Source organism: Trachurus trachurus, assembly GCF_905171665.1.
Source record: "Trachurus trachurus genome assembly, chromosome: 11".
Taxonomy (NCBI): domain Eukaryota; kingdom Metazoa; phylum Chordata; class Actinopteri; order Carangiformes; family Carangidae; genus Trachurus; species Trachurus trachurus.
This window is the reverse complement of record NC_139904.1, coordinates 6,499,051-6,559,998: the sequence shown is the minus strand read 5'-3', so window position 1 is coordinate 6,559,998 and position 60,948 is coordinate 6,499,051. Positions and strand designations below refer to the sequence as shown.

Below are 60,948 nucleotides of genomic sequence, written 5' to 3'. Positions count from 1 at the left end.
CGGATAAAAACTGTAGGATACGCTAAATGTTTTCTCTTCGGCTCAGAGCAGAGCAGAGGGACTGACAGACCCGTGATTCAGACCAAACACTCTATGTAAGTGATTGCTGTCGGAAGATATAACTATTTAAGACTTATATTAACACAAATATATCACTTACTTCTGCTTTAACTATATAACCCTGCTCCCTATATAGAAATGTTCACCCAAAACTAGAATATTATACAGTTTAATTATCAATTATGATAAATGAATAATAGCTTGAAAGAAAAAAAATAGTTAAGATGAAATGTTTGTCTATATATGTGACTCTGTATATGTGTATATGTGTGATTTTAATGTGCTGCTGAATGCCAGTCTGTCCCTCCAGGGCTCCACACAGCCGACTGATGTAACACTGATCTCCTCCTCTTTATTATGTGTGGCGCTAATAGCAGGTTCACTATACACATAGAGAACCGGTCATTCAACATTCACCCTGTGAGCCCATATTAAAAAAAAAAGGTCATGGTCTCAATGTTCTGTGTATAAATAGCCACAGTACGGTAGATTATTGCACTATTTTCTAAAAGTTGATCTTTATCTGCTGTCGACTGGGCTGTTAACCTCAGGAACAGCCTCTATATAGAGTTATCAGATGCTGTGTGGCTCTGTCTCAGCTTAGAGGATTTCAGACGGCTGCTGAGCACAGGTAATACTGATCTCCTCCTCCAGCTGATCGTAATGTGGATCTGTGTGTGTGTTCCCCTCTCCCTCTCCAGCATGTCATCCAACTCCTCGGCCGATAATCTGTGTGCACCGGACGACACCCTCTGTAGTAAGGACACAACTCCTCAACTCCTCTCCCGTCCTGTCCCTCCTCATCAGCCTCATGTCTCTTGTCTGTCACTTCCTCTGTTCCTCTATGATGGGTTTTTCTGCTGAGGTCATGCTGACAGCTACATGATTTTATTGAAAAGCAAAGTGAAGAGTTTGGGTCAATGTCGTTTTTTTTTTTAAATAATCTCATATATTTTGATATTTCCTGCCTCGTGCATCATTTTTACCCAGCTGCTGAGCTTGACTTTTCATCCTACTGCTTTCTTCCCTGTACACTGTACCCTGGCATGTGACAAATACAACTTTGAACAGTTGCACTACTGTTTATATCTGACACATAAAATACAATAATATAACCATCTATTATATTAGATATTAAATCCTAGGTGTAAAATGTAATAATATCTTGGTATTTATCAACCACAAAGTAGATCAATATCTTTATCTATGTAATTACAAAGCTTTGGCGGTGTACAATGTCTAGACTTGGCTAAATATTGCAACATCAATGTCACATGAAGTGTGATTTCACAATCTGAATCTGGTTTCTGTTAACTCACTGGTACTTATAGGAAATATTTGCATGCTTACAATTAATTATTATATTTGTATAATAACTACAGATCTTTTATTCCACATTACTGAACATTACTACTTAATCATTTGTGGATCGTACCAGTTTAAGACACCTCAGTCTGTTTTCCCATTGTTCTTAGAAGACAGTGGGAAAACTGTGGTTTATTGTTCAAGCCTTTAATAAAACTGACATTAAATGATTTATATACGACGTGACATCTTACAACACCCTCGCCACTCCTCCACCTCTGAATGTGATACAGAACATGTACACAAACCAGAGGATTTACATTCCAGTTTCTTTCTTAACCCGACTGGATTCACTTCAGGATTCGATCAACAGAGGGTGTGTGAAATGATGGGTGACTTCTGCTCCAGTTGACGTCGTTAGCGTGCCATTGTACCAGTGTTGTACAAGGGTGTGTGTGCACGTCTACCCAGAGTGTTGCCTTAAACTGGTTGTAAGTGAACTGACAAGACAGAGGACAGACAGATTTGATATGAGAGATTGGAAAACTAAATAAGTGAAAGAAAAAAAAAGAAAAAATGAAAACAAAATTATCCAGTTTTAGTTAAATACTTCAATAATTGGTAAATAAAAACTTTCAGTGGTCTCTTTTTATCTTCTTTTTTTTGTTCGTTTGTTTTTGGCAGTTGGACTGCTTTTTATTTTCAAATTAAGTTAAGTTAATGGTTAAAGAAGTCCTCAAAACCTTTACTTATTTTTTATTTTTTTTAGGTGTTTTTATCTTCATCAGCCAAGTAAGGCAGACCAAGTGAGAAGTATAATAACATAATGACAAGCCGAAGCCATTATGATAAATGCTGCCCACAGGCTTTGGATTTGTGCCGACTCATTATAATACTGATAAAAAGCAGAATAAGAGGAACTAGATGATAGAAACACCTGTTTGTCCAAGTGACTACAACATAATATTAATGATGATTTCCTGCGATGTTTTGACAGGAAACAGGCCGTTGCATCATTCTTTAGGTTACTGATAGTTCCCTGCAAATACTGATAAGTCACCTCCTCATTTATCAACATATCAACACCGGAGTAAACGGAGTATGATGTAATGTTAAGACAGAACATCCTGTCAACACTTCTGAGGTGCAACCATCTTAACAGCCAATATATTTGTCCTGTCAAAATGCCCCCAAGCAGAACACTGAAACCAAAGCTCAAGCACGGCAAAAACAGGAGGTTGTGTGTGTGTGTGTGTGTGTGTGTGTGTGTCAACGTCCAGCTGAGACATAAATGCATACACACACACATCTTTGAGCCCTCCTGGTGCCTCAGTAATCAGATCACCCAGTCTCTTTACTCCTGCTACACCGTCAGCCTGCTACTGCACAATGTTAAAAATGCAGTGTGTTTTCTTGGAGCTGACATTTACACACGACCTTCTTCTTCTTCTGTCTCTGTCTCTATCAGTTGTAAAGACGTATCAGCAGGCCGTGATCATCGTCCCTACGCTCCTCCTCTTTGCCACCCTCGCCACCTTAGTGACCCTGTTGCTGCTGAGGTACTGTCCTGGGCGGAAGCGGACGCAGGTCACGGCTACTCAAAACTACAACGGCTCATCGCACAGACACACGCACAGACAGCGACACACGCAAAGACACACGCAGAGACACAGCCACCACAGGAATCACTTACACGGCATCGATGGTGAGCACAATCATACAAGTCTGCACTCTGCATCATTTAGTTTCATTGTTGCTCAATTTCCCAAGATGTTTTACTCTGTTTTCCGTCTCAACAGCGCCCCCTGGGATAAACCCACTGGAAGGTGAGGAGCTTCCCATGACAGTTCAACCGGTGCAGGCTCAGAACGTCAAGCCGACCAGGGCTGCACCGCCACAGACGTCCACAGAGAGGCAGCGTGGAGCCTTCAGTCAGATCACAGCACTGCCGCTGGCCTTCTCCATCAAACCCAATGAAGCAGTCAACATGTACAGAGCGCGAATGGACAACAGGGACGTCGTCCTCAGGGTGCTCAAAGGTAAACTAAGCCTCCCAAGGCCAGAATGCAAACACAGAGCTCTAACCTCACACTGTGTGACCACTAAAGACCATATCAGAGCTTCCACAGAATCTAATTCCCACATTCAAAAGCTAGAAATGATTTGATGACGCAGAGCTGTATTGTTGTGACTTGACCAATTTAAAATGTGTGGCTGAGTCTGTATGAAATAGATCTAAATATACAGTGGTGCCAAATTATGAAACAGGAAGTTTGTTGAAAAAGAAAAGAGAGAGAGAGAGAGCAAGAGAACAGCTACTCGCTAGTGTGTGTTCCTGGTAAAATAAAAATGTTAAAGTTGTTGTGTTGTCTGACCTTTTGCAGAAACAGCAAGTGGCAGTGAGAAGCAGCACTTCTTGGGTTTTGCCTCCTTCGTGTCTGGACTGGGGCCACACCCCTTCATACCTGCGCTGCTGGGTGTAGTTTCAGTGCAGCCACCCCTGATGACGGTGGTGGAGGAGCTGCAGCACGGAGACCTGCTGGGGTTCCTGTGGAGATGTAGACAGGTACGGTGATCGATTACTTCCTGAAACCAAGATGGATTGCTGTGTGTTGTTGTGTATACATCACGTTCCTCTAAGGGGCAGTACAGGTTGTTATTATGGTGAATAATCCTATTGCTGCTGACAGGACAGACTGATGAGGTAGTGCGACTAAAAGCAGAGTTACATTTTTTACATTTTCCTTGTTCTTCTTCGTCACTAAAGGACAACCCAGGTTTCGAGTCTACATGCGACATGACAGAGAAGAGGATCTTCACCATGGCAGGACAAGTGGCCTCTGCTCTGGTTGGTTAAATTTGATCTCACTATTCTCGGGGGGGGAAAAAAGCTTTATCATGCCATATATTGTTTATATTATATAGGCTAATGTCTTGAATTTCCTTCCTTCCATTGTTGAATTTTTCTGTTACTCTTTTATTACCCCGTGTTTATCTAAACATCTAGGACTATCTACACACTCAAAGCTGCATCCATGGCAATGTAGCGGCTCGCAGCGTTCTGGTTGGTGGAGACCTGACAGCCAAGTTGTGGGGATTTGGCCCCGCCTACTGCAGGAGGACACAGGCCGGTTCACCGGGGGAAGTGGAGGACATGGAGATGAGGAAGTGGCAGGCGCCTGAAGTGCTGGCCAGGAGACTCATCAGTCAGAGCAGCGACATGTGAGAGAAAAACTGATCTACCGGACTTGATGTTTGTCATAAAAGACAGTGTTTTACATAACTATTTGTACAGTGCAAAAGAAAAGAAACATAAAAATGTGCTGATGGTCCAAACATCAGACCAGGTTGGGCAGCGAAGGCTTGAATGTGTTTTAATCTGCCACTTAATTTCTGATGCACAATTTGAATGTTTCAAAATACAAATTCATGTTGATTCCAGTATTTCCATCTTAACACTGAGGGCCTAAAGTGCATTTCCATACTGAATTTTTACCCATATATATTTGACAGATGGTCCTTTGGTATCCTGCTCTTTGAAATGGTCACACTGGGTAAGTGTTTCTTCAACTCTACAAAAAAAATACCCCTGAAAGAAGCTGTTTGACTTAGTGAGTCACAGAATTTGACTATTTAAGAGATTTAATTTTTATTCAAATACGAAATACTCAGTTCCTTTAAATGACAGAGTTAAATTGGGCCCAAGAACCACTGCAGTAAATTCTTGAAATTCATTATTAATTTTTCATTAACTTCTGTAACTTAGGCATTACCCTTGTGCAGGATATTAAATAGACTTTGGCCTTATGTTTAATATTCCCATGTGTGCAGGTGACCCACCGTTTGCTGATCTCATGGCAACTGAACTTCTGCAGTATCTACAAAGAGGAAAGCACCTCAGACGTCCGGCCAACTGCTCCAACTCACTGTAAGAGCAGAGAAACAGCAAACTGAATTCATACTGTTGTTGAAGATGAACAGCTACATGGTTTGCAGCTAAAGAACTGTTCAAAAATATCTGTCTTAGCACAAAATTTTACATAGTGTTTAAAATAGGAAATAGTTTGGGAAAGCAGTGAGCTCCTGGTAAAGCTGCAGGTTAACCTGGTGCAATATTATTTTTCATTTAAAAGTATTTTTTAGTATTTAATTCCCATTCCAACTTAAGTTGTGCACATAGCCTGTGTTTCCTTTAGTTATTTCCTACATTTTTACCTTCTCTTTCTTATTGTAGTCATATTTATTTTAGTACCCATTTCTTCCAGATTTTTTTTTTAATCTATGAAAGATGTTTAACTTTTAAATTAAACAGAATAAACCTGCAAATAATGGCAAAGTCCAGTACATTCTGTGTTGTTTATGAATGAGACCAGTTCACTTTCAAAATATTATTAGCTTTAAATTGTGTTTGTTAAACAGGAAAGAAGTGTGTTCTTGGTCAAGCAGCTAGTTAATCTGGTTCAATATATTTTCGATTTCAAGCACTTTTACATAAATGATGTAGCCTACATTATGTACAATGTCTATGTATTTATTTATTATCTAGTTTATTATAATAGCCATATTTCTTTTAGTATCTATTTATTCCTGTTTTTTCCCCTGTATAACTTAATTGAGCTACTGACAGACTGACACTTGTAATTTTTCCCATTGAAAGATGTATATAGTAGATAGTTACTAGATATATAGATATATATGTATAGTAGATAATAGTAGAACCTACACAGGAACTAAAATCTAAAACAATGAATCTGCATTTCCAACTACCGGTAGCTCAAGAAGCTAACGTTAAACATTAGCTTCCTGTGTTTTCAACTGTCTTTACTTTATCTAAAATTTAAATGGAGTAAAGACAGTTGAAAACACAGGAAGCTTATTTTTGACTGTTGGACTAGGATACAAAAAAATGTGCTAAATGTCAGTTCACATTTAGCTAAGTCCAAGTGAAACGGTTTAAAAGAAAGAAAGAAAAAAGTTAACCGTTTAAAAAAAAAAACGGTTTTAAGCTAACGTTAGTTCCAACGGCTAACCTTCGTCGCTCATCGACAAACCGTACTGAAAATCTGCAAACTAGGTTTCCAAACTTGTCACAGATGATAAAAATGTGTGTTTAAAATAAATAAATAAATAAATAAATACCTTTCTACCGCTTTCTCCGCAGACATGCCATCATTAGGTCCTGCTGTCACTGGAACCCCCAGCAACGACTCTCCATGTCGGAGCTGATTAGGAAACTTCAGGCGGGAGAGAAATCAGCCAATGGGAGGACAGTTCTCAGAGTGTCTGAGCCACTCAACTTCGAGAGATACCTGAGGGAGGCGGGATATGGAGAGGCCTACAACTATGCCGTGCTCTGATTGGCCGAGACCGGCATCACTCAGAGCGAATGGCGAAAGAACTTTAAAATGAACATTGTTTATGAAGCATTTTTTGTTTGTTTTGCACTTGATTGCACTGACACTAGACATTATAAAGCACATCCACTTTATATGTTAAAAGAGTAATATATGGACTGTAAATATGTATTTTCCTATAAATTATAATTATGACAAATATGACAAAAAAAAAACAAAGCAACTTTTCTTCACTCTTTCACTTAAAAAACAGCTTATTTGAATAATGATCTGAATACTGGAAGAAGATGGCAGGTGTATAATAAACAACTTTGTACAAACTATGACAGGAAACAGTTTTTAAGTTCATGACACAGCCCAGTCAGAAAAAGATGTAGTTTGAAAAACTCAAGAAAAGGAAAAAGTGAATTACAGTTTTGGCTGAGCACATTGAGCAGTCACACCACATATTTAAATCAGTCCACCTGAATTAAGGGAAGTATGCAAATTAAAAAATGCCCTTACATCCATTCTTTAATTTCACAAATAAAACCACAGGCAGCACAGTTTTAAACAGTTGCTTGATTATTTATTTGCATGATAGTACTGTTAACCTCTCCTCGTCAAACCCAGTCCCTCCAAGATTTTGCAGTTTTTCTGATTATTGCAAGGAAACACTTTTTGATTCTGAAATAGCTTCTTCATAAAAAAGAAAATAAAAGTCAACGGTCATTTTGTGTGAGAAAAAAAATGCTACCTTTTTGGGAGAAATTGCAATGGTCTGCTTGTAAACAATTGTTACACCAGTAGCAGAACTGCACCGATTTCAGTAAGAAATTGTGGCTCGCAAGTAACAAGTGTTTTATTTTTTTGGTTTTCACAATATGCTGAGGGACCAGCTGATTTAAAATTCTCCAAAATCCTGGGGCAACTGTGAAATAGAAACACACAGCTATCAAAGATTATTATCCTTTTTGAAAGAAAATACTGTAATTAGCCACAGTCACTAACAATAAAGCCAAAGATCGCTATAGCTAGAAAGGTAAATACTGTTGGTAGTTACACGCTATGTGACAAAGCTATGAGGAAGACAGCAAGTTTCCTTGATCAAGGGAGCTACTATTCAGTCACGCATCTTTTTTTCTTTTTCTTTTTTGGAAAAAGGCAACACATGTCATTGCTTGAAGTAATAATTGTAAAAAAGTAAGCACTAATATAAAACAAGGAATGATATGAAAAGCAGTTAAAAAACAGACAATCCTTATCTAAACCTATCGTAGAGACTAGTGAGAAAGGCCACAAGGTTCACAGAGAGATAACATGAGAAAACTCCTACGGTAAAAAGCTTAAACAAGGCAGTCCAGCAAACAAATGTGCATTTAAATATAAAGGCAAATTTTACACTTATTACAGTATAGTTTAAGGTTTCACTCATTCACACACTCATTCAGTCAGGTATGATCTTTTTTTTTTCTTCATTCATCAGAAACATAGGTCCACATGTAGCTACCAGTCTTTTCTTCGCAACAGACTTTGTGGTTTTTATTCAAAAAGGTTTTAAAGGTCCCATAGTGAGATTTTCATGAGTTTTTAAATCCGGTCTAGGTTCCATATTAATACTGTGAAAGTATCAAAGCCCGCAGTCCAGAGAGAAATGCACACAGCCTGTATTCAGAAACTGAGCCTTAAAATCAGCCGTCAGGACTTCCTGTCACTTTGTGATGTCACAGCAAAGCAGTCGCTAAGCCCCGCCCACCTGTACTGACCATCCAAGCTTGCAGGATTTGATTTCTGAGCGTTTCACCTGAAATCTGCTCTATTTTCACCCACTAAACAGTCAGCCAATCAGAAGAGAGGAGATGTAAAACTACACCAAGATGGTTTTTAATTCTTAAAAACCACAGATTAAACACAGGAAAAGTGTGAAATATGGGACCTTTAAAGTTATTTCAGATGAACAGCTTCACCATCATCATTAACGTTCATCTCTATCAGCTTTTGTTTACTTTCAAACTTTATGTCACTACACAAAATCAAGCCCGTGACGTTACCCATCGCTCGTACGCATGCCGCCACAAGCAGCTGGTTGTACTGTACCGTTTCGAATCCGGCCATCTGCCTAACAGAACAAACCAGTCACAGATTTTTGCAGATTTCAGTCTTTTTTTCTTTTTTTTAAGTGAACAACAAGTCTTCTGTGAAGGAAAAAAAACTTCAAAAGACTGGATCTCGTCATGATACTGGGTGAAAAAACGTTTCCCAGTAGAGTTTTTGTCTACCGCTGCTGTGCTCTGTGTGTAATAGAGATGTGAGGAAAAAACAGATTTAACATCAGTATTTTTGCAGCATTATTTTTCCATCCTTGAAATATAAAATACTCTCTGAACCACGAGGGGTTTCGCCTTTTATTTGGACTCTGGTCCGGCATCTCCACAGCCAGTACCCTGTACTCTTCACCATATACCCTGTAAGTTAGAGAATAGGCCACTTTCAAAATAAAAGTGCCACCATTTGTAAATGATGGTGCCTATTTTTTTGTTTTTTTAAAGAAGTGATTGTGATTTTGACAGTACTATATTTTTTAAATGACAGACATAACATTTATGGTGGAAATCATCTGAGTGCTTCCTTTATAAAATACTTCTTCAAAATAAAATCCACTGTAATCTTGACTGACTGTCTTTATGGCCAAATCCTGTGATGATTGTGGCTTAAACCAGGTTAAGAGCTAGTTGAGAAAAGAAAATCCTACATTTATTTTTTTAAGCCACAAAAGAGGGAGAATCTTTAAAAAGCATTTTCCTGCGCATTAATAAAACTCTTCTGTGTAATTCCTCTGTGTTTTGTTTGTTAAGATGAGCTTAACTTGAAATGTGCGATGTAAGAATAGCCTTGTTCAAAATCTGTAGAAAGAGCAACTTGTAAAATGTGGGAATCCTGTACAAGAGCTGTTTATCCTCATTCGCTCCTCGCGCTCAGCATGAGTGATTTCTACACTGGAAATACATTCAAAACTTTGATTTCTTGTAAAAACAAGAAAGGCTTAAAATTCAAAAGAGTGAAAAAGGGAAATTAAATTACTTGGTTCAAACTATTTCTGCCTGCAAGTGCTGATTTTGCACAGCAACAGCACGTACAGTACCTTCGGCAAAATATAGTTTGTAATCTGTAGTACTTTTTTTTTTTTTTGCAACTGACAGACATGACAGGTTTGTAAGGAATCGAGAATATACTCCTGTGCAAATACGACCTTTAGGAAACGCCAAACGGTCGCCAACAGATTCAAGTGCTGCAGCCAGAGTACGTTTGTTTTGGAAACAGACCGCACCTCATACATTCACCTGCAGGACTCTGACCGCTCTGGGACCAGTTCCACGTCTGAACCGGACGCAGGAGAAGAGTTTAGGGTAAATGCCCGGGGCTTGACTTTGAACAGGGAGCGGATTAACGGAGAGATCAGTCTCTCAGATTGTTAATGTGGGCGCAGATCTTGAGGGCAGGACCTAGCTTGATGTTCATGGTGGACATGAGATGCTCCTCCTTCAGCAGCAGCAGCGCCTGTCCGTCAATCTCCTGCGATAGGAACTGGGAGGCGATTTCCTCACAGCCTGCGAGGAAGAGGAGGGAGCAAAAATTGGGATGAAAAATGAAATGACATATCCAATCAATTAAAGCGGACAAATATTTAATGAAGATATTATTGATTGGAGCAAAGAAAGCTATAACAAGGAAATGGCTACAACCCAACGCACCGACACTGGAAGACTGGCAAGGGACTGGTCACGAAATCTACATCTACATGGAGCGACTGACATTCGCTCTAAAATTGCATTCGGAGAAATTTAAGAGTTGGTGGTCCGAGTGGATCAGATATAGTATAAGATCACGGAAATCTGAACCGCTTTAAGTACCTCTATTACATGGCTTGAAGTACCAGTTTATCAATCTTGGTGGAAAAATGAGTAAATGTGACTTCTTTTGTTCAAATGTTCTTATGTAAAACATTGTAAAATGAAAGGGGGAGTAATAGCTTGGAGAATATGTTAACACAATTGTCCAAATACATGTTTTTGTTTTGCTCTGTATGAGTGTAATGGCGCTGAAATGACTTTGTATGTTTCTCCCTGATAAAAAAAAAAGAAAAAAAAAAAGAAAAATGAAATGAAATCAGCTTATTTATAAATAAGACGAATAAAAACATCTGTAACTGTGTTTCCAATGACAAAATCAACATCAGTGTGTTGCCGGCCGTGCAGATCGTCCCACCTTGTAGCGAGGAAATAAACTGAGACACCTCCTCCACGCTCCACTGGGCGGGGACGGCGGACAGGCAGCTGGGTGCGGAGCTCTCCGTCGGGAGCGGAGGGGGCGGCTGGTGGCAGGAGGCCGAGGACGCTGGCGAGAGGGACATGGGGTCGTCTTCATCCTCCTCCCCGCTGGACTCCTCGTCTGAATGGCTGGACTCTGAACGGCACTGAGGGGAGGAGGAGAGGGGGAGGAGGAGAGGGGGAGGAGACCGGTGAGCACTCGGCCCCAGACAGACCACATCTTATAATTAACAGACTTAATTTATTTGATAAAAATGAGACCAAGCACCCTAAACAGTGAGAAAATGAATCTAGTTGTGTGCTTTGTTGGTTTCAGCTGCACCAATGCAGCCACTAGGGGGCAGAGATGACTGAAAGCTGCTTAGGGACCTGAATGTTTCTTTTGCACCTCAAAATACTGTATGCTCATCCATGTTGACTCATTTTGACTTTACAAAGGATGGCCCAAAGTCTGGATACATTCCTGTTCATATACTTTATTGTAGCTTCGGTCTGGGGCTGTTTTTTTATATCAAATATTAATCCAGCCTACAAGGATTATATGAATAATTTAGATAGTGGGTACTTATAATCTTGTGTTATGCAGAAATCAGAAGATTATTGTATTTTTCCCAACTCCCAAACCTTTCAAACCTTAAAGCTCCTAAATATAAAGGTAGATGTTTGTATTAAAGCTCCATACAGTATAAAGGTAGATGTTTGTGTTAAAGCTCCATACAGTATAAAGGTAGATGTCCATATGTATTGTGATTATAAAGCAGCTCTAGGTTCTATATTAATACTGTGAAAGTATCAAAGCCTCAGTCCACAGAGAAATGCACACAGCCTGTATTCAGAAACTGAGCCTTAAAACCAGCCGTCAGGACTTCCTGTCACGTTGTGATGTCACAACAAAAATTCACAACAAGCCCCGCCCACCTGGACCCCTCATTCAACACTTTTTCCAACAGGATTTGTTTTTTTCTGTGTGGTTACACATGTCTCCTTATTCAAGAAAACAGTCAGCTAATCAGAGGAGAGACTCAGAGCCTCCTCTCTTCTGATTGGCTGAAACCAACCTGTCATTACCAGAGCAGAGAAAACTACACTATTGTGTTTTTTTTTTTTCTTATAGAAAAGCCATAAATATATATATCTTCTTTTGGACCAACACTATAAAACAAATAAAACACTATAAAAGGTGTAAAATATGGATCTTAAAGGATGCCTTTTCAATTTTTTTGAAACGCTGCATGCCGTGCTGACTCACCTTGACAGGTATGGGTCTCCCTGCTATCTTGGCACTGGCTATTTCTGAGCTGGTCCTGCGGGGAACCCTCCGCCTGGCGATTCCTCCCTCCTCGTCCGAGTTGGAGAAGTGACCCTGGCCTTGATCCTGATCCGGAGCGTGACCCTGACCTTGACCCTGGCCGTGACCCTGCCGCACGCAGAAGTGCTGCCTGAAGCTGACGTTGTACCTGGGGAACCAATACATACTGTATCGTAGACAAAGAGTGACATATACGGTACTGAAGCCAAGACGAGCAAAACATAGTCTTTGTCTCTTTGCACCATACGTGGTATACAACCTATACACATGTAGTGGGCAAAGGGACAAATGCAAAGCAGAAGCAGAAAATGTGGAAACCAAAAAAAAAAGAAAATCATATGCTGATGACGTCGTGTTACAAACAATGCAGGAAGAGCATTGTTTATAAAGTCACATCATAAATACAGTTTTAAAATCATCAACGAGACTAACTGGACAGAAATTTGACACATGTAAGTTTTCATGTTCATTTTTGTAGAGAAATGAGCATGAAACAATTAACCATGAGAACAGAAAACACACACTCACACATACACACACACACAAACACACACACACACTGTGAAACATACAACCGCCGTCACCTGAGAATTCACATGTAACTCCCTGAGAGGTCACGTCCTCATCGCGGCTATGAGGGTTTTTAATGACGAGGAGGAGCTCACACACTGAGGTTACACACGTATTAGACATGCTGAGTTTTAAAAGGTCGCTGCAAAAAACTTCTTTGAATATTTTTGAGAAAAGAAACAAAAAAGCATTTATCTCAACTAGAATTAAAAAAAAAAAAAAATGGCTTCAAAACAACAGTAAATTTGAGAAAAAATACTGCTGTATGGTTAAATCATGAATATATCTACGTATTTGTAAAAAGACAAAACAGTTTGGCTAACACTTTATAATAACTACACACTATTACGGTAAGCATTATTTAAACATTAAATACTTAATTCACATTTATAAAGCATTCTTCTTCCATTTATACTAATTAGCATGACATTTATAAACACAGTTATATATGTTTAACTCTGGTTTAATAAGCTAATCTATAATGAGTTTTATGATATTTCCACACTTAAAACACAATGGATTCAGCTTTCTTTTCATATAATACCAATTTTTTTTTTTTAAATGTCAGTTTCATAAAGGATTAGAAAATGTTACTTTACCTGCAATAATCATTAAGTGTCTGTAAAACATCTAAACACTCACCAAGTCTTATTACATGTCTAAATCATATGTATAAGTGGAGCATAAAGGTACATTTTACTTTATAAATCATCTTATGACCCACTGTCATCTCCTAAATACCTGGTTTGTAATTGATATAATTATAATTTATAAATGTTATGGTGTGGTGTGTATGGAAATAAAATCATTAAACACATTACAGATTCACTTATGAATGCAGGAATAAACTGTGTTTATATAAATTATATACCAATTAGTATCAAAGATGAATTTAGTGTTTGATAATACTTATTCTTAATAGTGTGTAGTTGTTATAAAGTGTGACAGAGTGTTGTGTTGGTGACAGATTGGGCCACAGCAGTGTCACAGTGAATTCTCAGGCGGCTCCCTCTGCTGTACTTATTATATTTCATGCGTGTTGAAGTACCTCTTGGCACAAGTCATGGAGCAGAACCTTTTGGTGCCTCTGAACTGGTTGGCAGGCGCAAAGTTTTTACAGTACTCACACTTAAGCACTGAGGGAGGAAAGTTCAGAAAGAGAACAGAGAGAACAGGTTCAGTTCATCGTTTCTACATAAACTCCAAACAATTTTGGTCTTTATTCTGCAAGATTAAATCAGACTCTGCTGACATTTGACTCTGCTGTTACGCCGCCTCGGGGTCGTTTTACAGCACAGAGGTTGTAATTAAACCCTCAGAGCGTTCATGTCTCCGGTCTCAAACAAACAGGGGTCAAACAAGGGTCATTTTGTTGCACAGTGGAAGAATCCTGATCCTCATGTTCATGTTGTTATAATCAAGTTTGCTAAGCTTAACAAGCTAAGTAGTGTGGACAGTTCACTGGCAGAGCAATACACTTGTGTTATTTGCTGTAACTTGTGAAGTCAATTTGGCAGATTCTGGATATTTTGGAAAAAACAAAAAGGTTATTTATTATTTACAGAAACGTTAAAGATGAAAAATATAACCAGGGGACGGTTTCACAAAGACATTTTAAACTGCTCTGAAGTCTGTTGATAGATCAGTCTACTGCCAATAAGGTTGCTTCACAAAAATAATAACTCATTTTCAGACAGTTGGAGGCAAAACAACGCGGGTCAATGGCCCAAGACCAATGTTGCCATTCAATTCAACTCAATTCAATTCAATTCAAAAAGCTTTATTGTCCATCAAGCTTTTTGCCATGGCAGCAACTGGTGTTAAACATGAGAAGGGAAAGAGGTTTTCCATAAAGCAAATTATTCTCCACCAAATTCAATTTTTCTTCTTGTAGTTTTGCAGAGTTTCTCAAAATAGGATAATACTATTATTATTATTATTATTAATTTACCCAGAATGCATTGTGCCACAGTCTGACTTAAGATGATCAAGACCTAAAGTTTAGATAAATTTAGCCTCGGTGTGTCTGAAGTCCGTCTTTGAAGCCGAATTCGAAGCGTAAACAAAACATTTCAAACCCTCAGACAAGACTGGAAGCTGGAAGCCGTTACCTGTTGCCGTGGTAACTGTCTCTGATTGGTTAGTGTCCGGACTGTCGTTGGTTAAATCCTCGCCGACCGAGTCCTTCACTGGACCACACACCTGTCGATACGAACAGAGGGGACAGCGTCACACACACACACACACACACACTGCAGCATCAGAAACTACAAAACTACAAATCCCCATGTGTGCGTGTACTCACAGGGAAAGGCTCCGCCCCTTCCTGGATGACGAAGCCCTCGATGAGGTGGGTGAGGACTTGAGGTTTCACCACGGCCTGAGGGGGAGGAGCTCTCTCCCCCTGACCGCACACACCGCGGGACACGGACAGGACCGGGGAGGGGGAGGGCGGGGCCGCAGCAGAGACTGGTGGGATCGGTCAGTTAGATCAGTCTGCTATCGATTATCAACTACGGAGATTTACATGTATCCAGTGGTGTAGTCTAATTTTTTTTAGTGGGTATACTGCTTTTTAGGTGGGTAAATTTGTACCAAAATTGACACAAATTAGAGCACAGACCCCCATTGGACAACATTTTGAAGCAAACACCAGAAATACACAAACAATCAATGTACATTTAAATTAGCCGTAAAATTTTTGAAAGATTATAGAGAAATTTCTGGAAAAAAGTGGTACAATTTCTCCCAAAAAGTTGAAACATTTCTAGAAAAAAGTGGTAAGATTTAAAAAAAAAAAAAAAAAAAAAAAAAGAACAAAAAAAGTTGGAAAAAAATGGTAAAAATTAAAAAAAAAAAAAAAAAATAGTAAAAAGTTTTTTTTTTGAATTGAGAAAAAATAGTAAAATTTCTCAAAAGAATTCTAGAAAAAGTGGTAAAAAAAACCCTCCCACTTTGAGAAGAACCATTGACATTTACTTTAGTTAGATAGTTTTGTTGTACTGGGTGTACTGAGTATACCTGAGTATCACATACCCCCAATTCCAATCCGCCCCCTAAAGACTCAGGCCCTGAACCCTCACTGACTGAAGTGACGTCAGCTGTAAGTGACAGAGTGTGAGAGTCTGTGAGGGTCCAGATGCTGTAAACATGAATGGAACAGCACTTACACACTCTCACGACATGTTACCTTGACAACAAAACGTTGTTGACTCCGGTCTTGGACCGATAATTTACGTACTTTCAATACGCACAAGGTGTGTGAGGGGGACGGACTCAAAACAAAATGTTCCCGGATCAGATGTGCTCAAATCATCATCAATAATCACAAACTGCACGTTAATACTGACAGTAAACTTACTCTTTTTTTTTTTCTTTCTTTCTTTTTTTTGGTTGTTGCTCCTTCTGTCCATTAACAATAAAGAGAGCGGCGGAGCTCTCTCTGACTACGTGTGTTAATTTACTTTTTTTTTTTTTTTAACACTTGCGTTCCGACGGCATCTCATGTGTTTGACTTCACAACGCTATGAACTGTGGGTAATTCCCCTACCCAAAGTCAGCATCGGTGCTGACTTACGGTAAAGGGGCAGTAAGGGCTCATTCACTGACTCACTGACTTGATGATCTGACAATGGAACAGCCCTCACACACTCACGGACTTCCCGTGAACGCGCCTCTAAGTCAGTGAGTCCGTGAGGGGTCGGATTGGAATTGGGCCATAGACTACACCACGTGCATGTGTCTGCTGTGTCGTTACCTGCTTCGATGGGATTGGTCGGGAGCACGGAGGCGTGGTCTCTGACTGGCTGGATCCGCGGGGGGGAGGGGCCATCTTCATCATTGGCTGCATTTGAGTCTGATTTCCTTTTCAGTGAACCAGTCAGAGGCTTCCCCTGAAATACGTGTGTAAGACATGATCACAGGCATCAAACAGTGGAAACAAGAGACGCTAACGAACCAACTGAAACCAATAACTAATGTTGTATTAGTTATCATAGATACATATATATTAAAGGGGAACTATGCAAGTCCAGTCGCTTTCCACTGTTTTGCTAACCCTCCTCTCGGCCATGTGCATTTGTTCACAACGAAGCCCAGCAAGAAAGCAATCAGTAGAGTGGTGGATAACTTTATATCTATGATGTTACTTGTGTAGTTTTACCAGTCATAAACAAAAGATTATGGTTTATGGGGTATGTTTGTGTCACGGTGCCGCTAGGGTGACCAGATGTCCCGCTTTGTGCATGATTTCATGCATTTCTGTCTCTTTTCAAGCGTCATGCAAATTGAGACCATGTCCCACATAATTGGTGGTCCCACACAATATCCCCCCAGCAATGTGAAGAAGCTGGTGATGGAGCTGCTTCATTATGGTAAAAATCCTGCATAGTTCCTCTTTAACTAATCTAAAAACTTAAAAATACTAATGAACCGTGTGTTAGAAGGAGGACAAAGCACAAGAAGACAAAGGAAAATTATAAGAAGAAACATCACAGCTTTAGGTCAGTCGGCTGCATCTTGACAAAACAACAGTTTTATCCCCTCTGTGCAGACTCCCTGGTTGCCTAGCAACCTCACAGAGATGTCAAGACCTCCTTAGGAATTCATCGTCCACACTCGACTGTCTGCATCTCATCCCATCCCATCGCTCAGAGGATGAACTGTAGGTCTGTGAAGACGTCGCCTACGACGACCACCAAGACCAGAGAAGAGCAACGAATCTTGGAAAAACTATGAAGGTTTGCTCCTTTTGTTTTGTTTGTTAAAAGTTGTTTCCCATAAAAAAAATAATACATGTTGTTGTTTCATCCTCCATCAAACATTTAGAGAGCTGATTATTTTTCATTGTTTTGAATTAATTAAATAATAAATAAGGAATTGAACAGTTTTCCACATAATCACTTCCTGTTTGGTGTTCTGCCTCCATAATAAAAGCATGAAAACGCTTTCTTTCTTTTTTTTGCAAGAATACTTAAAGCAGAAGTAAGTGATATATTTGTGTTAATATAAGTCTTAAATAGTTCTATCTTCCGACAGCAATCACTTACATAGAGTGTTTGGACTGAAACACGGGTCTGTCAGTCCCTCTGCTCCGCTCTGAGCCGAGGAGAAAACATTTATCGTATCCTACAGTTTTTATCCAATGAGGAGAGAGAACGGCATGCAGGGCTGTGTGTGCAGCCAAGGAACGCCGTGAATGTGGTGACGTAGGGACGAGGACTGTTATGGTGCGTTCAAGGCAACCCGTAACTCGTGTTTTTCCGACCTGTGAACTCGTACCAGTTCGATCTGGTACGAGTTCACGGGTCAGAAGTTACGAGTGGCCGTTATAGTGACTTTCACAGGTAAAACAGGTCGGAAAAACACGAGTGGGTTGCCTGGAACGCTACAAAATCGTAAGTTGTGACTTGAAGCTGTAATTTACGGTTTCAAAAGCCTGCCTGGAACGCAGCATTAGCCAAAACGACCGGATCACTCACTTCTGCTTTAACTTTTGAGATATTTCTTTTTTTCCTTCTTCTCCTCTATTATTACAGCCATTCTAACTATTATTATTGCATCTATCTTTTCTTCTAACTTGATTATCAGCATCTAATGTGGAGCCTGAAACCTTCAGCACAACTGTTTGTTGCTTCGGCTGCTTTGCTCACACGTGTGCGACACCTGAGCGAGCACAGTAAAAACCAAACAGGGAGCAGCACAAACACACACGAGGCTGACCTGTGGTGTCTGACTTCCTGACGAGTCTCCGTTGGTGGTCACACCGACCGGCGCCGTCCTCTGCTCCTCGGCCACCAGGGGGAGGGAGAGGGAGGAGAGGGAGGAGCGGGACACCGAGGACGGGGGAGCGGAGACGGCGGCGGGCGACTGGGAGGCGGCGGTGGCGGCGTTCGAGGCTACGGGTCCGTTCTGACTCTGATTGGCCTGCGGGTGCACCTGAGACACCTGGGCCAGCGGCGGCGCCTCCTGCGGCGACTGCAGCGCCTTCAGCCCGGCCCCCCGGCCCACCATGCCGGCCCCCTCCCGCGAGGCGATGGACGCCACCATGGTGAGCAGGCTGGACGAGGACGTGAGGACGGCGGCGGCTCCGTCCTGGCTGCAGCTGCTCCGCGCCAGCGCCAGAGCCTGGGCGTTCCCCAGCGAGCTCTGCCGGGCGCCGACGATCTGCACCGGGATGTGCGGCGGCGGCGCGGCGGCGGAGTGGGCGGAGCCGCTGGCGGGCGGCGGCGGGGGGGCGGGCAGGATGGGCGGGGGGTTCCTGGAGGGCAGCTGCAGCGGCAGACGGAGCCCCTGCAGCGTTTTGGGCTGGATGGGGACGGGGCCGTTGCCGTGGCCCGTGGACTTCTCGGCGCCGAGCGACGTCTTCTGCAGCGGCTGCACCACCAGCGTCTGGGCGTTCACCGCCGGCTTGATGGTCGCCGTGCCGACCGGGTAGCCGTGAGGCTGCGAGCCGGCGCTGGACGTCAGGACCAGCGTGTGCGCCGCCGTGGGGGCCGTGGTGGCGAGGGTCCGCGTCCCGTGGAGCAGCAGCTGGGAGAGAGGGATGGAGGAGGTGGAGGAAGAGGAGGAGGAGGAGGTGGAGGAGGAAGAGGAGGGGTGGGCTTTGAGGTTGGTGGGCTGAGGGTACGTGGGGATCTTGATGTGCGGCGGCTGCGGCTGTTGGCTCGGCTTCGCCGGGGACTGGGGGGTGGAGTGGTGGGGGGGCTGGACCAGAGAGAAGGCAGCTGGAGACGGAGACACATAAGAGCAGTGATGACATTTAAACCTGCAACAACAAAATGACAGAAACAAGCTACAACAGCACACACACTCCTTTAAAGGGATAGTTCAACATGTTGGCAAATTGGCCCATTGCCATAATCCCTATAGTCTTAGCAGTAGGTTTGTTACCTTTAATTGTCGGTGCAAGCTGTTTTTAGAACGGCGGAGCAGAGCCGCAAGCTGCTCAGAGCTACACAACATTGGAGGCTCATGGGATTTCTTGGTTTCCCTCATCAAACTCATCAAATACACAATCCAACAACTCCAAAACGCTCTGGTGGACAAGTTGTGACCTGCACATTCACCACGCTATGAGATAATAACACAACGTTACGAGACGGGAGTTGTTTTAGAGGGAAATTCATGCAAAACCGTTGATGGGCGTTCCCGTCAGGGGCAGTTTTTTGGCAATCAGTCTCTGCATTTGCCTCAAAAACAAATCTGAGCAGCTCGTGGCTCTGCTCCGCCGTTCTAAAAATAGCTTGCACCGACAACTAAAGGTAACGAACCTACTGCTAAGACTATAGGGATTATGGCAATGGGCCAATTTGCCAAAATGTTGAACTACCAACCTGGGGCTATAGTTTCCTGATATTTTAGGTCTTAAAGAATGAATCTGAAGATTTTATTTTTAATGTCTCCTGTTTTGCAGTAGTTCTTCTGTCTGTCCCCCCGTTATGTCACACTACACGTCCATTCATCATTCCCGACGGCGGTAATCGGGCCCGACGCTGGAAATGTGTCGGTAGCGACAAACTCATGTGGAAATCGGGCTGAAATCGTGTCGTCTGATGCTGCCTTCGCTGCCCTCCCCTACCTGAGTCGCTCCTCTCGGGGGCTTCAGTCTTCACGCCGACACCTTTGGGGCTGGACACTCCTCTCATGGCCAGATTCTGCACCTGGACGACGGGAAGACGGAGATAAAAACAAAAAAACAAAAACAACAACCTGAAGTCAGCTGTAAAAAGAGACGGAGGAGGTTCATCTCCTTCGTTCGCTCCTCTCGGTCCACGAACCTGATCACTGTCTGATTGGCTGCTGCAAGAGGAAGTTGGAGTCACCTCTTGCTGTTGCTGTTGCTGTTGCTGAGCCTGCGGCTGCTGGGTGACGGTTGCCACGGCAGCGGTTGCTGTGTTGCCGGGCATGAAGATGAGCTGCGAGGAGATGGGAGCCCTCAGGGAGCGGTTCACCTGCAGGACGACAGGACAGGTGGCGAGAGTGACCGAGCGTCGGGAGGTTTCAACAGGAGATTATGCAAGAAAAATAACAGAAAAATGTACTTTTCTTGTTTAAAGGAGCCACTGAAACGAAGCTACAGGTCAAACAACTGATTATTTTGATTATCAGACATAATTTAAGAATGATCACTTCCTCTTTAGTGGTTTTCCCTACAAAATAAAAGCATGAAAAAGTCCATTCTTAGCAGGAACAAATAGCTTAGAGTAGAGTTTTACTCTTTGAAGGAAGTTAAAACCTTTATTTTAGTTTAGTTTATTTATTTATTTCATTCATTTATCGAGCATAAAAACAAAAAATTAAATAAAACTCATAAAAAATAATGACAATACTGTAACTCTTGAATGAAACGGGGCAGAAAGAAGCAAACTTATATTGTCTACCCCTTGTTACAAAGAATTAATTCACAAATTAGATAATACCTACCTATTTTATTAATGTATTAATTTATTTATTCTTTCTCTCCTTCACTTTGCTCTTCCTAGAATAACTTTCTTTTTTCACATTCTTATGTCACCGTCTCCTAATTATCTTTCTATACACACACATAGAGAGTAAAATGAGAAACTGTACCCCTCTCATGTAACTGGTTATGATTTCTATTGGGGAAAAAAAAATTGAAAATCAATTAACATGAGTTAAGTAAATCGATCGAACCACATTTTGTGACAGTGAGCCACATGAAAACATGAAAACGCAGCAGGTTTCAGTTGTATGTTTCACTCTGGAGTTTACCACTAACTTCCTCCATGTGAGACTCACCCTCAGGTACATTTGTCCCTGCCCTGCTGCCGTCCCACTCAGCAGCACCGACTGGCTGATGGTGGACGTCGCCGAGGCGCCCATCGGCCGGCTGCTGGGTGTCGACCCTGCTCCAGACGTTACACTGGTCTGGAAAAGAAGAAGAAGAACAACAACATCATGCACAGTCTATGTTACTGCCTTGTAAATGATTTTGCAATGTGGACTTATAAACACACCGTCACCATGCAGAGCCATAAGGACAAAGTTTAAAGGGATACTTCATCCAAAATTGACAATTCGGCTGGCAACGGATTTTCATATAATGGCAGTAGATAGAGTTCACTTTTGAATCGTCCAAAACACACACTATGAAACATCCAGATACCTCCATACTGCTCGTCTGTACTGACCCAAGTGTCCTGAAGCCAAGACATGGAAAAATTGTTAAGAAAAAATGAATGTGATCTCTGTTTTTAGCCTTGTTGTAGCAGTAGCTCCCTGTGGCTGCGTGAGATGCTCGAGATTTGCTGCGAGATGTTCGTTCGTCATTGTAAACCATTGGATGTATGATGTAAACACGGAAGAACATCTCGCAGCAAATCTCGTGCAGCCACTGGGAGCTACTGCTACAACAAGGCTAAAAACAGAGATCACATTATTTTTTTCCAAACAACTTTTTCATGTGGCGGCTTCAGGACACTTGGGTCAGTACAGACGAGCAGTATGGAGGTATCTGGATGTTTCATAGTGTGTGTTTTGGACGATTCAAAAGTGAACTCTATCCGCCACCATTATATGAAAATCCGTTGCCAGCCGGACCCCCCCTGGAACTCCTAAAGCGTTTTGATGACTCCAAACCCTTCCTTGGCATGACAGTGAGTAGATGATTGGAGAAGTATCGATTTTGGGTGAAGTATCCCTTTAACATTGATCAGTTACATATCTGACTCAGTTTGGCCCCAGACGAGGAATCAAAATGTTGTGAGAAGAAGCAGCAATGTGGGTTAAGACAAAACAAAACAACAAAACAAAAGAAGAGGAAGAGTTCGTACAGCTGTGGTGCTGGTGGTCTGAGACGAGCTGCTGCTGGAAGGACTGGACTGACGACTGGCAGCCAGCGTGGCCTGAGAGGAAGAGGAGGAGAGGAAGAAGAGTTGGCTGCTGTGTGTTTAATCCACACATCCACACACACACACACACACACACACATACACACACACGCTCTTTGTTTTGGAACCACAGCGTCCAGCAGCGACTCGTTCACTCATCATGGTTTTCTCATCCTTTTCTTCTGGTTTTCCAGAGTTTGTTCTTTAAGCGGAGCTGCTGTGGTTCCTCTTTTTTATTCTTCCATTCTACTTGCACAATGAATGTAGTGTGACGTACTTCCGCTTTAAGAAGTTACGGTCCGCTCACTTCCGGCGGTCATCTTTACCATAGCGCTGTATTTGCTGTATTTAAATTAGCCTACATACTGGTATAACACTTTACACCTAACTCTCTCATTCTACATTCATAGTTATGTTTGTACATGTTATTAATAGTATAGTCAGTTCAGTTTGTATTTTTATATATAGTAGTCGAAGCATTTTTTATCATTTAATCATTGATCGCATTTTGCTGTTAGCCGCTCGGCTAACTTAGCCTAGGCTACTGGCTATATGAAAATTAGAGGCTAAATAAAATTACATACTAACTTCTTATAGTAACTTCTTAAAGTTTAGTTTAGTTTATTAGTTTAATAAGGGACAGTGTGCAATTACATGAATCATTTGCAGGAAAAAATGAAAAGATGGTTGCACCAGATTTAGCTTGCAGCTAATTTCCATCTGTAGTCCCTACACATAGCATAAAAGAATTACACAGACCACAAGCTACTATACGAAGGTGAGGCATAAAAAGACACAATTAGACAAAAATAAATAAAGCGGAAGTACGTCACACTACATTGTGCAAGTGGTCCATAGTCTATAGTTTCCACAGTTAGAGTAACATGAATAAACCAGTTGGTAAATAACCTTTTTGGACACAGATGCATTCACCTTTACCTGTTGCACGGCGGCCAGGTTCTGCAGCTGAGCGTTGTTGATCTGCTGCTGCAGCATCAGCTGCTGGAAGTACTGAGCTGCGTTGGGCTGCCGCTGCAACGCCTGCAGGGCCTGGAGAAGAGGAGAGAGGAGGAGAGAGGAGAGAGAGAAGAGAGGACAGGGGTGAGGAGAGGAGAGGAGAGGAGTAAGAGGAAGAAAAAGCAGAGAGGAAGAAAGGGATGGATGCTGCAGCCGGGTGCTGAGCCTCCTGCCAGCTGCCTGATGTACGAGCTGAGGCTCATCCAGTAATAAGTTGTAGGATGAAAGCGAGCGCGGCGGCGGGATTAGCCGGCGCAGGGCGACAGAGACAGATGGACGCACGGGGCCACGGAGACGGAGAGAAATTACACACAGACTCCATCTCTCTCTCTTCACCTCCCTCCGTCCATCACTTCCTGTCCCTCAGCTTTCACACGTTCATCACAAATAAACACACAGGACCGACGGCGCGCGCACAAACACACACATCAACAACAACAACAAACAGATAAATCCTGCAGACGCTTCACACCGACGATGTTTTCATTCACACGCAAACGGCTCAGCAGCTCCAGTTAAAGCAGGTGAGACGGGGCTGTGCTCCTGGAAACAAAACCAGGAAATTAATTTAATTTATCTCCGTCTGCAGAGTCGCATTTATTTAAATATCGACCTGAATCTGAGCGATGCTGAGAAAAAATCTGATGAATCTCCGCTCCAATGCTGGATTATTAATTATTATTACACAACATGAAACAGCTTTTTATGACTGAGCTCAGATTTTAGTGGGAAATGTGATTAATTAATCTAAATTAGTAATAAATTAGATTTCAGTTCAGATGGTTCAATTATGAACATTATGAACAATTATTATTGCTTATTACAATTGTTTATTAAATCAATACTAATAATGAGCTCAAGTGACATTTCCTCAGAGGATAAATACAGTATCTATCTATCTATCTATCTATCTATCTATCTATCTATCTATCTATCTATCTATCTATCTATCTATCTATCTAATGACTAATGTTTATTACTGATTTGATCCATGGGGAGTTAGCTGTAGGCCCCGCCCCCTTTAAATGTCACAGTGCAGTGATTGATTGATTAATAGTCAAAGCTGTACCACCTTCTTGGATCAAATACACTGATCAGAAATATTGATTTTATTAATGAACTTATGGGAGAGAAGCCTTTAGACCTAATTAAACCTGCTATTACAATTATATTTAAGCTGCTAATTATTTTCTCAATCAATTAATTAATCAGAAATTAGTTTACAATCAGTGAATCCTTAATTCTGTGACAGTTTATCACTGTAACGACGAAAGGAACTTTCACATTAACTCAGTGACGTTTTGGTATTTTTGATTAAGATAATGAAGTAACTGATCAATTATCAAAACTGTCGACTATTAATTATTAATCATCAAACTAAATGAGGAGGCTGAGCCATCACACCAGCTCTAATAAACACATACACACACACACACACACACACACACACACACTCTTACCTGCACCGCCTGCCTTTCGTACAGAGACATGGAGTTCATGGGCGAGGGGCGGGAGCTCGCCCCGGACGCTGCGCTCCCATTGGTCGAGGCGCCCTGCTGGTTCTGCTCCCCATCCGTCTCCATGGCTGCGGAGGAGACAGAGACAGAGACAGAGACAGAGACAGATGACGAGACGTCCGTCAGCGAGACACTGAGTCAAACACATTTTGTCCTGATGAATGAAGCAGCGGTGACGGAGACACGGTGAAGCTGCTGCTGCTCAGTCACCGACGTTTCCTCCGTCACCGGGAAACAAACACCTGTTTCCTCAGTCTGGAGCAGACACCACACACACTCGTTATGGGACAGAAAGATGATTCTTATTATTATTATTTACAAGGAAAATTAAAAACCTTTAAAGGGATAGTTCACCCAAAAATTCAAAATTCACTCATTATCTACTCACCCTCATGTCGACTCAGAGTCCTCCGTGCCTTCTCTGAGTTACGGGGGGGTCCGTGCAGCAGTATTTGTCCATATAATGGTTATGAATGGATACCATTTTTCTTTGTCCAAAAAGACACACCAAAAAACATCCAAATACCTCCATAGTGCTCGTCTGTAATGTCCCTCTTGTATTGAAGCCCCGACATGAGAAATTGTTCCGCCGGTATGAAGAGCAGTGAACTGAGACACTGGGAGCTTCCGCTACAAACAAGCTTAAAATATAGACTTATTTAATTTTTTTCGGAACAATTTCTCATGTCGGGGCTTCAATACAAGAGGGACATTACAGACGAGCACTATGGAGGTATTTGGATGTTTTTTGGTGTGTCTTTTTGGACGAAGAAAAGTGAGCACCATTCACAACCATTATATGGACAAATACTGCTGCGCGGACCCCCCCGTAACTCAGAGAAGGCACGGAGGACTCTGAAAACTCTCACAGCTCTTAGTCGACATGAGGGTGAGTAGATAATGCGTGAAATTTGAATTTTGGGTGAACCATCCCTTTAATTGGCACCATTTTTCAAGATTTCTAAAGTATCTGACTTCTTTTATGCGACACTGGAGCCAAATTTTGAGTGAAAATTGACACAAAACATAAATTAAGGATCAATAAATTGGAAGGACGTCACAAAGCTGCAAGCTGATATTATATTTTGTAGTTAGGCTGTAGGATGTGACTGGGATTATCACCATTACCTGCTCTGCTCTTACAGGTGTAAATGTTGCCTTCAAATGCTTCATTGTGACTTTTTCCCTCTCTATAATAACCAGGTGATTGTTTTGTTTTTTTCAAATTAACAAACACTTTTCATTGGCTTTTTAAATTGTCTATTTGATTTCCTGAGAGTTATGTTATTTTTCTGTTGTTATAAATTGACTTGTTACATGCTCACTCACACAAAAACAACAACAAACACATACAATAACAAAGCAAACACTGCATCACCTTAAACGCATCTTTAACATTTCTGTACTGTAATTAATACAGTATAAGAAGTACATAATGTACAGTATGTTAATATAGGCTACACTTCTATACTGAATAAGTAATTTTATCATGTAACAGAAGCCAATTGTTTACAGATACCGGCGCCTTTTAGTGCATATAGGCTAACATTTCTCAAACTGCACCTGAATGCACCACAGCAGACCTAAAAACTGTACTTGCAAAAATGCTTTTGAAAGCAACATTTATTTATTTATTTATTTATTTTTGATAATAGGAGAGTAAATCAACCAGCTCAACAAAATCAAATCTACAACTATTGATTTTACTTTTCTTTCTTTTTTCCGAATCAAACTGGTACTAAGGAGTATTAGGGCCAGCCAAAAAAAAAACAAAAAAAAAAACAGGCAAATTAAAAAAAAGAAAAAAAGAAATCTGGCACAAAAAAAAATCCATCGGGAAAAAAATTTGGCAAAAAAAAAAATTCTGGCAAAAAAGGTACTGTGGTCAAGCCTCTGCAGTTTGTTTTTGTTTTTTGTTTTTTTACTTTTTTCCTTTTGCCTAACCTTTTTTTATTTTTTATGTGGTCTGTGTGTTTTGTTTTTGTTTTTTTGCCTGGCCCTAATATAGTATCTAGTCCTTCGTTAACTGGAAACCCCTCAAAACACAACTCCTTTAAATGTAGTTTCCCCTGCACTGAGTCTGAGTCTGGAGGATTTACAACCTTTTCATCCCTGCAGTATCTCTCTCTCTCTCTCACACACACACACACACACACACACACACACACACCTACACACACCTACAACCCTGTCCCAGCTCGACCAGTCTGCAAAACCTACAACCTACAAACACCAGCACCACCTCATCCTCAGCTGCAGCCACAGCCATCCTCTGACGCGCACACGCACAAACACACACACACACACACTGCTAACGCTAGCTGTACTGTAGCTACCCTCCATGTTTCAGACCAGTTAACGCTGGATCCTCCCCCCTCCTCCTCCTCCTCCCCCTCCTCCTCCTGTCTGCCTCTAACCGGAGCTCCTCTCCCCTCCTCTCACCGTCGCTGCTCCTCCGCCCGCGGCTGCACCGGCGGCCACCGGCTGCAACACGACTCGGAGCGACTCAGCGGCCTCCGGAGCTCCTCTCTTCTCCTTCTCTTCTCCTTCTTTTTCTTCTCTCTTCTTCTTTTTCCTGTCTTTCTTCACGTGATGTTTGTTGTTGGTGTGTGCAGGAGGCCGCGGCAGCAGCAGCAGCAGCTCCTCCTGCTCCTCCTCCACCTCCTCCAGCAGCAGCAGCAGCAGCAGCAGCTCCGCTTTTTACTGTTTTGCATAAATTTGCAGCTGATGTGTTGTTGGAGGGTCACGCCTCCTCCTCTCTCCTCTCCTCTCTCCTCCTCTCTCCGCTGCTCTGCCTTTTCCGGCGCGACGGGATGACGGAGCAGCAGCAGGACGGGGGAGAGAGAGGGGGACACACCACAGACCTCCCCCCCTCCTCTCCCTCTGCTCCCCCCCGCGGTGCGTCTCATCCAGTGGGACACCGAGCACGACTCTGTGTCCCCCTTCTGCCAGAATACATGCATCAACAGTTTACATTTGGTTCATTGTTTTTATTCTATAACAAAAGAACAAAAGATACCATTGTGAGGAGGAGAAAATGTTAGATACTGACCTAGGATGTTGGAAATATTTGCATTTAATAAATTTCACAATTATATAAAGAACAATTGAATATGTAAAACTAACAATAAATAGTAAAAGTAATGATTGAATATCTGTGTTCAATTCAGTAATATCTATGACACTGGAAGTATAGGCTATATATTCTGCTTTAGTGCCACCAAATGTCCTGAATTTGGAACAACATCAATATACCTAATAGGCCTAACTACAATATAATATAATATAATATAATATAAACCTAAACTAAAGGTTAAAAAAACAACAACAAAAACATTAAAGCAGTCCATAAAATTGAATATCATCTACAATTAATGAATATTGTTTTGTCATTGATCAATTGGTTGTTTTATTTGACTTTGATCATTTCTTCGTATGTCAAAATACACTGAGGTCATTATTCAGGACAGCTCTTCCATAAAACTTTTTCCCAAAGCTCCAAAAACACTGGATCCTACATTTCCCATTATGCAACCTGTCAAAAACGCTTATCAGATACAGATAAGCATCTTTTTCCTCTCAAATTCCTAATCTCAGTTTCTCCCTCTGTTATAAAATGTCGAAATAACCTGAAATCGTCGGAAGTGAATGGCCACTAATTTATTAAGTAATTGTTAATGGAGAAACAATATTTATATCAGAGAAAATAAACCCCACTGGGACAAACAGAATTGTGAAATGACTCGTTAACAATGAAGTCATTTGTTACAGCTAATTAACCCTTTATAATGAGTTATTCTGGCATAATGTCATCAATGCTGTTTCCCATGAAGGTGCCTGCTGTTTTTTAATTTATCAAATTTAAATTAAGATTAAAAAAAAAAAAAAGATCTCAAGACAGAAACTTCCGTTACATGATGAATATTTTATTTAACAACATCATATCTGGTATGTACAGTACAAACACAGGTGAAACAGAAACAGGTGGGGTGCATCATTGACAGGACGATGACCTGCACACTTCAGTCATTTCCATCACATCAGACAAATAAACATCTTAAATCTTGTAGCTTTTGGTGCCACTGGAACAACAAAGTGTCTGAAAACACTCGTACAACTGCTCTTCATTCAACATCTTGAGTGTCCAAACTCTGGTTCTCCCACAATGCATTGCTGCCAAAACAACCTGTGGATGTTGAATGAACGAGCGACGCCAAGGGAGCGCGTTCAGACACATCTCATCTCCTGGGCCCAGTTGTTCAAAGGTAATATAATCGGATTTTGGATAATGGATTGGATCGAATCTTGGAAATGGGTTTTTCCAAACTAAAAACGGATTCTGAGATCGGACTGGATCACGTAATCCAATCTTGGTTTTAATCTGGATCAAATCCGCAGTTTGTGTTGTTCAAAACTTTTTAGTAGATCAGAAAAACTTTGATCCAAAAAAACTAGGATTATTCTGATCCCAGTTTGGTGGATTCAGGGGGGATTTCAGGAACAACATGTCATTTAAATTCAATTCAAAATGGTCAAATAAGCAACATTTATAATGTAGTATACATTTATATTTTGCAGCTGATTTGTATTAAAGCAAATAAAGATAACTTTTGATTATTTCAGGAAAAAAATAACTTTCCCCCAACTACTGGATAATTTGGGTAATCTTAAAAAAGTTTGGATCTGGATCAGACTGATCCAATCTAACTTTGCTTAGAACAAGTGGGATAAAATTAAGACGGATTACGTGATCCTGAAGAGCAAAAAAAAAAAAAAGGGATTTCAAAATCCAGACAATTTTGATCCAGATTACACCTTTTGAACAACTGGGCCCAGCAAACAAAAGGAAACTCTCTGACACATGTTGAAAAACATCTGTTAGTAATGTGTGAGCTGCAGAGAGGCACAAACTGACGGGAAATCAAAGCTAAACATGATGGAAACAAGACTCAGATTCAGTTTGAGCCGCTGTTGTTTGCAGTGTTGGACTTGTTGAGTTAGAGGTGAAAACAATGACTGAAGTTTGGGTAAAAACAATTTGGTTGTAAAAAAAAAAAAAAAAAAATCTAAAGGTTCAACAACAATGTGGTCACCAAATACAGATAAAATAAAATAAAATAAAAATGATGATCATTTCAACACGGAGTCTGTTCCTATCGTCGACTCTCTGAACATGAGCACCCCCACCCCGCCAAAAAAACAAAAAATAAAATATAAAACAAACCAAACACACGACCTACGACCGTGCATGTCAACATATAAATAGTGCTCTTTTAAAAAATACATATTATTTACAAATTAATACTTATAATCTCCTATCCCTGTACAGTGAGTGGGAGGTTTCTGAGTCCGTATACGTGTGCATAAAGTTGACGACTAAGGTGAAGAGCAGTGTGTGCACCTGGGTCCATTAAACAATCCTCCTGAACTCTGGATCATTTACTTCATCCGTTCAGTAAAACAGAAGGAAAATTTTGGGGAGTTTTCTGAATTGTTTTGATTTTGTCCGAACTGGATCAATATCTGGACGTTATCAATATTGAACAACAAAGCAACAGGTGAGAGCATTGGATCAATTTTGTCTCCCTGAAGCAGTTTTTTACATAATAAATATTAACATAATTTAACTACACCATCATCAAAAGAAACATTTAAGCTTTCGATCAAATGTTTTAAAATTTAAAAATCTCCTTTTTATTGATTTACTTCCTCTTGAGATACCGTCACTTCACCTCAGGACTCAACAGGACGGTGAAAAACATGAATCGGACGAATTGGAGGTATGCGAACTGTGATATTGTAAAAAAAAAAAAAAAAAAAAAACCCCAACTGTGCAAAGCTGAGCAATCGGAAACATGTTAAACCCATAGGTTAGACCCAGTCTGGGTGAAGGTCAGTGTTGGTGCCATACTGAAGGAGCAGTGTGGGTGTAGTGTAGCCACTAGCCACAGACAGAAGCTGAGACTCAAACAGGAGGAGAGGGAAGGAGGTCGAATACAACACCGAACACCAACCGTGACAGGAAGTGAACCACACGCCTCCTTCAGTGCAAACACAGTACATCACTATCAAACACAGCAACACACCAACGAAGCCATGACTCCGACCTTGAGCGACAAAATGTTCATCTCAACAATAAGTCGCAGAAACAGAGCCAGACCTACATATTACTTGTAGAGATGAATATTTTCCAAGTCTATAGCCAAAAGACCAATATTACATAAGTAAAATAAATAAATATGTTCTTCAAGTGCAGCAAATGGGTGAAAATAGCTTTTTCCAACTACGATAACTCACGCAATCACGACGGAATATAGAAAATATACTTTTGTGTCATACATTTATACACCACACATACTGTACAATGTTGGTAATAATACATAAAATCTGTAAAGGTACAATGCTACACACAACATGGCTGACTTTTTCAGACAAAGCGGCACAATGTGGACGGGCGGCGGTCCGGACCCAACAGATAAAGCCAGAAACACAATGGAGAGCGGAAGAGCCAATCAAACACAATAACCATGACGTGTTTGTGGCGCATGAGCAAGGTTGTTAGGTTTATTATCACCATGTTAATAAAAGTGGAGTATATGGTTTACAGCACCAGTTTAGATAGATCTCGTTATTTCGCAACTATGCTATGGTGCATGAAACTGGCAGGACTGGAAGCTGATTATTAACGAGGCTATGCGATAATACAAACATGTTAGTCACTGTAAGGACGTGTCCGAGGTCACATTCAGTGTGTTTTAGGCTTTAGGAGTCACACACAACACTTTTTTTTTTCTTTTTTAAAAGTGTTTGAACACATTCAAAACAACACGTCGTTCTGAAACACATGCAACAACACAAACGTCTGAGAGTTGCTCCAAAATGTTATACTGTAAGACACATTTTCAGGTTAAATGATCAACTTTGACTTGTCAGATAATCAATTATCAAGTTCAGTTACATATAATAATAATCACACCAAGGTTCTTTAAAAACGTATGGGTTACAAGACATTGACAGAAAAACAGTTTTGGAAACTGTTTTTAAAGCTAGCTGTCTTAACTAGCTTAAAAATGTCGCTAGTTTAGCCATAGATAAGGAAATGTTATAAATAGCAAAAACATGAAAGACTCTTTTCTTTCAGTGTTGTTGGATGATATTTAAGTTTCTTAGCTACTGTAGTTAACCTAAGTCGCTAAAGGCTAATCTATAGGTAGGCTAACTGGCTACATAGTTAGCGCAGCATGCACTTTCTAGCATATCATATCTTTGTCTCTGAGGTGTCGTCTTTGTCACGGTCTGAAACAAAAAATGGACGGAAAAGCTAGCATAGCTAAGCTCCGCCCACTGTTGCTCAGCCAATTAGAGAAGCCCTGCGCCTTCAGCACCTATAACTCCAAATATTGTAGAATTGAAGAATTTTAACATTTTCCGCTCACTTTGTTTTCATCTAATTAGCCAAATTAAATGTCTTCAATAAATTCTACACTTTAATTGGAAAAGAAAAGTCCTGTATTTTGGTCTGAAAACAGTGAACGTCTCATTTCGGAGCAACACTCTGCTTTGATTTCACATATAAAACTCACAGTACATTGATTACAAATCATCTTCTCAGAGGCCAACACAAGTGAAAAAACTCATAGGAGTCATTTCTGACTTATATTAAAAACCCAAAATGTTTTTCATATTGGTAATATAAACCAATCAGGACCCACTGCAGACTCTTGGTCCTCCACTAACATGTTGTTTACCTGTTGTTTCTACAGTATTAGCTCTTCTCTGTCCTTTACGAACTCCTAGCCTACGTTGTTTAGCCTGAAGATTCTACGTTGATTGCACATTGGATACAACTCTTATCTATTCTAACGTCAGCGATCGCTCAGGTAGATAGCTACAGCTTTGAGTTATCATTTTAAAGTTAATTTGACATAAAGCGCTGTCGTGCCCGATGACGTCTACATCAGTGATTGTGGCTCTACTGCTCGTATTTTGCTGCTTAAAATCTAATTTAACAAAGTGCATCCAAGCAGAGATTAACAAATGAGATTTTACAGCGTGACTCTTCAACTCTCTGAAATCTCTGAGCCGCAGTTCAAGTAGTAAAGTAGGTTCGACTCCACCACTGAGGGCAAAGGTCACCACGGATCCCTTCAGTTTTTCATTCCTCCAGGCTAGTCCAGAAAGCATCATGACTCTTAAATAACTTATCTATTTTATATACTTCGTACAAAAATCAATTTTCTAAGGTAAATAAATACTTGTAATTTTCTATTCAACAAAATAATATACATTGCACGTTACCCTACTGTAATCTAAAATGGTTCGGCCAGCAGTGGCCGCGTTTCCTTAGTAGTTTTTAAATAATATTGTTGGGTTTTTTTTGCGTGAATTGTCTTGGTGATGGATTTCAAGCATCTGCTGAACATGTTGAGGATTTTTGGTTGATTTTTTTTGCAACATTTAAGAGTTATTTTGTAATTACTAAGTCTCCACTGCTTGTTTTTAAGTTTGCAGTTTCAAATTGCACATTCAGCAGGTTAATGGAAACGCAGCTACTGTTTTTCGTCCACAGGCCACATGCCGTCGTGATACCAGATTATTTTTTTTCCTATTCACAAATTCTCTGGTAATGAGGAAATTTGTATTTGTTTGGAATAAATAATAAAACTCAGCATCAACTTCCACCAATAAATAATTAAAAAAAGCGGAGCAGCAGCAGCAGAAGCACACTGAGTGGTTTAAAGCTCAACACTCGTGGAGAAACAGATTTAACGACTGAAATTGGCTTTTAGAGTTAATAAACATCATAAAGTGAAAGTGAACACGGCCTGTAGCTGCTGCTGCTGCTGATGTGACCTCACATCGGGGCTCTAATCAAACTCCAGTACTTTGGCATCTCAAAAAAAACGCTCCCTCTGGTTGGTCAGCTCGTGATGAACGGCTAAAGGCAGAGCATAAAGTTTAAAAACAATCCCTTCTTTGACCTGTATGTGATTTGAGAACACTTTCCTAAAACATGACAGGGACGAACGGACAGAATCACATTTCACTACGGCTACGACTGAAGTCATATTGCACTACGATATCCACTATAACACCTGTGGAAACTTTAAAAACAAGAATACGTAAATTTAAAAAAAAGAAAGAAAGAAAAAAAAGTGCATCATCATCATCATCATCATCGTCGTTGTGGTCCGTGTCAAACAAACTCAGAAGTTAATGGACTGGACACCTTGCACAAAGACTGCGTCGTTGTCACAACACTTTGCCTCTAGTCTGTAACCAGGGACCTCACGCACCTGTTAGCTACCGTTTCCACGGACACGGATGTGATGGAAAAGCACATCGTCCCGACTAGACGCACAGTCTGGAGAAAGACTCACCCTTTTTTCTTTTTTTTTGTATCTTTTTTTAAAATGCATGTGTGGCTGGATTCCTAGGAATGTACCGTATAGAGTTAACCTGTGGTGTTGTTGTTGTTGTGCGTCTGACTGCTGCTTCCCTTTCAAAATATAAAAGAAAGGGAGGATTTAAAAGAAGGAATAAGAAGAAGACGAAGAGTCCAGAGAATGAGAGCAGAGAGCAAGAAGTTTTAAAGGTCGAAGCCTATAAATTGATAATGCTGTCATCTATTATAAAATGTTATATACTGTAGTTTTTCTATTGTTCAGAGAGAGGTGTGATAACGAACAACCATTTTACAGCATGTTTGAAATCTTCCTTCGTTTATAACCTCCTTTCCCTTTTTCTAAAACTTTCCTCCCTACACGCTTTCCTGAGCCGTCGATTTGGATTTATCCTCCAGCGGTGTGCTTTCAGTGACGGAGGAAGCGGCGGGCGGGGTTGTTGCCGTCGCCGTTGCCGCCGCCGCCGTTGCCGTGGCCGCCGCCTCCACCAGCGGGACCTTCTCCTTCACCGGCGAGGCGGGGACCGTGGTGGCGGCGCTGAAGCTGGCGGGGGGGTCCTCCACCGACGAGGAGGTGGGGGGCGGGCCGCCGCCGAAGCTGCGGGCGATCTCGTCGAAGGTCTTGCCCTTCGTCTCCGGGACTTTGAGGAAGGTGAAGATGAAGAAGAGGATGAGGAAGGCCATGAAGATGAGGAAGACCCACGCCCCGCACAACTCCTGAGGAGGGGGGGAGAGAGACAGTGAGGAGGGGAGTTAGTCGATTATTGATTATACAGTAGGTCTTTTAAAGGGATAGTTCAACATTTTTGCAAATTGGCCCATTGCCATAATCCCTAGTCTTAACAGTGGGTTTGTTACCTTTAATTGTCGGTGCAAGTTATTTTTAGAACGGCGGAGCAGAGCCGTGAGCTGCTCAGAGCTACGCTACGGAGGCTAATGGGAGTTCTTGGTTTCCCTCATCAAACTCATCAAATACACAATCCAACAGAGTCCCGTCTCGTAACGTTCTGTTATTATCTCATAGCGTGGTGAATGTGCAGGTCACAATTTGTCCACCAGAGCGTTTTGGAGTTGTTGGATTGTGTATTTGATGAGTTTGATGAGAAACCAAGAAATCCCATTAGCCTCCGTAGCGTAGCTCTGAGCAGCTCCGAATAGCTTGCACCGACAATTAAAGATAACGAACCTACTGCTATGACTATAGAGATTATGGCAATGGTCCAGTTTGCCAAAATGTTGAACTATCCCTTTAAATTCTTATATTCTTATAAGATAAAAAGTTCTTAGATTATAAATTAACCAAATTGACCAAATGAACAGGAAATAGACATAAAGACAAAGTAAAAGACTTTACTGGAGTACATTTCCATTGTACTTTTACTAGAGTATTTTCATTTTCTGCTCCTCTATACTTTTACTCCACTACAACTTTGAGGGAAATACAGGACTTTTTACTGTATTATAGTTCATTTTGTCATGCGAAATAAATATTATGGGCATATTTGTGTTGTGATATGAAAATTGTGATACAAATAAAGTTTGAGTGATTTTAAAACACATTGTTTTAGTGTACAGTGTTTTTTAGCTAATAAACTGATTTATGGTTCAGTATCAAGGATCAGATCAATGACTGTGTTGTTTTTTCTCTTCTCCTCTTCCATTGATCATCTCAGACTTGTCTTGTGACAATAGATTGATAGGTACATGGATAAAGATAAAAACTTTTGCAATTTTGCTCAAGCAGAATTTTGAAAGCAGGACTTTTATTCGTGACAAAGAGTTACAAAACTCTAGTTTTGGTGCTTTTACTTCAGAAAAGGATCTGAAAATGTTTTCCACCATCGTGGGAGAAAAGACAGAAATGAAGAGAAAAGAGAGAAGGAAAAACATCTAAACATCTAATCAGATTTTATGTGATAGAATAAAAACTGCATGTGGCGACAGTGAAGGAAAACAAAGCGAAAAAAAAAAAGAAAAAAGAGAGAGAGAGGGTTACAAGATGAGAGAAGACGTCCACACCCGTCTCTTACCACTAGTTTGGGGAAGCTCATTCCGACCAGGAAGTTGGCCGTCCAGTTGCAGCAGCCGGCCACGGCCATGGCCGCCGGACGAGGCCCCTGGGAGAAGAGCTCGGCCACAATGAACCATGGGATTGGACCGGGGCCCAGCTCAAACATAGCCACAAACAGCATGACGGCCATGATGGCCACGTAGCTCATAGCAGTGATGTCCTTCTGCTCAGAGACAGACAGACACACACAGACAGAGAGGACATGTTGAGCAACCTGAAAAAATAATGTGCAGACTGTGTTACGTTCATGTTGTTGTTGCATGAACTCACCAGCAGGAGGGAGATGGTCATGAGCAGAGCGCTGACCGCCATCCCTCCCAGACCCAGCAGGTGCAGAGACCTTCGTCCGGCCTTCTCCACCAGGAAGAGCTGCAGGACAGACAGAGACAGGACAGAGTGACGCACGATGACTGCTGCTGCTGCTGCTGCTGCTGCTGCTGCTGCTGCTGCTGCTGCTGCTGCTGCTGCTGCTGCTGCTGCTGCTGCTGCTGCTGCTGCTGCTGCTGCTGCTGCTGCTGCTGCTGCTGCGGCGGCGGCTGCTGCTGCTGCTGCTGCTGCTGCTGCTGCTGCTGCTGCTGCTGCTGCTGCGGCGGCGGCTGCTGCTGCTGCTGCTGCTGCTGCTGCTGCTGCTGCTGCTGCTGCTGCTGCTGCAACAACCGACACTAGGGATGCACATTTTGAATTTTTTTTCTGACCGATAACCGACGCTCGTTAACCGATTGTTAACCGTTAACCGATAAGATTAAGACGCTCGCAGCGCACGGCCAAAAGAAAATGACGCTCCAATTTATTTATTTTTTTTGCCGTTAAATACACACGTGCACTGCGACTGATCAGCGCCACATGTCACAACCACTGTGCTCTGTCTCAGCTGATCGTGCTCAGATCGTCCAATGTAGAACTATTTTTATCAAGGCAGTTGTCGGTCTGAGAAGTGAAGCTCACTTCCGCGTTCAAAAAACTGCAATCCCCTCGGCTTCCTCTGGGGGCTGGTGTCAGAAGGGAGCATTCTCCATAGACCCCCATGTTAAAATCGCCGATTTTACATCCTCAATAAACATGTTAAAAGCCTGGTGTCAGAACATTTTTTTGTCTCAATCGATAGTTTCTACCCCCGCACACACTCTGAGGGGGGTGAATTTTTTTTTTAACTCTACCGTTTTACTGTTATTAGGTTAAACCTCTGGCCAATTAGGGCGCGGAAACGTTGAGTGACAGGTCAGAGCAGCTCCGTGGACAGCTGCTTCAAGGCCAGTGGGCGGGTTCTCGGCCGGCCAATCCAACATGGCGCTGTTCAGGCCGCCATATTTGAGTCACAAAAACGACTCCCCAAAACCAATGGGTGACGTCATTCTTTTTACAGTCTATGATTTTTATACAAAGTGCAGCCAAACACCAGGCTGAAGGAACAGCAGAGCTCCTCTGACAGCTCCTCTGTGGAGCTGCAGGAGAGCTGCAGGTGGTGAACAGGCTGGAGAGCAGGGACGTCCTCTTTTTCTTTTTTTTTCAGCGCCGTTGTTACAGATGATACACATCTATGTCTGTGTAGCTACATTTATTGTCTGACCTTCCTTCAAGGGGGCTGCTGCACATACTGTCAGTCCTCCTGTGTCACTTTTTGCTGCGAAATATGACTGATGGCACGTGAAATCTGCACGTGTCGACACGCCCCCATGAGTTGACGACATAAGGAGCTAATAATATTAAAAAAAAACAATAGTATTAATCGGTCAAAGTTCTTGTTATCGGTTAACGGTTAAACGGTTAATCATGTGCATCCCTAACCGACACAAAGAGACGCATGCGGGATCGAACGCAAACGGTGACGCAGCGCTCACTCACAGAAACGACGGTGAAGATGGTGTTGACGATGCCGGCTCCGATGGTGGCGTAGATGGGCTTCTTCACTCCGGCGCTGGCGAAGATCCCAGTGGAGTAGTAGAAGACCTGAGGAGGAGGAGGAGGAGGAAGGATTGTAAACACATCACATCAGCAACAACAACAACAAGACAACATGTCACCACCTGGGAAACATCGGACCGCTCCAAGCTGCCAAGAATTTAACCAAAGCCTTTGTTTTTTTCTCACTTGCTGCAAGAATTTGAACTAAAACCACAAAGAGGGATCACATCGGCCCAGTTCTTCTGGCGTCCTGTAACGTTTCGGACACATCGCTAGATTCCTTCACTTGTTTTTAAAGCCGTCAGTGACTCGGCTCCTTCCTGTCTGGCTGCCATGTCTCTCAGTTTGTTCCTAACATACCTCACATACTGTGGATCCAGTGTTGGCCCATTGAAGGAGCCACAGCAGCAACAAAAATATGGAACATGCTCTTCATATTTGGCAGCAAAGTCAGTGGAAGCAGCTCGAAGCTCAGTTGTATGACCTCGTGTTTACCCACGATTTCATTATTTTATTGCTATTATCATTGCTTTTATTGATTGTTTACTTTCTTTGGTGCCTAATTAATATGTTATTTTCTAGCACTTTAAAGGGATACTTCACCCAAAATCGATAATTCACCAATCATCTACTCACCATCATGCCAAGGAAGGGTTTGGAAAACTTTCGGGGTTGTCAAAACGCTTTAGGAGTTCCAGGGGGGGTCCGACTGGCAACGGATTTTCATATAATGGCGGCGGATAGAGTTCACGTTTGAATCGTCCAAAACACACACTATGAAACATCCAGATACCTCCATACTGCTCGTCTGTACTGACCCAAGTGTCCTGAAGCCGCCACATGGAAAAGTTGTTTGGAAAAAATTAATTTGATCTCTGTTTTTAGCCTTGTTGCAGCGCAAGATTTGCTGTGAGATGTTCTTCCGTGTTTACATCACACATCCAGTGGTTTACAACGTCGAACGAACATCTCACAGCAAATCTCGCTTTTTCACGTGGCGGCTTCAGGACACTTGGGTCAGTACGGACGAGCAGTATGGAGGTATCTGGATGTTTCATAGTGTGTGTCTTGGACGATTCAAAAGTGAACTCTATCCGCCGCCATTATATGAAAATCCGTCGCCAGCCGGACCCCCCCTGGAACTCCTAAAGTGTTTTGATGACTCAGAAAGTTCTCCCAACCCTTCATTGGCATGAAGGTGAGTAGAAAATTGGTGAATTATCAATTTTGGGTGAAGTATCCCTTTAAACTGCAATTCATTTCATGAAAGATGCTCTATAAAATACGTTTATTATTATTCAGCAAATATTTAAACTATCTTGAGGAATTAGATTATTGATGTAACTGTCATGTTGTGTGAGATTCAGACTGACGGTGTGTGTGTGTGTGTGTGTGTGTGTGTGTGTGTGTGTGTGTGTGTGTGTGTGTGTGTGTGTGTGTGTGTGTGTGTGTGTGTGTGTGTGTGTGTGTGTGTGTGTGTGTGTGTGTGTGTGACTCACAGCGTTGATCCCTGACAGCTGCTGGGAGAGCTGCAGCATGACGGCGATGAGGAGCGGCTGTCGATACGCCGCCGAGCGGAAGAGCTCGGGGATGGTCACCTTCTTCTCCATGGCCATCTTGGCGCTCTCCTCCTTCATCTCCTGCAGGTCTTTGCTCACGTCCTCGCTGCCGCGCAGACGGACCAGAGCTGTCGGCCCAAACACATGTTACCTCACTTCAGATTTGTGTTTTTTTTTTTTTTAAACCCCTGACTGACACTGTGAGCGTTGTGTGTAACTCCTCAGTGGGTGTGACACTCGTCCTGTCGCAGCAGCGTGAGCCTCCTGTTTGTTTGTGTTTGTGTCAGAGAGAGGTGTGAAGGAGAAGTGGGCCAGAGCCTCAGAGTCTAACCTGACAGGCCGCGTGTTGCACAGATGCCAAAACCTTCTGTCCGTTCAACAACTCTTCTCTCCAGGCTAAAACATCATCACACGGAGCAGCAGCATCAGTCGCTGTTAGACTGTTACCAGCAGAACTAGTCTGGATCAATACAAGTACCAGTAGAAAAACTCTCACTTGTATGATTAGATGTAGTAGTTGCAGTTTTAGTATGAATGAATGAATCATCAACATATCAGAAGAAAACAAATCAACAAAGGTACAGTTAAAACATCACATCATCTTTGGGGTTCAAAACCAAAAAAAAAAAAAAACAAGCTTCAAAGGAGTTCATCAGAGATTAATTAAACAAATTTTCCTGTCTTCTTTTCCAGACTTTAGAAATAAAACTAGCAGTCTTAAACAACCATTCCAGTTGTTGCTCATCAGTGCACCAGAATATTTCAGGCTTTTGTCTATAGATTTCATGGAATAACACCTCTCTCAAATCCTCATACTTTGTACAGTACAGTATAGTACCTGCAGTGATGGAAGCAGTAGTAATATTGAACTGAACAGTGGTATTGAACACAAATGTTGTTTATACAGTAGGCTTAAATTATATTTTTTCATGTCAACAGTTTGACCGTTTATTGTGCCATGTTCAGTTAGAGAAAACACAATGAGAAAGACGACATGTTATCACCCTTTCCCTCCCTTCCTTCTTCATCCACAGCAATTCAACTCTCCACATGCCCCGACTTAAAATGATTTTCCCTCTTTCTATGCTCTTATCCTCCTGCCCTTGGAAAAAGGTGGTGAAGTGGAGCAGAGAGATCTCCATGTCTGTTGGTGACGTATCATTCGCGTCGAGAGCAGCGAAGAGCTAGTAGTTCACAGAGCAGGGTCACACAAAACCTAACATTATTAAAATTCTTCAGGCTAAATTGTTGTTTTCTTTGCGTGAAAAATTATCTTTAAATATCACAAACAACATGTAAAACTCTATCGCTATGACCCTCATCATAAAATCTGTCATTATCAGTATTATCAGTGCCATCATGAGTAGTATCAGTACTATTATCAGTAGTAATAATACTGTAGTCGTACTGCAGTGGTATCAGTGCGTACCTTTGCGTGCCTGCTCCTCCTGTTTGAGGTTGATGAGCAGGAAACGAGGGCTCTCGGGGCAGAAGGGCAGCAGGATGCACTGCAGCACAGCGGGGACCACGGTGAGGGACAGCAGCAGGGGCCACAGCTTCTCAGAGCCCAGCAGAACCTCCAGACCGAAGATCTACAGCACCACACAGCAACAGCACGACTCACTATAAAGTTAAATCCAGTATTTAAAGGTACATTGTGTAGGAATTACTCCCATCTAGCGCTGCGGTTGTATTTTACTGTATTCTGTTGCAGTTTCACAAATATCTCAAGTAAACTTCATGGAAGTAACAAAGCTGTGTCCTGGAGTTTCTTGGGAGTGTTTAGCTGAGTGGAACATAGTCCATGACAACAGGAGAAGTTACACAATGTCCCTTTAACTCTATAATGAACATAGTATCGGGATAATGTTGTGGTCATGGAGGCGCGTGCCACTGACCTGAGCGATCAGGATGCCCACCACCACCCCGAGCTGGTGCAGCGTGCCGAACGCTCCTCTCAGCGGGGTGGGTGACACCTCGCCCACGTACATGGGCGTGAGGCCGGTGAAGAGGCCGCAGAAGAGGCCGATGACCAGGCGGCCGGCGATCACCATCTCGTAGGAGGAGCAGATGGTGGAGAAGCCCATGAGGAGGCCTCCGATCACGGCCAGAGAGTTCACCAGGAACATGGAGCGACGTCTACGGAGGAGGAGGAGGAGGAGAGAAAGACAGGGAAACAGCTGAAATTAAAAAAAAGAAAAACTACAGCAAACTAATCCACAAAATGTGTCTGTCTTTTTAATCTCTGTAAATGTGCAAAGGATTCTGGGAAAGCAAAGCAGTCCCCTGTGGTCTGAGATGAAGGGTAAAAAACTGAGATGGAGGGATGAAGGAACAACTCCGGGGAACATTAGAGCCGGGCGGTCAGCTCAAGATAGACACGCTTGATGAACTCCATTAAGAGTAATGGGATGTGACGGCTCAGCTGAACCACACAGGAAATACACAGAGCCATTAGAAGAAGAAAACAACAACATCTAAAGTAAAGAATAAAAGCTGCTGTACTGTTGTTAAGTCCAAAAAATACCTGGGGATTATCACACATGCCTTAAAGGGATAGTTCAACATTTTGGCAAATTGGCCCATTGCTTTAATCCCTATTTTAGCAGTAGGTTTGTTACTTTTAATTGTTGGTGCAAGCTATTTTTAGAACGGCGGAGCAGAGCCGTGAGCTGCTCAGAGCTACGCTACAGAGGCTAATGGGATTTCTTGGTTTCCCTCATCAAACTCATCAAATACACAATCCAACAACTCCAAAACGCTCTGGTGGACAAGTTGTGACCTGCACATTCACCACGCTATGAGATAATAACAGAACGTTACGTTGTTATGAGTTGTTTTAGAGGTAAATTCATGCAAAACCGCTGATGCGCGTTCCCGTCGGGGGCAGTTTTTCATCAACAGTCTCTGCATTTCCCTCTAAAACAACTCTGTCTGGTACCGTTCTGTTATTATCTCATAGCGTGGTGAATGTGCAGGTCACAACTTGTCCACAAGAGCATTTTGGAGTTGTTGGATTGTGTATTTGATGAGTTTGATGAGGGAAACCAAGAAATCCCATTAGCCTCTGTAGCGTAGCTCTGAGCAGCTTGCAGCTCTGCTCCGCCGTTCTAATAACAGCTTGCACCGACAATTAAAGGTAACGAACCTACTCCTAAAACTATAGGGATTATGACAATGGGCCAATTTGCCAAAATGTTGAACTATCCCTTTAACTGATTGGAAAGAAAAAAGTCACACTCTACCTGCCAAATCTGTTCGCCATGACTCCCACACTGAAGGAGCCCACCATGCCGCCCACGCTAAAGATGGCGACCGACACGCTCCAGACGACGGTGCAGGCCCCCGGGCTGATGGGTACGCCGTAGCGCTCCATCCAGGTGTCGTTGAAGAAGGATTTAAGTTTCTAAAAAGCAGAGAGTGGAAGAAACCAGGAGCTTATAATGGATGAATGACACTCCAATATGTGTTCACACAGTAAAGTCAGGATTTAGCCAAATAGAAGTTTAGTTGAGAAACTAGCAGTCGCTCGCATGACTGTGTTAAAGGGACAGTATGGGACTTTATTGGCTTTTTATTGACAAAAATCAAATATCGCTTTCATAAATACGTATTTCACTGAAGTGGAATCGCGCCCGCATACAAACGAGCGCTTTCTCGTACCTTAGAATGAGATGTTACAAGTCGTTACAAACATACTACAGCTACTACTATACAGGGGGGGGTTCACCGAACCTTCTCTGCCATGTTGAATCGCCATGTTTTACGTTCAGTGTCACCGTGGCTGTAAGTAACCTCAAACTCGGGCCGCCGGAGCTTCTCGGCTCGGGGAGAAAGTTTTCCAGACAGCGCCTGTTAAAACTGTCACCACCGTGTAGCTAGTGTGAGGAAGGACGGAGGCACTGGTGTTGCCTTCAGGTGCAGTCAGACACCTGAATGACGCCGTGAGTGACGCCGTCGGCAAACCAACTGGATGTTATTTTACTCGACGAGAGAAAGCCGGTAAAACGTGGGTCAGGTAAACAATACGACATCACCATGACAACATATTGTCACGCCTGTATTGTTTTGCCTCGTGCTGGCGGACCGTTTGTTTACATAGAGGCTTGTTTATCCTGATACATGCAGCGTGTGTTGTTTTTCTGACTTCTGCCCGAGTTTACGTAAACGCAACAGCAAGAATACGTGCCGACATGCAACCGCACCGCTAGATGGGGGTAAATCTCGCATACTGTCCCTTTAACCAGAGGCTTGTTAGCTTAGTTTAGCTAAATGACAAAGCTAAGTTAGCTAACAGACTAACAAAAGACGGGAAAAAGAAAGTAGCTACGGAAATCCAAACTCGGAAATTACAGGTCAGTAAATTCGGGTATTTTCAGAGCTCTGACTTTCGACTTGACATCAGTGATAGCGATGAAACATGGCCGCCCTCATCATCGTTAATGGTAAGAATGGAATTGTAACAAAAGTTATTTGTCGATGTTTTCACACATCGTCATCTGCTTCCAAAATACACATAAATTACTGCTGCATATATGTTTTTTCTCCTCCGAGTTAACCTGTAGCATGAACGCTATGATGTCAAATGCATGCTAGCTACACTTAGCTTGATGCTACAAGAGGTTGAACCCCAGATAGAGGGTATCTTTCTCTAATTGTTTCTGGTATATTGTTTGTTAGCTGTTCCCTCCAACCTCACTTAGCATTATGCTAATAAGCTAATAGTTTATTTCTGCCAAGACAAGTTGAGTGTGGAAAGCTCCACCTGCTTTGTACTTGAATATCTAGTAAAATAAAAAATTAAAACCTGCACACATGTACAGTAGTTTCTTACATTTAAACTCAAATTTTCCTCTAAAAAGAACAATTTTACATCAGATTTGACTGTCACTGTGAACAGGCCGTATGAAATCATGATGTAAAGTGTGGTTGCTGTTTGTGTGCAGTCTGTTGTGTTGGGATCAAGAGATAAAGACACACACAGATGTTACCAACCTGTTCAGGAGCATTGATTACACCTGTGTTGTAACCAAACTGCAGAGAGCCGATGACGGCGGTGCCCAGAGAGAACAGGAGGTAACCTGTGACCTGCTTTTCCTGGAGTGATACAGAGAAGAGAGGAAGGGAGAAAGAAAATAATAATAAGAAGAGAAGGCAAACAGGAAATAGAGATGGATGTGGACAGGTGGAGAGCAGAGAAGACAAAGAGAGAAAAAGACAATATAAATATAAAATCTGAGCTCTTAATAGGAATTTAAATCATCGCCGTCGGCAGACAGAGCCAATAAAACTGCGATGCTGGCGGCAGACGGGTCAGTGATGCAGTGACACACACACACACACACACACACACACACACACACACACACACACACACACACACACACACACACACACACACACACACACACACACACACACACACACACACACACACACACACACACACACACAAACAATATCAGGTGTCCAACAGTGAAGTCGTGCTCAGACTACACATAAATACACCCAATGACTGATACAGCTGCTGTTACACCTCTTAATGCTGTGTATTAGATGCATTCTGTACAATTAACATCATGCAAACATTTATGAAAACTTTATTTATTTAAAACAAGAAAACAATTTAATTTACTCCTATTGAAACCGGAGCCCTGCAGTCTGAGTCTGAGCCGCTATCGTCTGGTTTTACGACTGTATTTCTGTTTTCCTTTCCTGAGCCTTAATCAGCTAATTGCAGATGAAACTCGATCGTGAAGCCGACGGCCTGCTCCTGCTGCTGCGGAGCCACGGCCACATTCAGTAACGCCATCGATTCATCTCCGTAATAAAATCAGGCCGAGCAATAAAAAAAAAAGGAGAAAAAAAAGGGAGCTGTCACTGTCGCCATGACAATCAGATGTTACGACATCCCTCATCCTCTTTGAGCTCCCTCGAGATGATTTCACTAATGAGCTTATGGCGTGATGCAAGTCAGCTGATCACACATGGACACCGTGTTGTGTGTTGTCCCGTGATGATGTCATTGGTTCATTTTGAGGCTTGAATGTCCCAAAAATGTCGCCTTGTCCACCTTCTTCATCTACAACTGCCTTGACCGGGAAAAGCACAAGTGGTAAGAAGCAGGACGGCTTCTTACAGTAAATCCTCTGCCTCAAAAATAACCATTTTTTTCCAGAAAACACTCTGAGACTCTTATTCACACCTTCATTTACTCCCATCTGCACTCTTGTAAGTGGCTTTTTATCATATTTATCAGAACAGAGCCTCTACAAAATTGCAATTAGTCCAAAATACAACAGAGACTGACTATACAAACTAAACAGAGAGAGCACATCACCCTGATTTTAGCTTAAAGGGATAATTCAACATTTTAGCGAATTGGCCCATTGCCATAATCCCTATAGTCATAGCACTAGGTTTGTTACCTTTAATTGTCGGTGCAAGCTATTTTTAGAACAGCGGAGCAGAGCCGTGATCTGCTCAGAGCTACGCTTCGGAGGCTAATGGGATTTCTTGGTTTTCCTCATCAAACTCATCAAATATACAATCCATGAATCCAACAACTCCAAAACGCTCTGGTGGACAAGTTGTGACCTGCACATTCACCACGCTATGATTTAAGAACAGAACGTTACAAGACGGAGTTGATTTCGAGGTAAATACAGAGACTGCTTGTTGAAAAACTGACCCCAACGGGAACGCGCATCAGCGGTTTTGCATGAATTTACCTCTTATTTATTCATTCTATTGCAACTGTTTTCTGCTTTGCTGCATTCATGAAAAGTACATGTTACTCTGTTTTAAAAGTGCTACAGAGATTTATTATTAATATCACCAATAAATACTTTTCATGTACTATGACCTGCATAGTGAAAATCCCAAGGTCAATAATAATAATAATAATAATACATTTTATTTGGAGGCGCCTTTCAAGTCACCCAAGGTCACCTTACAAAAAAGGAGTGGAGGCATCAAATTCAGATGTTGTGGTTAAAAGTTGCTGATCTAAGGTTTGATACTGCACCGAAGCTCTGAGCATCAGCCTCAAACACACACATGAAATATATATATATATACAGTATATATGTAATATTAAAAAATCCTCCAGAGCGTCTCAGCAGACGCAGCAGTTTCAAATCTCCGTTTTGAATAATCCGCTGTGACCTTTATATCATTTCCTGTCCGTGTCCCTGTCTCCTCCTCTGATTGGTCCCGGGCAGCCAGCGCCCCCTCCCTCCATCTGACTGAATAAGTGCAGTCTTTGCTAATATTGTCCGACCTCGCTGTGTTTGTTGTCGTTGCACCAAGGGCAGTGGATCACCTGAGGCCCGTCCAGGTCTCCACAGCAGCGTCTCATGTAACAGCAGCGCGTTCTGCTTCGTCAGCACCGACTCTCTTTACCACTGCATGTGAGCTGGAAACACAAAGATCAGCAGAGGCAAAGACACAATGGCCTAGTTTCTCCTGCTGTGACCCCGACTGACCCGAATCTCTTATGTTGGGATCAATTAAGAGGCGATTGATGAACTGTGACTTTCTCTGATTTCTCTTTGTGATGGACTTGTGATTGTCCCGAGTGAACTCCAACTCCCTATGACCCTGAATAGGATAAATAGGTTGAATGAAGTCTGGATCGATCTTAGATAGAATAAAAAATACAAATAATAATTGGAATTTAACAGGATTAAAAAGACAAGTTGCTGCTTATACACAAACCTACTGATGTGTGGCTGAAAAAACTACTTTTTTCATTTAAAACAACAGATTTTATTTGCTATCACAAAATACTGCAGAAAATTAAACCTATTGGGAGTGATTTCTTTAAAACTGCACTATTTAATGCATTTATAAGTCCCTTTTTCTTACTTTTGTGGAGAATATATTTCTCAAGAAATACAGATACACGCAAATTCAGTATTGTAAATGCACATAAATGTAATGAGACAGCGTTTCCACTTTCATTCGTCATTCATTAAAGTCATTTCTTCCTCCCTCAGTCAAACCAGGATGTTTTCCAGCCTTTCAGAGTTAATGAGATCTGCTCTTTTCAGTTTGCATACATTCCCCGAGGATTTGGGTGACATTTAAGAGCGGTCGATAATCTGATGGACCCGCGCTGATTGAAAACCACTGTTTCTCCTCCGGTGTGACGCTCAGAGGGTTTGATCGCACTTGTTGTTGTTTCTCAGCGTTTTAAAATGGAAACTAGAATTCAGCGTTTGTCTTTAAAAAACGTTGGTATATTTTCTTTTTCAATTTTTACAATTTTAATCTCAAAAGCTACGATGTTTGACCATGTCAGTGTATCTGAATGTTATAAATGTTAAATGATGAGCCACAGGTGGAGTTGAAATTGGCTTATGCAATCATGATGCAGTATACAATGCATTTTAGAAGGGAAGTCAAATGTGATTTTGTTTTGGATGTGTGGTGAGTGCAAAGTTTAACTTTTAATATAATATAATTAACTTTCGACCCCTTAGTTTGAATCGATTGCTGGAAAGTGGAAATCCATCAGCTGCCGTCTCAAGTTGAAGCGTCTCTGTCAACAGCTTCCACTCAGATGGAGCCGTTGTGTTTTTACTTTCTGGTTTCTGCACAATATTTGTCTTTTTTGTTTGTTTGTTTCTGTATTTTATCAGATTGAAGACGTGTAAAACAGCTTGTCTAGTTTCAGTCTCTAACTTTTACTCCAGGAAGTTATGAGTGAACAAACAAACAAAACAAAACCAAATCAATGCAGCCTCTTTGACACAGTTTTGACTTCCGGGTAAAAGAAAAAAAAGAGGAATATTTATCAATGAGATGAAGCACGATCAGTTTCACAACACTGAAGTTGTGGTTTTTGAACGTGCGCTGAGTTTCCTTGAGCATCGTTTTAGCGTCTAAAACTGAAACCGCTCAGACAGGAGGGAACTGATCCTTCGTCACCCGTCTGAAATCATCATCGTCACTTAAACGAAAAGTTAATTAACCGAGACAGAAAGACAAGAGCCCTGAGCGCCTAGTGCTGCTGCAGCTAACACACACACACACCCACACACACACTTGAAGTTCACCTTCCTCTTTCTCACTGTATCCGACTCTTTTTTTTTTGTCAAGTCACAGTGACTCAGTAGAAACGACTGGTCACATGACGAATCCCAAAACGTCTCAGATGAGGATCAATAACAAAAAAGACTGTGTAGGTCGAACACTGATGCAGCTGATCTTCAGTTACACTCTGACATTTAGTCCTGAAGTCCAACACTCATCATCACATGTTAATGACTCAGGTTATTGACCAGTTTACTAATTTTGCTCACAAGTCACTTTTTTTCTTGAATCCTAAAATGTTTTATCAACAAACACTGTATCCCTGTGTATTTCAAACCCAGTAACACACACAGAGACTAGTACATACCAAGGACAGAACACCACACACCCGCAAAAGCAATCTGGTTTATGCTGTCCAATGCAACGAGGAATGCAAAGATCTCTACATTGGAGAAACAAAACAACCACTGCATAAACGCATGGCCCAACACAGGAGAGCTAACTCACACAATGTTCACATCCTGGACAGAGAGGACAGATGGTTTGAAAGAGGAGTTAAAGAAGCCATATGTAAAAGTAGAGAAACCATCCCTCAACAGGGGAGGAGGTCTGAGACACCACCTATCTCCAATTTACAATGCTGCCCTTTCATCCCTTCCCAGGAGATTCAACAATCTAACCTCAAAGAAAAACAACTGTTCACAAATGGCCTCCTGTGACTCCAACGACTGTCATTATAACACAATAGGGCACTAACAAAGTTGAAACCAACTTGGTCAGATGCGTACATGAACTGATGAAGCCTCTTGGATGAGAGGTGAAACGTCTTCCTAGACAAATAACCAAGTCCAGTTGCTTTGGACTTAAATTTCTTTGGGGATAAAATGTTTTATCTTTTTTTTTTTTTTGCATCACTCAGCTCCACCTGACTCCTCTGACTTGATCTGATTTCATTTTCAATATTTTATGTACCATACCAGAAAAGTGACTTGACTTTTACAACACAATATGACTGTTTCATGAGCCATTGTGTACAATTAAGCATGATGGGATGAGAACAGATGCCTCGTTGCTAGGGCGACCGGTGCCATGATGCCTGCACGCTGACAAAAACAACGCCCGCCTACGAGTCGACAAAACGAGCCAGATTGGTTTGTTGTTTTTGCTCTTGTAGAGCGACACTCACACACATCTGTACAGGTGTGTGACAAGTGAAAGTATGGCGACGATGATGGCGATGGCGGTGACTCATTCTGACTCTCCACTCATCTTTTTCCTCTTCCTCTTTCTTTGCTCATTTTAGAAAAGAAAATATTTGCTTCCATTGGCCTGGAGTGTCCACACATCCCTCCTTCCCCTCCTTCCTTCCTTCATCTCTATGGCAACAGCCTGGAGGTGACAGTTTTATTGACACTGGCTGAAAGTAGCCAAAGCACTTATGCACATTGCACACACACGCAGCCAGTTTGCTCATACACTGACTGCAACACACACACACACACTGATATATAAGTCTGACCTACATCTGCCCTGATCCAGCTGTTGCCAGTGTGTGTGTGTCGTGCCAGTGAAGCTATAGGAAGAAGGATGAACGTATTGATCTGTTTGGCCGATCGATTCCACAACATTAGCAGCTGGTTATTGGTAACAAGCTCGTCGATATCTGGCACGAGCAACTGACAGGAAGTCCTTCAGGGACACACCCAGACCTGAGGACACACACACATACACACACACACACATCTGAGCTGCTAAAACACACACCCAAGGTCACACACACAAACACACACACACGCGACTCAGTTTGTCAACAGGTTCTTCTTTGTTCACTATGAAGCTCAACTTGTTCCCTGATTGGTTCACAGACTTCACCCAACAGTCGAAACAAAACCAAAAGTTTCTGGGTGAAACGTGATGAACAATTAAAAAAAACCTTCTTTTCTTTGAAAACTACAATGTATCTATTTTTTCCCCCAACTTTATTAAAAGTTGTAGCAACAACAAACAATTCAGTCATTCCAGCTAACGTTTCCATACAATAGTAACAGTACAGTAAAGTTATTATGTAACAAAAGTTAAGCAAAAGAGAAAACAATCAAATTAACAATAAAAGAAAATACATTTTGGTGACAGACCTCGTATCCCATGAGAATTGTAATTATAATTGTTGTGACACATTATTGGTTGAACATTTCTGAATGTATGTTCATTGATATACATTTCTTATTTTTAATTAACTTAAGAGACTTAAAACAATAATCAACTTCAATCAAAAACAATTTAAATGATGGTGAAGAATTCTGAAATTTGCATTGATGGATATGAAATTTCCCCAATAAAATATAAAGGTTTACTATAGTACATAGTTTCTTTTCTTTGAATTCAAAATAAGTAATAATGTTCTTCCCCTCAATGTTGATTTTATGTTTTGTTTTACATAACATATAGTTCTCAAGTTCTTTCCAAAATGTACTGCTATACTGCTAAACTCTAAAACCATCGTGACTCGGAGCAGCGACATCATCAGTAGCATTGATGTTGTTTCTGTTTCCTGTATCTGATCTTTTAAGCCATTATTGATGTGATAAACCTGTGATGATGGATTCCAGGTGTTTACATGTATTCTGGAAAAAACAAAAAACAAAAAAAACAACACACCCCATAATTTAATATCCTTCTGTTCCTGCTCTGCGGGTTAATGATTTCCCTCATTTCCTACAGGTCCATTAAGCAAACATGTGGCAGCGAACTAAAAGCAGCAGCAGCAGCGATGAGTGTGTGTTTCCTCAGGAGCATTAAGGTTTTTGTTTTCTAACCTGGAATCAATTTCAATCGGTGTTTCACTCAAATTGGTAACACTTTACAATAAGGGTCCCTTAATTACCGTTAGTTAGTACATTATTAAGCATTTAACTAATGTGTTATTTAATGCTGAGTAATGTATACATAATGATAACTAATTACATTATTCAACTTTTATAATTACATAATAATTTATTAACTAACTTTGAGAGGTAAACATTAATTAACTGCTTACTAATAGGCCACATCAATTAATGTGTTTCCTAATCCTAAGTAATACATAATAATGATTGTTAATATATCTGTAAACAGTTAATTAATGATTAAAAATGTATTAACTAACGTTAATTAAGGGACCCTAATTGTAAAGTGTTACCCAACAATTTTCTTTCTTGTGTCATACTCACAAAACGTGGCATTGCTTCATCTTCAGACTTCCACCTTTTCATCCCCATCCTTATTATAAATCCAGATCACAACCTATAAACCCTGCCTGCTCTCAGGAGAAATGACTTCACACACTAAATCCAGCGCTGTAAACCACCACAAACATGCACACAGTAGTAGATGTGTCTCTAGCGCTCCACACACACACACTCACACATCTGCAGTGCTCATGCGTGACTCATGGAGTTATTATGACATCCATACACAGGCCCACACCGCCCACACGGCTCAGCCTCAGACACAGCGACTTTATATAGAAACTCACTGCACATGCATCACTCAGAAAACACAACGTCAAGTCAACTCCTGTGCAGATGATCATCACAGCCACCACCCAACCATCTCTTCTCTTCATGGGCATTTTCATATCTATCTTATTTAAATAACACTTACTTGTCCTTCCATCTTCTCAGATCACCCCGTGTGTAGCTACTAGGCTTCAGTCTGAGTCGGAGCTGAGATCTTCAGGTGGTGCCGAGAAGCTTCGCACTGAGGTCCCCGCCCGCCGGCGCTGAAAGCTGCAGGAAAAGGAACAGACCTGACTGAGCACATAGGCGCTGTCCGTGGTACCAGCCGGCTCTGCCTCTGCCAGGGCACGGCCGCTGCTACCCCATCACCACCAACAACCAAACCAATCACCAATAATCAATAATATGTATTACAGAGAGCACACACAGGAGATGAGCTGATGGTTTTAGATGTTTTGTCTCCTCCTCTGTTTCTGGTCTCGGTCAAACTGCAGGATTTCTCCCTAGAAACAAAAAAAACAACCCAAATCCACCACAGCGCATCCCGGATGAGCGCGTGACACTCACCTGTCGTGACTCGCGGACAAAGTCGACCCTCGGCTGTTTGCGGCAGAGCTTCTTCCTCCTCCTCCTCTTCTTCTTCCTCTCCTCTTCTTCCTCCTATAGATACTCGGTCTGTCCCACCGGCTGCGCGCGGAGCCGCACGTATCCGAGTTGTTTAATATTTATTTTATTCTCTCGTCTCCTCCATCAACCTATGAAAAACTGGGACGCCGGGATGTCGTGACGTGGCCCCGCCCCCTCTACGCTCGTATACGTGCAGAAAAACGCGACTCGTCTTGTGCATGTGCATCATCATCATCATCATCATCGTCACCACCGCATCCCGCGAGGAGGCGAGAGGAGCGCGAGTCCTCTATTGTGGCTGCAGCGCCTCGGTAGCTGAGAGCGCATGCGCAAAGAGAGAGAGCGAGGGGGGGGGGGGGGGGGAGAGGGTCGTGACGGGATGACTGTAGCAGACCCCTCCCCTCCCCTCCCTCCCTCCCTCCCCTCCTCTCTCTGGTGTCCTCCTCGGCTTCCCATGATGCCTCTCTCTCGCTGGCGACCTTGACAGAAGCAGCTGGGTGACTGATGCTGGTGCTGGTGCTGATGCTGCGGTTGCTGATGCAACGCCTCCCGTTACTGGGGCAACGGGTCATGCGGTTCGGCTCAGATGATGCTCCAGTTGTAGAAAGGATGACTCTTTTTTTTTCTTCCTCCCTCCAAAGACAGTTTATAGACTAACACATGATCAGACACTGTTACAAGTTACAACACTGTGAAGGAAACCCACATACATCATACAACACGTCACACACACACACACACACTGCAGTCACCACAGTGTCATGATCCGCTCGTGACACAGAAACAACAACAAACGTCAGCTGGTTAAGCTGCGTCACAGCTTCGTGTAAAATGATGCAATGAGATTTAATTTCCATATTTCTGTTCTGCCCTGATGATTTTATAAAAACTCTGCACTCGTGATGTAAATGTTTCAGCTCAAACACACAAATCTACATCAACCTGTTCCCAAACAACATAAAACACATGGTGGTTTCTTCCTCCTTTTATGTTTTGGTTCTGTTTTGACTTCTAGTTTAATGCATTTGCTAGTGAGCACATAAAATATTTTTGATATTTCCACTTACTCCTTATAATTTCATCACTACTTACACACTACTAGTCAATAAATAAACCGACTTGATTGTCATTAACTCTTTTTTTGTACATTTATGTAGCTATTTTCCAACATTTCACATGTTTATTTATCCAACATTTGAACAGGTTTGATTTCTTTTCCTTCCTGTTTTCTGATGAAAACATGAAATTCAAATACTGTGTCAGTGACATGACTCCTGAACATCAGCGTGGGCTCATGATGAGACGATTTCCTTTCAAGATAAAGGAGAGGAAGAGAAGTTTTGATCCAGTTTGCCCACAGTGCTGCAGGAGAAGCTAAAACAATGAACCAATTTTCAACACAGCTGATTAATTTATGATTTATGCTTTTTCCAGTGATGCAGAACAATATCGATATTAAGCTGAGAGGGAAAGTTGATGAAGATGTTACCTGCAGCCTTCTTGACCTGCATTGGTTTGAAGAGCAGGATTCAGCCTGAGAGGATACAAAGACACGGCCGAGGGTTGGTCTGACACACACACAAATGCAAAACACACAGACTTTTTCATTAACAAGCCTTCAGGTTTGAACACAACCTGAAGAATCACACACTGTACAGTATAGTGGAGTAAACTGTATTTACCCAGATAGCCCTGTGTGGGTCTGGGTGGTGTTTGGTGGATGAACATCTTCACCTGCAGAGAACAAACAACAGGCGACATCACATGCAACAAATGATCATTTTGATTTTGATGCAGTTAATTTGATTGTTTTCTCATTCGATTCATTGATAGAAAACAGAGGCAGCAGAAACTGAAACCATATCACCAAAAACAGTCTTCCTGATATTGTTTCAGCTGAATAAGTAGCAAGATAATGGATCTCCATTACAACACAGTGTATTATCATCAGATACACTATTTAATGAACCCTAAAATTGCTACGGTTCAATAATCTTTGGATAATTGTGTTTTGAACTCGACTGTAAAACCATCAGTTGGTCTGATTGGGCTCAGTTATCTGTCTGTGTGTCAATCACAGTGAGTGTCAGGAAGAAAAACACAATAATATTCAGCTCTGAATTAAAATAAAAACACCTGCTATAAGGAAACAACACTCTCATAACAGAGGCAAATCATCATCCTCAACTGTGATCAAAGTTGTGTATCATTATGAAAATCCTTTCACACTATAACTCCACTATATTCTCAAACACCGTCCGTCCTCTGATCTGAAGAGCAGCAGGTTTGAAGTGCTGCTGCTCACTCGCACAGGGCATGACGGGAAACAGATCCCAGGCTGCTGAGGGATATGAAGAGCCAACAATGCCACCTGCTGGACACATGGAGCAGGTGCAACAACACAACTCACAACATATCACCTCAGGAGTTTAATGTAGTTTTAGGATTTATGTATTTACTTATATTCCTGTCAGATTAATTTATTGTGATGTTGAGGCATGTTCAGGGACACAAGTTTAACTGTGTTTTTAATGTACAAAAGTGACTTAACTTCACAGAGTTTTGGTGGTGATTGAGTTTGACGTCTGCCAGATGTGTTCTAAAGAGGAACTATGAAGGATTTGTAGCTTAACTATGCTACATTTTTACCTTAATTAAACATTTTAGGAGTAGTTGTGATGATTTAATAAGTGGCTTAACTTGTTACAGGGAGAATGGAGGCTCTCTGCCTGAAAACCAACCTTGTAAGATCAGAGCCTCCGCCCCGGTGTCCCAGCTCTCGTCTCTGCCGCACCATGACACAAACGCACCCCGTAACCTGTAATCTCTTGTTAATGACAGATAAGACTACACAAATATACATGTCATAACACTGATTGATTTCTTGCCGGCATGTTGTAAACAAATGCACATGGCCGAGAGGAGGGTTAGCAAAACAGCAAAAAAGCAACTGGACTTGCATAGTTCCCCTTTAAAATAAAACAATGAAAAAGGACCAAAAATGAATAATGAATATAAAAAGAGTTATTTCAACTTTTATTGCTATAGTTGATACATTTAAATCAACAGCTACACAGGCTTTTATTTACATGAACCATCTGCTGTACTTCCTTTGTTCTCCTCTGGCCTCCCGTCACTGCAGAGCCGCCTGTCTCCTCTCACAGATCCTCCTCAGCTGGGTGGAGCAGCCGGAGGTGAACCAGCTCCTCTTGTAGTCGTCCACTGGGCCGAGCCGACCACACAGCTGCTTGCCGTCCGCTGCCTCACGCTCCCGAATCCAAAACCTGTAGCAGGGAGATGTTTATTCAACCCGTTATCATGGCAACCGACCACTGGTCTGCCGTATGTAAATAAGTGTGATGTTGTCTTCACGCTCACTGTGGTCCCTTCTCCGCCGGGGAGCCGTCGCTCCACTTCCAGCCGCCGTCGGTGCTGCTCCTCAGGCCGAGCCAGTACGAGTCTCCCTGACTCAGACTCTGGGCTGTTCTCCACAGAAACAGCTGAGAAATGTTTAAAGGGATAGTTCAACATTTTGGCAAATTGGCCCATTGCCATAATCCCAATAGTCATAGCAGTAGGTTCGTTACCTTTATTTGTCGGTGCAAGCTGTTTTTAGAACGGCTGAGCCGAGCCGCGAGCTGCTCAGAGCTACGCTATGGAGGCTCATGGGATTTCTTGGTTTCCCTCATCAAACTCATCAAATACACAATCCAACAACTCCAAAACGCTCTGGTGGACAAGTTGTGACCTGCACATTCACCACGACTGCTTGCTGAAAAACTGTCCCTGAAGGCAACGTGCATCAGCGATTTTGCATGAATTTACCTCTAAAACAACTCTGTCTCATAACATTCTGTTATTATTTCATAGCGTGGTGAATGTGCAGGTCACAACTTGTCCACCAGAGCGTTTTGGAGTTGTTGGATTGGGTATTTGATGAGGGAAACCAAGAAATCGGCTCTGCTCCGCCGTTCTAAAAATAGCTTGAACCGACAACTAAAGGTAACCTACTGCTATGACTACAGGGATTATGGCAATGGGCCAATTTGCCAAAATGTTGAACTATCCCTTTAAAATATTAATTATTTATTATTATATATGTTCTTCACTTCTGTTTGAAGCAAAGTCAAGAAAACAAACTGTGCTGCACATGCATGAAAACACTAGTGAAAGATAAAACCTCAGTTGACCTCAGGAAGCGACTGCTGCTGCAGACGTGTCCATATTTCACATGGGTCTTAAATCTATTTTTAACTCCTCTCTCTGATGGTGTGTGTGTGTGTGTGTGTGTGTGTGTGTGTGTGTGTGTGCGTGTGTGTGTGTCCTAACTGCTGATATCTGAGACGGAGCATCTTAAATGTTTACAACAGGCCAGATGAAGAAGACATCATCAATGAACACACACACTCAGAGGAGACGGTAGCAGCAGCTCAACACAGTGTGCTGTGGACTAAATGTACAAACAAAAATACACACAAACACAGTCAGGTGTGTGTTCACCTGCTCGTCCACTGTCCTGACCGTGGCCACAGCGCCCCCCGCTGCCATACATCGGTACTGGCTGCTGATCCAGTCGGCTCGGTCCTGCGTGAAGAGGAAGCACTTGTCTCCCTGAGACGTCCACCCGGCTGGACACGGTCTGCACTCTCGCTCTGAGCCGGGACAGAGACAAAAAGATGTGGTGGGACTGATCGTGTCATTTTTATTTAAAAAACCAAGCAGCTGTAAAAACATCCCAATATGCCTGCTTCTTGTCCTTTCATACATGAATTATTAAATCATTGTCTTTTGCTCCCAAACCACACTGACAGGAAGTTAATGTCCAGAAGTTATTTTTAAAAGATTGTTTCTTTACTTAAATTATGTTAAATTAATGTTCATTCCATTGATGCGCTTCAACTGGGAGCAGCAAAGCCCGGTAGCTCTCAGTTTTTACTCATCCTTTGCTTTATTTTTGTTGTGTTTTCATGGGAAATATCAACTCTCTGCCCATCAAGAGCGATGAGCCGGAGATGTTGGTGGAGACTCAGAAAGTAGATGAGCTGACAGACAAATTAATTTCCCTTTGGGGATTAATAAAGTTATTTTACAATATGTGGACTGAAAAAATAAAGGAAAATGGAACAAATAACATATTCCCTGAGGCTCCAAAAACATATATTCACTAAAAGGTGGAGCCCTGCTATGGGTATACTGATATAATTTTATTTATTTTATTCCATCCCTTTTTTTTTATTCTATTCTATTTTATTTTATATTTTTCTTTGTCACTGTAATCTCTGTCTCCTTTGTTGTACCATAACTGTTACCTTGTGTATGAAACAGCAGATATGATGATTATGATTCTGTACATGATTTTGTATGAAACTTAAATTAAAAAAAAGTAATGTTGTCTTTGTAAATGAATCTACTGACCATTAAACACAAATATAATCGTACACAGATGCCCGAGCCACCTCGGCTGGCTCCTTGCCCCGGGTGAGGCGGAGGAAGATGGTTGGATGAATCATACACAATGTTGTTTTACCTAAATAAACAACTTATGTCATTCTCACTGTATTTCAGGGGTGAGAGGAGGATGTATTGAAAGCTCAGTGTCAGTTACAGACACAATAGTACAGAGAATTAATCATTAATCTGCCTCTAAACCACAGAGTTCACACAGTCTATGTGAATCACTTGGTCCATGTAAAGCAGAGCAGCTGCCTCTAACGGCTTTTGCAAATAATTTCTCTGTGTTTAATCTGCAGACGAGTTTCAAACTCTGCAGTCTGAACCGTTACGTATCTCACAACTGTTTTTGGTTTTCCCCTCCCTCCCTGTTCTGTTGCGGCAGTAATTCACTCACCCCCAGTGGAGGCGTTGCTGATGGGGCAGTACTGGTTCAGAGCAGGATACTGGGAGAACAGGAGCTGGTACGACTGGTTGAGCTTCTCCAGTCTGATGGTCAGGTCTCTCACTTTGGTTTCCTGCTGCATCGACTGGGACCAGAACAACGTGGTGACCTGAACCACTGAGGTATCAAACACACGACAGAAAACCACACGCATCATATCCCAGGCACACGACCCCATGGACGTGTTGGGGAGAAAATGAAGCAGAGAGTCAGAGGGTAATGCTGCGTTCAAAACAACTTGGAGGTGAATTTCCAACTCATGCTGCAGGAACTCGGAAGAGAAAAAACATGGATACCCGAAGGAAGTTTGGCATATTGTGGCTCATCGCTGAATACAAAAAATATATGCAGCAGTAAATTATGTTTATTTTGGAGGCAAATGAAGAGAGAGGAGACACCGCAGATGAGTGCACATATAACGTTACAGCCTAGATAAATGTTAAACGTTATTTCCGTTACATACGAGGACCACAATTTCACACAATACAACAATCACAGCTTAATATAAACGTTTTTCATATAGGCTACTGCAATAATACACAAAAATATGCATTAAAACCACAACAAATAACTTCAAAATTTTAAATTCTAACTGTTTAAGACGAGGGCCGCCATGTTTTGATATTGTCGATGAATGATACCCGAGTTTCCGACCTGTAATTTCTGAGTTCCACGCCGTTCAGTTCGTTTTTGACAACTCAGAGCTCGCTTTTTTCCAACTTCCGAGGTGTTTTGAACGCAGCATAAATCCTTTTTTTTAACAGGAGATACATTTTATTTCATTAGTAAATCTAACCATGATGTGTTTGAACTCACGGCAGAGAGTCAGGAGCAGAGTGATGATGGTGAGCAGGAAGCAGAGCAGAGAGAAGTAATGATTCAGCTGATGGAACCAGACTGAGAGAGAGAGAGAGAGAGAAAACAGAAGTGAGAACAACGACATCCCATTGAGTGCAGCGTGAAATTCTCTTATTCAACGAGCTCATGCTGATTTGTGAACTACGACTGTTACACTGGCTCTCGCATGTGGCTCTGCAGGCGAAGCTGATGAACACCGAGCAGATGATTCTCCCGTCTCACTGACCTCTAACGGAGTCCTGGCAAACTGATAGTTTCATTTTTATTTGCTGCCGTTCTGAGAAAACTGCACAATCCTCCTCTCTGCTGCCAGGTTTGTACATGAGCCTAAGCAACTGGGAAACTCTTTCCGCAATGAAATGTTGTCGTTTCACTGCGGAAAAATCAAACATTTGAGGTTTTTTTTAAATACACAGAAGTTTCTATGTCAGTAACGTTCTTTTTTTTAATCATAAAAAGCCAAAGAAGTGATAATTACTGTCATGTGAAGATGTTTCCTGTTTCTCTCCTTCCATTGCAGCAGATCCATTGTCCATGATGTCATCTAATAGAAGAACAACAGGCATCAATGTTGGTGAAAGGAATTACTGCGTTCATGCAAAATGCTGTTTAACGCTGTTTCTCCAACTCCTCATCAGTTGTTTTAAAAACTCACATGAAGGTGTCGTTGAAGCTGCAGTTATATTGCAGCTGCATGCAAAGCAGGAGTGAGTCTGATAACCAAACAGCCAGTTAGAACAAGCGCTCAGGGTGTATTTTACACACACACATTATCCACCTTTGAACTACTCTGTGTGTTTGTTTAG

General features: G+C 41.9%; 4 protein-coding genes across 6 annotated transcripts in view; 1 reads left to right on the top strand and 3 right to left on the bottom strand.

The window, feature by feature from the left end:
- Positions 1-762: 762 nt before the first annotated feature.
- styk1a (serine/threonine/tyrosine kinase 1a) lies at positions 763-6,722 on the top strand (the record flags this gene model as incomplete). Its single annotated transcript, XM_083981990.1, has 9 exons — positions 763-817; positions 2,834-3,070; positions 3,165-3,404; positions 3,750-3,931; positions 4,133-4,213; positions 4,373-4,587; positions 4,879-4,919; positions 5,197-5,293; positions 6,527-6,722. 9 exons carry the CDS (start codon positions 763-765, stop codon positions 6,720-6,722), a joined length of 1,344 nt encoding a protein of 447 aa, XP_083838116.1.
- Positions 6,723-7,320: 598 nt separating this feature from the next.
- On the bottom strand, positions 7,321-28,086 carry LOC310993590 (polyhomeotic-like protein 1). Of its 3 annotated transcripts, none has more exons than XM_083981985.1 (15): positions 27,733-28,086; positions 25,234-25,358; positions 23,690-23,806; positions 22,700-22,771; positions 21,666-21,794; positions 20,684-20,857; positions 20,485-20,566; positions 18,627-19,630; positions 16,663-16,798; positions 15,211-15,374; positions 15,017-15,107; positions 13,954-14,041; positions 12,276-12,483; positions 10,965-11,172; positions 7,321-10,306 (listed from the first exon to the last, which is right to left on the bottom strand). In XM_083981985.1, exons 2-15 carry the CDS (start codon positions 25,354-25,356, stop codon positions 10,155-10,157), a joined length of 2,748 nt encoding a protein of 915 aa, XP_083838111.1. In that variant the 5' UTR covers positions 25,357-25,358; positions 27,733-28,086; the 3' UTR covers positions 7,321-10,154. The 3 variants fall into 3 exon arrangements, with proteins under 3 accessions (XP_083838111.1, XP_083838113.1, XP_083838112.1); XM_083981987.1 differs by having other exon boundaries at positions 20,729-20,857; XM_083981986.1 differs by having other exon boundaries at positions 23,696-23,806.
- Positions 28,087-35,050: 6,964 nt separating this feature from the next.
- Positions 35,051-46,037, bottom strand: slc2a3a (solute carrier family 2 member 3a; the record flags this gene model as incomplete). The annotated part of the gene is made up of 10 exons (XM_083982358.1): positions 35,051-35,410; positions 36,724-36,927; positions 37,035-37,133; positions 38,607-38,711; positions 40,166-40,353; positions 41,655-41,817; positions 42,124-42,364; positions 43,471-43,631; positions 45,221-45,322; positions 45,990-46,037. The coding sequence occupies 10 exons, from the start codon at positions 46,035-46,037 to the stop codon at positions 35,051-35,053; spliced, it is 1,671 nt and encodes a 556-aa protein (XP_083838484.1).
- Positions 46,038-56,521: 10,484 nt separating this feature from the next.
- Positions 56,522-60,948, bottom strand: part of LOC310993874 (C-type lectin domain family 4 member E-like) — a gene marked incomplete at both ends in the record, with an annotated part of 4,682 nt that continues 255 nt past the window's right edge. The window contains 5 exons of the mRNA XM_083982357.1: positions 56,522-56,672; positions 56,767-56,888; positions 57,889-58,040; positions 59,237-59,401; positions 60,101-60,181. Coding sequence (XP_083838483.1) covers positions 56,522-56,672; positions 56,767-56,888; positions 57,889-58,040; positions 59,237-59,401; positions 60,101-60,181 — 671 coding nt within the window. The remainder of the gene's footprint in view (positions 56,673-56,766; positions 56,889-57,888; positions 58,041-59,236; positions 59,402-60,100; positions 60,182-60,948) is intronic.

Excerpts from the sequence above, each read along its gene's own strand:
- LOC310993590 (XM_083981985.1), bottom strand. The coding sequence starts at position 25,356 with ATGGAGACGGATGGGGAGCAGAACCAGCAGGGCGCCTCGACCAATGGG. Across the intron at positions 16,799-18,626 it reads CAGGAAGTCAGACACCACAG|GGGAAGCCTCTGACTGGTTC; the intron begins GTCAGCCTCGTG and ends CACGTATTTCAG. Across the intron at positions 12,484-13,953 it reads TCCATGACTTGTGCCAAGAG|GTACAACGTCAGCTTCAGGC; the intron begins GTACTTCAACAC and ends TTGGTTCCCCAG.